General features: G+C 43.7%; 2 protein-coding genes and 1 long non-coding RNA gene across 4 annotated transcripts; all 3 read right to left on the bottom strand.

The window, feature by feature from the left end:
• Positions 1-18,216: 18,216 nt before the first annotated feature.
• On the bottom strand, positions 18,217-33,553 carry VEZF1 (vascular endothelial zinc finger 1). 2 transcript variants are annotated; one of them, XM_047080976.1, is made up of 6 exons: positions 33,404-33,553; positions 28,014-28,708; positions 27,180-27,243; positions 25,899-26,100; positions 24,494-24,637; positions 18,217-21,632 (listed from the first exon to the last, which is right to left on the bottom strand). In XM_047080976.1, exons 1-6 carry the CDS (start codon positions 33,434-33,436, stop codon positions 21,205-21,207), a joined length of 1,566 nt encoding a protein of 521 aa, XP_046936932.1. In that variant the 5' UTR covers positions 33,437-33,553; the 3' UTR covers positions 18,217-21,204. The 2 variants fall into 2 exon arrangements, with proteins under 2 accessions (XP_046936932.1, XP_046936933.1); XM_047080977.1 differs by having other exon boundaries at positions 25,899-26,082; positions 33,404-33,551.
• An 812-nt stretch (positions 33,554-34,365) lies between these two features.
• On the bottom strand, positions 34,366-41,261 carry LOC124513197 (uncharacterized). Its single transcript, XR_006962311.1, has 3 exons — positions 38,331-41,261; positions 34,994-35,131; positions 34,366-34,584 (listed from the first exon to the last, which is right to left on the bottom strand). It is a non-coding gene; the product is annotated as an uncharacterized LOC124513197 (long non-coding RNA).
• Positions 41,262-50,968: 9,707 nt separating this feature from the next.
• On the bottom strand, positions 50,969-52,724 carry SRSF1 (serine and arginine rich splicing factor 1). Its single transcript, XM_047080979.1, is given in 4 exon segments — positions 50,969-51,255; positions 51,258-51,436; positions 51,805-51,989; positions 52,400-52,724. Coding segments are annotated over 4 exon segments (606 nt in total). The 5' UTR covers positions 52,594-52,724; the 3' UTR covers positions 50,969-51,207.
• Positions 52,725-72,089: the final 19,365 nt, after the last annotated feature.

Raw genomic sequence — 72,089 nt, 5'->3', positions numbered from 1 at the left:
AGAGATCAGAGAAGCACTGAGTGAGCCACCACAACCAGCATCCTCAACTCGCCAGTGCTATCCAGGGCAGCAGCACTGAATGTGAAATTTTAGTCACTGCCACAGGACCCTGACATCTCACCAAGACAACTTCCAAGTCCCAAATTCGGGGACTTGGACTATGGTGTCTCCAAGGCCTCCTGTGGCTCTTCCTGTAAACAAAGGAGCCTGTCAGAGTCAATGAAATGGAGGCATCTCCTCCTCCGGGCCATTTTGCAGAGTTAGAGGTGACCCCTGCCTGACTCCAGCTTCCTGCCCCCAAGGCTTTAGAATACTCCTGAGGAAATGTAGGAAGCTCTGAAGGAGGGAACAAGTGTGGGTACTGCTGTACCCCAAACACTGCGCTGGCTACTAAAATAAAGCAAAATGCCCATGAGCTACCACTGTCTCGGGGCACTTGAGCCTCAGAAGTGCTTCTCAACACCAAAGCAGAGAAGTCAGAGATGGCAGCCCCTACTAAAGGCCCTTCCAGATCCGACAGCAAGCGTAGGTGCCACGAACACCTGAGCAGCCAAACTAGGGCACTTTGGTTAAGAAACCAAAGGCAGGCCACACCTCCTGGGGTGCACTGGGGTCGGTGACATCTGTCTCCTCTGGGCCCCCCACTGTCGTTTAAAGTCCAAAGGAACCTACAGTACCTGGATCCTGGCCTTGGACAACGGTGCCCCAAAACTCCTCAAGAGGGGCAGTGTTTTCACACTTGCACTTTCCACTGAAACTCCTCCTTCCACCTCAAGCCCTCTTCCCCCAATAATAAGCTGGGGCTCTTAAAGCGCCTGGCTCCATACCCAGTGAAATTATACTTGCCTCTAATCCGATAGAACTGTGGCCCCCACGCAGCGCCTAGAGCCTTCTTGCCACACAGACAGTCCCTGGATAAGCCCCCTGCCCCAGCCATCTGCCCCCATCCTCTGGCTGACTGTAGGGAGCTGGGCTCTGGTCCAGAGTTTCCAGGTCGCCGTGGCCACACGCCCAAAGTTGCATGAGAAGGTCATGAGAAACGACCTCCTGAGAAGTCTACTCTTCGCACACTGGGATTATTCACTGACTGGCCACAAAGGAGAGAACCGTTCTGAATGGACTTTGCTGGACCAAGACTGTAGATCAGGGGTCTTCCAAGGGGTTCCAGTTCCAAAGGGTATGGTAACATCGTGATAGCGTATACAAAATGTGTCCCTGCACACGTGCACTTTGGAGACAGCAGGAGCTGGGGCTTTCACCAGATTCTCAAAGGGGCCCATGACCCCAGCCTCTGGCCCCAAGTCCCCCCCCTAGTCATGTTACCACTGCTGGGCCATCCTAGTCGTCCAAGGTCTCTCTCCTGTTTAAGGATGTGCCCAGGCCTGACGCACCACTCCTGTTCCCTTGTCTCCTGCTCCTTCCAGCCTCAGAAAGGGGACAGGCGGATTTCAAACCCAACCCTCCTGCACACACCCTTCAGCCTCCTGGTGACGTGGGCCAGGTTTCTCTCTCCATCCCAGAGATGCCACCCTCCATTCAAAATAGAGGTCCCAATGGCATCGACCCCTGACAACAGAGAGGGCCCGGTTTCACACTTGATTCCACAAAGGGGCCAAATCTCATGGTAAGGGGACCTCCTCCATGAGAATTCCCTGTGTCCCTCACTTCTTCAGGCATACATGGCTAACTCCACCAGGCGGTAAAGATGAGCATGCCTGCCAGAGAAAGAGCATGAGAGGCCCAGAACATCTCCCTGAGTCCTTTCTGCAGGACCAGGTGGCTCAGGATGCTCAGAATAACCAACAGGCAAGGTTATTCCCCATGTGGGGTGGTGTTCCTGCCTCAGGGCCAGGTGGGGAGTGAGATGGTCTCCTTGCATCCCGTACCACCTCTAGGACATCTTACATCTAAACTCCCAGTCATTCCCCTCACTCTCACCAAAATACATACATATGTGTGTGTGTGTGTGTGTGTGTGTGTGTGTGTGTGAATGTACACACACACACACACATACATAATAAAATTAATAAAATAAAGGAAAATCTAAAACCTCCTTTCCCCTAAAACAAGTCCCTCTCCAGGAATTTAATTTCAGTAAAAATTTCCTGCAGCCAAAACTTCTTTTAAGGAGAAAAGAAAAGGCCAAGCCAGTGCCGGGTGTAAGGCAACAATGCAAGGAGAAACTGAAGAGGAAAGAATGAATAAACGCCAACACCAACCCCCTGGAGCTTAGAGCCGGGGGCATACCGAGCCGGAGGGGCGGGGGAGCAGGGGCGGGGACAGTGCGTTCTGAACTTTCCCTAGCGAGCCACCGGGAGATGCAGCTCCCAGGGGACCGGGTGGGACCAGAAAAGGCTGAGCCGACCTGTGACATCGGCGGGGACGGGAAGCCAGCCTCCCCTCCTCCTAGGAGGAGCTCTGCCCTCAGCAGGCGCCCCCCGCCAGCCAGCGCCCCCAGGCCCGGGCAGCGCTGCGAGGGGCGCCCACACAAAAGGGGGAGCGGCCGGGGCAGGGGCTCAGGGCGGCGCCGGCTCGGGGAGGCCTCGCAGCCCATCCCGGCGCCGCCCGCCCGCCCGCGACCACCCCTCGAGCCCCGAGCCCCGCTCCCCGCTCCCCGCCCCCCGGTGCCCGCCCGCCTCGCGCGCCCACGGCCTGGGTGAGGACGGGGCTCGGGGAGGAGGCGAGGGCCGCGACCCGGCGCACGCGGCTGGGGCGGCGCGGGCTCCCGGGAAGCCGCGGCGGCAGCGCCGGGAATCAAACTCGCGCCGGCCCGGCCCTCCCGGCGGCGCCGCGGCGATCGGCGCCCGAGAAGGTGGGGCCGCCGGGCCGGGCCGGAGCCGGCTCGCGCGGGGGAGCGAAGGGAGGGTCTTACCGAGCAGCCGCCACGCGCGTCCGCTGCCCCGCGGGCCCGAGGGGCCGGCGGGCGGGGGAGGGGCCGCGATCCCGCGCCGGCGGCGGTGGCGGCGGTGGCGGCGGCGGGCCCGGCGCGGCGGCGCGGCTGGGGCGCGGGAGGCGGAGAATGCGAGGCGAGGCCAGCTTCCTAGCGGCGGGCGGCGAGAAATGCAGCTGTCCCTGCGCGGCCGCCGGCGGGGCCACAAGTGGGGCCGCGCGGGGAGGAGCGGGACCGCGGGCGGGGCGCCGGCCAGGCTGCGGCGCCCCCAGACCCGCTCGGAGGCCCGACCCCCTCCAAGCGAGGAGGGAAACCGGAATGGGTGGGGGCGGGAAGCGGCACAGTCGCGGGGCTGGGGGGCTCCGGGGGACGGTTGGCGGGGTCTCCCCTACGTCGCCCCCGCACCAGCCGCAGTGAGCCCCCACCGGCGGGCCGGAGGGCGTGAGCTAGGAGCCTCGGTCTCCCCCGGCTAGTGGGGTGCGGGGCGTCCTGCCCCTCCCTGCTCGGGGACCGGCGCCGGGAAGGCGCTCCCGGAGACGGGCCGGGGTGGGGCGGGGACCCGAGCGCGTGGCTCGGAGGGCCACCTAAGAGCAGAGCTGCCCGGGCGGGTGCAGAGGGTGGACGACGCACATCTGGGCCTGGGACAGCTGCGGTGTGGGGGAAGGGTGGCCCCTGGGAAGCCAGGGCTCCGGGAAGGAAACAAAATGCCGAGGTCGGAGGAGATGGTGAGGAGGGGGTCAGGAGATCAAAGCTGTTATCCATCACATCACATCATCAGATACCTCCTGCCATCTCCCCATCTCCCAGCATCCCCGGTCACTTTTGAGGGCTTCTGAGCCCTGAGAAGATTTTCCACAGAAGAACTTGTCCAATAAATGGGAGATCAGATTTGACTATTCTTTTTCATGTGGTTTGGCTTCAAACTCCAGTGTGGGGCCGGGGGGGGGGGCAGGTGGCGACAGCCCAGTATTCTGCGTTGAAGAGGAGCTACATAGGAGGTCTGAGGAGGGTGCAGTTCCAGCCCCGCCCCTGACAGCTTGCGAAGGGTCTGCACCCTCCTCTTCCACAGCCTGCCTTGGAGGCCCACTTCCCATGTGGGCCCAGACTCCAGGGAATAGCCCCTCTCCCCTCTTCCTCTGAGGGCTTCCCCCTAGCTCTGCTGAGACAAGTCAACCTGCTCAGCCACAGAGACATCTGATGGTAAAAACCACAAACCAGAGTGCCCCAGACACCATGTGTTTCCATCATTTGCATGTCAAGGGAAGGTTTCTTTAGCAAGTTGGGAACCTGTGAGGAGGAGAAACCTCAGAACCACACCCTCCTTGGGGAGGTCCAACATCAGGTTAGCATTTGGAGTACAGCTCCAGGGTGGGGTGCCCAGACCCTCTGAGGATCTCCTCTCCACCCCACCCCCCAACTCATGCTCCTTCACTTGGTGGTACATTCCCTTGCGGGTGGGGGGGGGGAGGTGCTTGAAACCTCAGGAGGTAGTCCTAGACCCCAGATCAAAGACCCTTAATCTAGACCAACTGCCTCCTGCCTCCCTGCTGACTCCTGGCTCCTGTCCTGACGTTGTAACTGGGAGCTTGGAATTGATCCTGTTTGCCGGTCTTCTAAATTATGTCATCATGAGTGTTACCTTATTCCAGCCCACAGTGCAGTTCACTTTTCTGCCTACTTGCAAGATGCTTCTGCAGTTCCTCCCTGTCACCTGCAGAGCCCGGAAAACGCATCCGCAGACTTGGAGATACCGCTATTTGCATTTGCCCCTGAGTGTTCATAAAATCTTTTAATATGCTATTAATACAGTCATCAAATGAAATCAGTCACTCGAATGGACGCTCTTCATTGAAGGACACTTCTTGGGCATTGCTACCTTATCCTTCCTTTCAGGGCTGTCTTTCTGGAAGCTTTTCCTCAGACCCCTCCCCTGCCTCTGATACCCACCCTGGGTAACTTCCCTCCCTCCTACCACTGCCTCTGAGCCATAAGGGCCCAGAGGCTTCCAGGCCAGGCCTGCAGGTCCCTCGGACACCTCACAGGCAAGGAGGCTAAAATCGAACTCCGAGCCTTTGCCTGTCCAATCCTCCTCCTCATCCTCTTTGGCAGCTGGAAACCTCAGATCTCAAGTGTCCCTTGCCCTATATTCTATTGGTTACCAAGTCCTGTTCCTTCCTCCTCCACCCCCACCCCCACCTTTTTCCCCCAGCTTCTGCCCTGGGTTGGGCCCCTGTTGTCCCTGCTCAGCTCAGAGGATGACATATGCTCTCAGGCACAACCCCACGCTCCAGGAGGCTCCATCGGTTCTTTCTCCCCTTCTCTGCTTCATACCTTCAAACCTGAGAGATCCCCCCCCCCTTTTTAAGAAGCCTGTAACCCTGCCCTGCCCTCCGGCCATTGCCCTGGTTCTCTCTTGCCCATTCCTCAATAGCTCAATAAACTTCTCCAAAAAGAAACCAGACATGCTGTCTAATCCCTCAATCCCCATTGGATCCTGCAGTTGAGACCCTGCCCCCAGCATTCCAGGGGCAGTTAACACCCTGAAATGACTCCCACCCCGTGGCTTCCCACCTTCTTTGTTTTCCTACCAGCTCCTTCCTTTCTTCAGCCCTGCCTGCCCCAGGAGCTTCTCCAGGGTACAGTCCTCTTGCCTTTTCCTTAAATCCCACAACTCCCAAGATGTTCTCCCAGTGGGGCTAGAGTGGAGCAGGTACCAAGCCCCAATTGCCCCCACTTGCGTGCTGCATGACTTTAGGGCAGTTACTGAACTTTCTCTGGGCCTGTTTTCCTCACCTGAATTTGGAGCTCACAACAGTGCCTTACCTCCAAAGATCGGGGTGAGGTTTACACAAATCCACGCATGTGGAGTGCCCAGACCGCTGCCTGGCACATCAAAATGTTCAGTGACGGCTAGCATCGTTACTGATGAGAGTAGCACTGCATCTGCCGCCAGCTGTCTGGGGTGATGACCCATTCTGGGGTCCCCACTCCCTCTCCTGAGCTCCTGCCTGGAATGTGTAACTGCCATTGGACAGGCTGGCGCAGAACCACCTCACCTTCAGCGTGGCAAGCCTGGAAGCCGTGAACTCCACATCCTCCTTCGCCAGAACTCTCTGTCCTGAAGAAGGGCACCTCCCATTCATCTGAGCTACCAAGTTCATATGCTGCGAATTCAGGGCTTTCTACTTCCTGAATGTCTCTGGAATGTGCCCCCTCTGCATTCCCACGGCTCTGCCCTTGTTCTGCTGGTGCCACCAGGGCTCCTGACTTTCAATCCGTCCTTCTCGATACTAGCAGGTTATTTTATTTTATTTGTTTTTTAATTTTTTTTAACGTTTATTTATTTTTGAGACAGAGAGAGACAGAGCATGAACAGGGGAGGGGCAGAGAGAGAGGGAGACACAGAATCTGAAACAGGCTCCAGGCTCTGAGCTGTCAGCACAGAGCCCGACGCGGGGCTCGAACTCACGGAGTGTGAGATCATGACCTGAGCCAAAGTCGGATGTTTAACCGACCAAGCCACCCAGGCGTCCAGCAGGTTATTTTCTAAAGCTTAGACTGGTGATGTCTCTGTCTTGTTGAAAAGATACGAATGACAACCCATTGCTTGGAGAATAAAATTTGAACTCCTTCGAGAGGCCCTTCCCAGCCTGCCCTTCGCCTACAATCCAGTCCCTCCCCTTTCCTGTCCTTGCCCCTTACCCCCATGCTAGGACAGTCAAGACCACTTGCTGTTCCCACTGAGCAAATGGGAAGGTGAGGAAAGCTTCTTGCCAAGTCTGTGGCTATATTAAGCACAGATAAGTGGGAGCATATCCGCTGTGTCCCACCTCTGCAATGAGGCTGAGGCTGAGCTGTGGGGCTCAGGCTTGGAAAGAGCGGGTTCCAACTGGACCCCAGGGAAAACCAGACATTGCCCTTCTGGGATTTCCGCAGCCCCAGACAAATGCTGGGGCACAAATCGTGGACGAGAACACGTGGCTGCGGCTTGGGAAACAGCCCATTCTCTTGCCCTAAAGAGAAGCCTTCTAGCATCACTGAAGCTTAGGTCCAAGGTGGAAAAGAAAGTGGCGCAAACATCCAGATAATTGGGGTAATCCTATCCCTTTCTCCAGCTTCACCGATCTGAGCAGGAAACTCAGAGGACGCTGACAAGTAATTGGCAGTAACACGTGGGGGTTTTGAAAGAACACATGAGAGAAACACGGAAACACGGGAAACATTTTTTACTCAAAATAAATGAGTACGCACCTCCCCTCCCGGGATGGTAACTAGATGGAAGCCTGTGGGATTGCCAACCTGACTTCCAACTGAGAGAAGGATTCCCAGGCCCCTCACCCCTTTCCCGGGGCACCAATGCCAATGTCATGCCTGTAGCACTTTCTGCGAACTCGCCTTCTCTTGAGTAGCCCGCTGCTCCCCAGCGGTTCCTCTGTCCATCCTGCCTACATATAGCTCAGGGTAAGGTAGTAGCTCTCCGCATGAGCTCCAGAGGGGGTGTCCTCTGTCTCAGTGCTGGCACCACCCAGCCTGGCAGCGCCATGAGTGAGTACAAATCTCCCTCAACTTACAGTAGTTACGTCCCGACAAACGCATCATAAATTGAAAGTGTCATAAGTCAAAAACACATGGAATACATCTAACCTGCTGAACATCACAGCTTCGCCCAGGCTGCCTGACCTGTGCTAGGAACACTTAACATTAGCCTACAGGTAGGCAAAATCATCTACCACAGGGCCCATTTTATAATAAGGTGCTGACTGTCTCATGTCACGTATTGAATACTGTACTGAAAGTGAGGGACAGAACGGTTGTATGGGTACAGAATGGTTATCAGTGTATGGGTTGTGACCCTCCTGATCTTGGGGCTGACTAGAAGCTTGGTCCTGCCACCGACATCACGGGAGAGCCTCGTATATCACGAGCCCGGGAAAAGATTCAAATTCACATTTCAAGGTAAAAGATCCAAATTCACAATTCGAAGTAGAGTTTCTACTGAGTGTGTATGTGCTTCGCACCATCATAAAGTCGAAAAATCACAAACTGGACCACTGAAAGGCAAGGACTATCTGTAACTATTTGCCAAAGGACTGACTTCTGACAGGTGCGTGAGACGCATCTGGTTTGCCCTTACAAAAACCACACGTCCTCCCTTCACGGGTAAGTTTGTAAGGCTGCAGGGGTCCTGACCTCCTGTACAAAGTCTGCCAGCTTGTCCTCTACAAGGCAGTGGGGTGGAGATCAGGCATATATAAATGGAATTTCAGGTAACCTTTATCCAGGGGCCTCAGGTGGCTCAGTTGGTCAAACATCCGACTTCAGCTCAGGTCATGATCTCGTGGTTTGTGAGTTCGAGTCTGGGTTGCTGCTGTCAGCACAGAGCCCGCTTTGGCTCCTCTGTCCCCTCTCTCTGCCCCTCCCCTGCTTGCACTCTCCCCAAAATAAATAAATAATAACAAACGAACAAAAAGGACATTTAATGTCTACAAAAATGTTCGCAATGTGTTTGGAAAAGGGAGGCTATGAAACAGCTTATGCATTATGAGCCCGTTTATTTATTTTCATTTATTTAGTTATAAGCATAGAAGAAAATTTGCCAACATATTAACAAATTGTTGAATGAGAGTTTCATAGATAACTTTTATTTTATCTTTTTTTTTTTTTTTAGGTTTATTTATTTTGAGAGAGAGAGAGCACTCAAACACATTTGGGGCTCAAACCCATGAACTATGAGATCATGACCTGAGCTGAAATCAAGAGTCGGGCACTTACCCAACTGAGCCACCCAGGCACCCCAGATAACTTTTGTTTTATTAATAATTATTATTAATTAATACTTTTCTGGACTTGCCAAATTTCCTACATTGAATGTACATTCCTTTGTAATCATATATATGTATATGTCTGTGTTAGTTTTCAGGGTCACCTTGATTGGAAGGAGGAAAGTTAAACATAAATACCTTTCCCTCCGTAATTACATTTAACTCAGGCAATTTCAAGCCAGTTCTAGGACCTTTTTCGCCCACTTCCCATACTGAGACCCCTAAAATGAACGAGGTTTAGCCCTTCCTCACCTCACCTCCCAAGTCTAAGGGGAAGGTAGATGTGGAGCAGCTGGCAAACAAGACAAGGCAGAGTGTGACACGAAGGTCAAGGTGTAAGCAGATCTAGGGAGGAAGGGGTTCATTGTCACGGGGGAGAGATCAGAGAGGGCGCCTTTGGCGAAGTGGCTTTTGAGCCTGCACAAATATTTCACGAGGCTAGACGTTCAATCCTGGCTCGGAGCAGCAGATTCCTTCTTCCTCGTAAACTCCCTCTAAACCTGCTCCGTCCGCATAGTGTGGTGACCAAGACCTTGGCGCCAGTCAGACCAGGGCACAAGTAAATCCCTGCTGTACTACTTACTGGCGAGGTACTTAGCCTGAATCTCAGTTTTCTCATCTCTAAAACGACAGTAAGAATATCACTGTCTTCCTCACTAGATTAAAAATAATAATGGTATGGGGCGCCTGGATGGCTCAGTCGGTAGAGCATACGACTCTTGATCTTGGGGTTGTGAGTTTGAGCCCCACATTGGGCATAGAGATTACTTAAAAATAAAAACAGTAAAATAAAAATAATAATAGTCAATGACAAAGTTTTTTGAACAATTTACAATGCGTCTGACCCTGTTTTAAGCACTTTGGTACATTTTACCTCATTTAATCCAGAAACACCCTAAGAGGCAAGCATTGTTTTTCACTCCTATTTCACAGATGTGGAAACTGAGGCAGAGGGAGGCCAAAAGCTTTGCCCAAATTCCAACCGTAAGTGGGAGAACCATGGTACAAACCCAGCCTGTGACTCCAGAGTCCATACCCTTCACTACACTCCTGGAGTTAACAATTACAATTATTATAAAAGCAAACACATGACGCTTATTATGTGCCAGTTAACCTTTACATTGTTTTTAAAAAGTCTTTTTATTAATTAATTAATTAATTAATTAATTTTAATGTTTACTTTTGAGAGAGACAGAGCACGAGCGGGGGAGGGGCAGAGAGAGAGGGAGACACAGAATCTGAAGCAGGCTCCGGGCTCTGAGCTGTCAGCACAGAGCCTGAAGCAGGGCTTGAACCCACAAGCTCTGAGATCATGACCTGAGCCAAAGTCGGATACTTAACCAACTGAGCCACCCAGGCGCTCCTATTTTTATTATTTTTAAACTCTACCCCCAGGGCTCCTGGTGGCTCAGTCGGTTGAGCCACTGACTTTTGATTTTCTCTCAGGTCATGATTCCAGGGTCCTGGGATCGAGTCCATGCTGAGTGTGGAGCCTGCTTGAGATTCTCTCTCTCTGCCCCTCTCCCCCACACTCTCTCTCTCTAAAATTAAAAAAAAAAGTTTTAGGGGCTCCTGGGTGACGCAGTCGGTTAAGTGTCTGACTCTTGATCTCGGCTCAGGTCACAATCTCACCGTTCTTGAGTTCAAGCCCCGCATCCGGCTCTGTGCTGATGGTGCAGAGCCTGCTTGGGATTCTGTCTCTCAAAATAAATAAAAAATTTAAAAAAATTCTTTTTAAACGTTTAAACTCTATGCCCAATCTGGGGCTTGAACTCAGGACTCTGAGATCAAGAGTTGCACGCTCTACTGCCTGAGCCAGCCAGGCTCCCCAACACTCACATTCTTACCTCACTTACTCCTCAACAGCCCTCAGGTAGGTACTACCATTAGGCCTTGTTCACAGATGAGGAAACTGAGGCACAGAGAGATTAAGTAACGTGTGCACATTTGTTTTGCAGAGCTGGGATCAGGAGGAGGTGGTCTGGCTGCAGTGTCCGTTCCTCATCACTGTAATACACTTAGACAACGATGCCTGTTTTGCTTACTGTCATTCTTATAATTCTAAGAGGCCTGCCCGAAACCAAATTAGTCTAAGACGTTAGATCTGGTCCGTCCCAGCAATAATGATTCATGGAGGGGGTTGGGGATGGGGCAAGATGAATATTCCTGAGTCGGATTTGGGGAGCAGAGCCACAGGTAAAGGAGCATCTGGGGAGGACCCCTCGGGCGGGCTGGTAAATGGCCAAGGAAGGAAAGAGAGGAAGCTGGCGCTACATCATCAGTCCCTGAGTGAGGCTCTGGGCACTAGTGGAAAGGCAGGAATGTCTTCTTCTTTGGCAGAAGAGCTTCCCTGGGGTTGTTCCACGGCCAGTTCCAAGGTGGTGGGCAGGGGACCCTCCCTAGAGGGCTGAGTAATATCTTTGAGGGAGATTCCACTTACTGGGTGTCTCTTTTATTTTTTAAGTTTTTATTTATTTATTTATTTATTTATTTATTTATTTATTTAGAGTGAATGAGCAGGGGAGGGGCAGTGAGAGAGGGAGAGAGAGAATCCCAAGCAGGCTCCACGCTGTCAGTGCAAAGCCCAACATGGGGCTCGATCCCACAAACCAGGAGATCATGACCTGAGCAGAAATCAAGAGTTGGATGCTCAACTGACCGAGCCGCCCCTACTGGGTGTCTCTTTAAAAGGGAAAATAGAGCCCTCTGGCAGAGCTGAACCCTTGGGACAAGGGGACCCTGAGGCTGTGACTCAGTTTCCAGGGTCCAAGACCCTCAGCTCCAGGTCCCATACCTGATCCTGCAGGGCCTGCTTCCCTTGGGGCAGGAGGAGATAGAGGCCAGGGCTCAATTCAGCTCTGTTTCCTAATTAGGAAAGTGTCACATGATGGTGGCAGGTCAGAGGAGAGGCACAGCAATATAGTAGCATAGAGGGGCATAGCTACCACTGCACGGTGGGGTCACTAGAAGCCCAAACTGAGATTTATGCTGTTGTTTTTTTTTTAATGTTTATTTATTTTTGAGAGAAAGAGCACAAGGAGGGGAGACACGGGGGGGGGGGGGGGGACACAGAATCCAAAGCAGGTTCCAGGCTCTGAGCTGTCAGCACAGAGCCCAACGTGGGGCTCGAACTCACAAACTGTGAGATCACGACCTGAGCTGAAGTCGGATGCTCAACAGACTGAGCCACCCCAGGCTTGGTTTGCTGTGGGTTCATGGATTATTACTTTCCTTCAATGTTATAATTTATTATCATTATTTATTTCAATGCTTAGTTTGTTCCAGATTTTGGCCATTTCCTTGCTCCTGTGTTCTTTCAGTATGTTCCCATTTTATCTGATACATTCCCATCTCTACAAACTTGTGCAAAGAGATGTTTACACCACCATGGTAAACCTGAATTAGACCATCAATGGATGCTAAATCTAGGGGGAAATTTTGATGAGGAGGATATTTGAATGGTCTTAAAGTGTTTTCCCATAGACTGCTTATTAGTTGCAAGGGGGAGAAAAGTAATCATAAGTGGAGAAACTGGGCAACACCTTGACTGGGTGATCTAAATTAACATCATCTATGGGGGACAGAGGGACATCATGTGCCTCCAGATAGGATATCCTGAGGACACATTGCCTCAGCAGTATTCCTGCTGAGAATGCATTATCTCAATTTAACCATGGGAAAACATCAGATAAACACAAAACGAGGAATGTTCTATTTTTTAAAATGTCTTCTCGTTTTTTAATGTTTATGTATTTATTTTGAGAGAGAGATAGAGAGCGAGCAGGTGAGGGGTAGAGAGAGAGGGAGACAGAGAATCAGAGGCAGGCTTCGTGCTGTCAGTGCAGAGCCCCATGCGGGCCTCGAACTCATGAACTGTGAGATCATGACCTGAGCAAAACCAAGAGTTGGACGCTTAAACGACTGAGTCACCCAGGCACCCAGAGGAACGTTCTATTAAAAACAAAACAGGGGCGCCTGGGTGGCGCAGTCGGTTAAGCGTCCGACTTCAGCCAGGTCACGATCTCGCGGTCCGTGAGTTCGAGCCCCGCGTCGGGCTCTGGGCTGATGGCTCAGAGCCTGGAGCCTGTTTTCGATTCTGTGTCTCCCTCTCTCTCTGCCCCTCCCCCGTTCATGCTCTGTCTCTCTCTGTCCCAAAAATAAATAAACGTTGAAAAAAAAATTTAAAAACAAAAAAAAAGCAGGGGTCTGTAATTTAAAAAATAATAAGAATAAATAAAGGTAGTCATATAAATGTTCCAGTTTTAAGGAGGCTAAAGAAACACAACAACTAAACACAATACCTGACCCTAGACTAGACCTTATACTGGGTGCCGTCAAGGATATAATTAGACCATCTGACGAAATTGTAATATGGATAGTAGATTAAATGAAAGTATTATACAGATGTAAGTGTATAAAGTTAATAAGAGTATAAGAGTGTAAGAGCATTATCTATGTTTAGGAAATGCATACAGAAGTATTTAGGGATAAGGGCCGTGATGTACGAAACCCTGTAATAGTTTTTAAAAAATTAGAGATAGAGAGCCTATATGTAATTAAACACGGAATAAAATGTTAGCAATAGGTGAATCTGGGTAAAGGGTATACAGGTGTTTCTTGTACTATTTTCATTTTTGCAACTTTTTGTAATTTTGAAATTATTTCCAAATAAAAAGTGTTTGAAAAATATTTCAAGCTCACTTTACGTTTTCTGTGCCCAAGCCCTGCAGTCAGGGTTTTCTCCGGAGGATCCTGGTGAGCAGGAATATTTAACCACATTTGAAAAAAAAAAAAAAAAGTGAGTGAGAAAAGCATTCCTAGCATATGGAACAACATGACAGAAGGCAATGAAATGTGAAATGTAAGCGTAGGCGGAAGAACGGACTGGTTTCTAGCAATAGCGAGTCTTCTGAAAGGCCACCCCAGCAAAGGGCATCCCAGGATGAACGGCGGCCTTCCCAAGGGCTGCAAAACGCAGTCCCCCCCAGCTTCCCACAAGCCTCTCCCGATTCGCCGCACCTGTGTGATTTGGGTGCTGGCTACAACAAAGTGACAGCTCCGGCCATCCTTCAGGGGCCAACGCTATTCGGCGGCACTTCACCTGCGGAAGCATAGAGCTGCACTGTACCTATTTACATAGAAAACGTACAACTACCGTGCGGGGAGAAGAAAGTGAAGCAGCACTGGAGAAACTTCTGCAGGAGGACGGCTCGGCGTGAATGAACACCCTGACTCGACCAATCAGAACGCAGGAGATTTCAACCAATCCCGGCTCGGCGATGCTCCGGTGGGGGCGGGCCGTCACGCCCCGGGTTGGTGGCTCGCAGCTGCTCCCCAGCAGCCCCGCGGTAACTCTGGTCGGCCCGGGGGCGGGATCGCGGAGGCGAGGCCGGCAAAGTAGATCGGGCCTAACGGTGGAGGGCACCGGACGCTAGGCATGGCAGTTTGGGCACCACGGGAGCTTGACCGATGCGGCCCTGGCAAAACCCACGTTTGCCGCGCTCTCTGCGGGGGGCCCCCCCTCTCCGAGCGCGTGAGCCCCGGGACACCTTCCTTCGGGAGAGCAGGTGGAGCCGACTGGGACTGACTCGGGAGCTAGCAGGTGTGAGGAAGCTGTCAGGCTTCTCTCCCCCATCCTGCCTGGGCAGGAGGCGGCGCTTCCTTTCCTCTTGAGAAGGCAGGAGGGCAGGCCCGAGCCAGACTTGCAGTCCACTGTAAGAACTCACTCTCTGGTCAGGAGGTGGGACCGCGGATCTTGTGTGGATGTAGTGCGTGTGGGGGCAGGAAGCGAGATGGAAAGACTTCTCTGAAGCAGGATGCACCGTCCCCAGCTGGGCACATGTCATGACCACTTTTCCAGGTCTCCCAGCCCGGTGGTTCTTCCCTGGGTCTAACCTGAGCCCTGTCTGCCACATCTCTGGCCAGCCATCGGTTAGCGGCTTTTCCGAAGATGCGTCTTCCATCTAACTGTCTCATTCTTGCATGAGGCTCTGGTTCCTATGCTGGATGCCAGTCCTCAGAATCTGAGAGTCTGAGGTGGGGAAGCCATGCAGGAAAGCACTCGGCTCCTTTGTAGGTCTTAGGGAGAATGCAGTTAGTGTCTCTGAGCAAAGTGATGTTGCTGTTCCTGGGATAGGAAAATAGGAGGACCAGGTGGAGGGGGGGGGGGTCCATTCTTACTGTCATTCTACAGCTGAGGAAAGGGAGGCCAGAGAGGTTATGTATCTTGCTCAAGATCACACAGCTCCAGGTGGCACAGCCTGGATTTACACCCAGGCCTGTCAGATTCCAACTGCTTTTGATTGCAACCCTGTATTTCAGGGACGGTCTGCCAGGTCTCACCCTCCACTGGATCCTCTGGGGGCCACACTTGCCTGTTGCTGTTGTTTCTGGTCTTGGCACTTGGTTCTTTGCTGTGTTCCAGGCTTCCCGGACACTGGGACTCATCGATACAGGGCAAAGTCAGTAAAACCACAGGCTGTCACAGCCCCACTAATTTGGAACCAGAGATTTAGGGGATGTGGAACCCACAGTCGGACTTAGAAACCAGAGGGTGCTGGCCTACTTCTACTTTATTTGGGTATCTGCCAACTTCTCCTGTCACACTGAGGAGGAATGAGCCAACCACCTAAAGTTACAGGGGAGGTTTCAGAGGGAGCCACATTTACACTGGTTTTGCAAGACCTCTAGGGGTTCACAATGGAGGAAATGGGAAAGTTGCTTGTGGGGAGGTCGTTCTAGGCCTAGGGAACAGCATATAGAAAGGTTCCGCCTCCTTTGACTCTCTTTCCCCACCTCCAGCCTTGCCCCATTCTCCCTCAGCGATCCTTGATGGCCACAGAGCTCCTGGTGTTGACAAAGTGGCAGAACTTCTCTTGTGTTGGACAGGCCACCGTGAGTCAGGGCCTGCTCTCCTGGGATGACGCTGTGGCATTCCGGGAAGGATGCCCACCTCTTCAGCTAGAAGTGGCTCATGGACCCCCACCGTAGGGGGATTCCATACTAATCACTTGAATCTTGCCTGTTTCTTCAGCTACTGATTTCATCCTTTTTATGACTGAAGACAAATCTTTTCTGCCCCTTGACTGAAGCTGAAATGATCACAGCTGGCTTGGACTAGCAGCCTGTCTCTGAGGCCTCAGAATCATCATGTCCAACCCAGGGCAGATGAGTGGAGAGGGGAGTGGACCGGGGTGAGGGTTACACACCACAGGAAGCACAAGGACATTTTCTCCAAAATCTCTCTCCCCGCCCTGGGCCTCTTCCTAACCTCCAAGTCTCCCATTTCCCTCCTCCCTCTCCCCTTCCCCCCACTAAGCAAAGTTGATGTCTCTCTGGCTCTTTTCCCCGCTAACAAAGCGAGGATTCCTTGGCTCCTGAGCAAGGGCCTTGGGGATCCAGGCTCCAAGTCAGATCTCTGAGTGGATTAAGTGGACTCTGTAAAGACTGTGCCTTTGGTGGCCCGACTGCCCCTAAGATTGACAGAGATTTAAATTTGCATCCCAGTCTCTGAGGCTGGCTCCTCTCTCCATGAGCAGCCTCTAGAATTGGTACATGTGCTCCCAGTCTTGGACCTGGCACTGACTTTCAGACAGAGCTGATGGGCATGATGGGCAGCACGTCCCTTCCATTCCCCCTTGGTCTCCTTGTCCTCTCCATTTGCTTCTGCACCGCCCCCCCCCCACCCCGTGCCAACGGAATAGTTCACTGGCAGAACACAATGTTGTCCTCAAATGTCCCTCTTTAGCCTGGTAGTTCTTGCTCCAGGCCCTTTCTAGATGTGTTTAGGGAAAAGTGACATACAGGTAACAAGGCCGATGCAGCCAAATGCATATGAACCTCACTTCTGAGAAAAACCCATAAAGAATGTAAATTTACAAAATACTCCAGACAATTCCTCCTGCATGGTTGGCAGGTACACACTCAGAAAGGATTCATTCCCATAAGAAGAGTGATTTTAAGTTCTTATTTTACATCCTCTTCAAAGAGATATTTAGGATTGGGAAGGAGATGGGATGGCAATTTAAGATAATCAAGGATGAAGAAAATCTCTGAAATTATGATGCAAGTCAGGGGTGATACAGACTCTTAAGTGTGAAAATCCCTTCTCTTCCCATGACATGGCAGTTTTTGTAAAGTGAAGTATACTTGACCCTCATGGTCCAGGGCCAAGACCTGGGTCAAGTGCCTGTTTTGGGAAGGGAAAATCTAACGAGCCAACCCCTGATGGGTTGCCTCAAGGAGAGGGCTAGATTACAGAAAAATCCGACAAAGCAAAGCCCTTGACCCTCTCTCCATTCCTTCCTTGGGAACCACATGGGTCTGATTGCCCCAAAGTGGGCAACCAAGAGAAGCTGGTGTCCAGATCAATGCACAGTCAGCCAGTCAGTCAGTACTGAGCCCTGAACCATTACACTGACCTGCCGCCCACCCCCCGCCATTTTTACAAGACCAGGGGGAGATTATCCAGTAATCTGTCAAGGTCAGACCAGCTGTGGGGGAGATTTATAGGCCCAAATGGGGACAAATGGCATTTGTTCAGGCTACAAGACTCCTTAAGGAGGAAATGCAAAGACTGCAGGACTGAGGGCCAGATTTATTAGAGCAGGGAGGGGAAAGTGATTACATCCCATGAGCACACTGGACTTTTAGTCCAGTGATCCTCGAGGACACTTCAGGGAAAACCTTCACTATCCCCTCTCCATCCCGCACCCAGGTCTCTTTGGAGAGGACTAAACTGCAGAGTCCCTCAAGAAGAGCAGAGAGACCTGTACACCCAGGACTGTAAAGATTAACTAGCAACTCAGTGAAATAACACTTCCTGTTTCCGGACAAAAACACCAGGAACACTTTTCCTCCAGCTGTTTTCACGGAGTCCATAGAGACTAAAGCAATCGTCAGAAAAAGTTTGAAAAGCCTCAATTCTATATAAAACAGGTGTAGGTACCCAAAACTTTTTCATTAAATGAAGTGTCAGGTTCATCTTGATTTGCTATCTGGTGATACTGTCCCTGGAGTACTTGTCATGTCTCTTAACAGCCTCCTTCGAGGTGGCAACCACATGTGAACCACCTTTACTGTCCTTTAGTGCCGGATGGTGTCTGGCACATTGTTGGCACCTAACGGACATCTGATGGATCTGGCTGAACACAAATGGGCCTAAGACCCTTTACAAGTAAAGACATTGGCTTCTACAGCATGAGAAATGTTCTAAATCCATTTTCTCTTTTGGGTGGAACAGGGGCCTAAGCCTGGGCCACCGCCCCAAGGCCTGGCTGCCTAGACTTTCCTCAGGCGGACTGGCAGTACTTGTGGGGTCAGTCTGGTACACTTCCACCCTCCCTTCTCTGCAGGAGCTCGGTACCAACCAGCTGGACATCAGTCCCTCCCCGTTCCTCCAGCCCCGTGCTGATGCGTACTACCTGGAGAAGCAAGGGCTTTCAACACTGCTGTACCATCACGGTGAACCGGTGAAGCTTCTGAGATATTAAGCAATCCATAACATTTGTGACCGGTTAACTTTAATTTGTCAAAATAAATCTGCAGTATTTTGCATGTTAGTAATACAGTGCTGGTATTGACAGGAAAAATCATCATCTGCTTACATAGAAACCTTCGTTTAGGAGCACACCTTAGGAGGGAAATGGGTATACAATAAAAGGCAAATGCAGGCCAAGCAGCGAGCCCTAGAGCATAACAGGCTGATGTCAGATTTGAGGATTATCTAATACAACTGTTTAGCTGCCAATCTGATAAAGGGAAGCTCTCAACCAGGTTACAACCAGAAGGGAAAAATAAACTCTGCTTTTCTCGTAGCGCGGTGGCCGTCGTGCCTTCAACACTTGGTTGAATCAGTTCATCAGCATCAAAACTCAATTCCAGTTCCAAGACACAGGAGAATCTTACCACACAACCTATCGCCACCCCCCCTTCAGTGGCCCGCCGCCACCCCCTTCCTGCCAACTCTCTCCCTCCCAAAAGAAGACACGACGTGGCTTTATTATTGCAGACAAGCTTCTTAAGTGAATAAAGAATGCATACAAAATAGCATTTTAACTGAACTCATACAATGAAGTCTCACTCCTGTTTATTATACAATGAATTGATAAAACAATCATTTCTAGTATATATCTTTTTTTTTTTTTTTTTTTTTTTTTTTTTAAGAACTAATACTTTCAGGGTTCTGACGACCACACTCTAGCCTGGGGGTAGGGTCCACACCTGCCCCCACTGAGGACTGCTCCTTGGGCCACTGTGGAGAAAGCCTGGACTGTCTGAATCACGGTGGACGGTGATTGCCAGCCCAGCCAAAGAGATGACAGGTCCCAGCAGGCAGAGCCAGAACCCAGTCCTGGGGCTGCATGCCAGGAAATTGGGCTTCCTCCAAATGTGGCCACTACCTGCCCAATCCAGGCCTCAGCAGGGCCACGTATGGGCCTTCCCTACACAAGTCCTTCCAGTAGTCCACACATAATGCTCTACAGATTAAAAACAAACCATCTTTGTACTGTGGATAGAACAGTTGTAACAAAGTCATAGCTACATATTTTTCTCTACATTTTGTTTATTGAGACAAACTAATTAAAAGGCACAAACATAGGGCATGTTTACATGGACATTATAACAAACATATACATTAAAAGTGTAGGAATGTGTTGCCTTCCTGCTAAACAGAAAGTTCCTAAGCTTTTATATATACAAAAGTTGTACAATTTAATGTCCTAAAGTACAAAAGATCATTTATAAAATTATTTTACACTAAGTACTATTTTATTTTTTACTACGTAGTTCAACCCCCTCGAACTGTTTTGTATAATGACACACAGATACCTGTCCCTGATGTAGGAAGTCTGCCTCAGATGTAAGGTGTTTGATGCTTGAACTGACACAGTGGGGTATAAACGGAAGTCATCCAGTTTGATAGTCAGTCCTGCAAACATTCTGCAAGATTAATACAACTAAATTCCACTTCTCTTAACTGCAAGATTAAAAAAAGAAAAAAAAAAAAAACAACCCAAAACATATTGCAACTTAAAAAAATCACAGCGTCTTGGTTTTAGTAACTTTTTTTTTTTTTTTAAACACAATGCTTTAAAAACATGTGTGGCATGATGGTGTAAAGAGTATCTGTTTCCCTAACTTTTGGTTTCTACTTTATGTACAGAGATAAAACATCCTGCTAAGAAATAAAAAGCACATGTCTTAACGTGCACAATCATTGCTGGGTTTCTACAGGGAGTACAGATAGCTGTCTCCCTGAAAACACCACAAAGCTGATACAAGTGTTTTTTCAAAGAAAAAAAAAAAAAGTGATGTCCATATTTACAAAGTTGAACAAATCTGCACAATACTTGATTAAGAAACGGAAGGAGAAATTAAAAAAAAAAAAAAGATACACTCTGCTGTTCTGAAGGGGCATACTACCTAGTTAGTGGTTAGAATAAAAACTGTATACAATTTAATATAAGACATAAACTCTAGTGAGCAACTAACACATCTTTCCCTGTTGTAACATCAACAGGCTCTGATTGGGAGAGAGAGGGGCATATCACATCCCAGTGCCTCCAGCATCTTCCAATTTAAAGCAATATATTTTAACTGTTCCAAAGTACTCCTTGGCTCCTGAAAGGAGTCCCACTGGCCTCTGTTTGTTAGGAGTCTGCCTGTCCACACACTTGACTTCTCCGCTGTCAGTTGAGGCCTTTTCTTACCAAAACACAATTTGTATATTTTGGTTGTTGTTGTTTTTTTAATTTTTTTTTTTTTTAAAAAGTCAACTACAATGCTATATTCCATCAGGATTAATATGCTGAGCAATATTTACATCTCCAAATATCAGGTCACAATCCCTATTATATGTTGAAGTTAGAATGATAAATTATCATATGCTTTGCATATCAGAGCTGGTATCACCTTTCCCATAGGGAATGCTGCCTGAAATTAACATATTCCCAAAGGTAAAATGCATATTCTCTGAAATGCATTTTATTATGACAATGCATGTATTTACTCATAAAAACAATAAACACAGACAATTCTACACTAGCTCTCTATCTGTGGATTTAGGACTTCAGGTTAAAATCAGCCATCCACCCATCCACTTTATATGGGGAGAAGAGTTTTGCTAGTGTTTAGAATAAAATGATTTTTTGGGATTAGAAACAATAATGCTGTTTTTTTATTTTGAAATGGGTTTTGCTTTTTTATGATTGGTTTTAATTCTGGCATTTTATCTTGCCAACTACTATCCTGTTTAAGCAATGCTGTCAGCTAAAAGGAATTTCTGATTAGACTAAAGTGGTCCAGTGATAAGTTACATACACACCCTACTTTGAATAATCCCAGCCAAATTGGAGAAAAATGCTACTACACTATTATTAACTAATGTAATAAAATCTCCCGATTTCATGGTTTACTTTTTGCTTTAATAAACTAAAAGTAAGTTGCTGGTAAATATTTACTTTAACCCATATTTTGATTTTATAATACTGTTTACCAAGGTGGTGATGTAGGCAAAGCTTGGGGTAAGAAAGGCATGCTCTCTACAGGCCTCATTGCTATATTGAGAGGGGCAGCTAACGTCATAGGTGTGGGCAGGTTCATTGGAGATGTGATCGTGACAGGGTGTGCTATATTCACTGGAGCAGTGACAGGGGTGGGAAGGTTGACTGGGGTAGTGAGTGTTAAAGGAGAGGTCATGGATAACGGACTGGTTATAGTTACAGGGTGCCCTATGTTCATTGGGCTGGTTATGTTAACTGCACTTGAAACATTTACTGGACTTCTCATGCTCATTGCAGCTGCCACTGTGACTGGGTTTGACATCGTCCCAGACGACACAGAGGACGTTATATTGAATGGAGTAGTGAGAGTCACAGGTGTCGTAGCAGCCGTGGAGGTTTGGCACAGGTTAGCAGCTTCTAAAATAAGAAGACAAAATGGCCTTTAGACTCCCAAAGCAATGAACAAAATGCACAGTTTCTGAATCAACTTTTTTTAATTAAAAGGACAAACATTTTATGAATGAAAATACAGTTTTCTACCAAGTGGTCATCAGGAAGGGAGGCTCTCTGAACACAGAACTGGGGGGGCGGGGTGCATGAATCTCTTTTCTGATGCTGTACCTCCCACAAGGACTTGGGCAACTTGTTCAGCCTGGTGCTTTTGGTTTCAAGTTTAGATTTATGTACCTACCTCACAGTGATGCTGGGAAGATCAGTTAATTTCTGCAAGGCACTCTGGGGGGCAGAGATAGCAAGCAGGGCTTAGTATTCTCACTACAGCTTCATGCAGGCAGAGCCAACCATCGGCAGGCCAGGAGAAAGAGCCTGTTTTACACAGCGCTGGGCCAATGGTCACACAAGAACAGGTAATCAGAAAAATCTTCTGGTAAGGCACACTGTAACTAGCGGAGAGAGTTGTGCATCCTCATTGCTATGAACTCTAAAGATTCAGAGGTGAAGCTACATTCTGTTAAGGTTTTAAAAATCTGTAAGTAGGACTGGTAAAAAGGCTATTTTAATATCATGTTTACTTCAGTCTTAGAAAAATTGTTTAGTTAAATAATCCTGTTTCCGGTTAGGTTTCCTAACTATGTTAAGACAAAATATCTCTCAATGGGTTTATATTCTCCTTCCCAAACTCCCATTTCTTGTGTTTCTGATGCTGACACAATTTTATGCCTAGTGTCATTTAATTGCCTATACACACACACACACACACACACACACACATATATAAAATCAACCATATCAAGGAGGAATAATTAATCAAGGAGCCCTTGCAGTGATTTAGGGGACCCTGGTCCTTGTTATCCAGCAATGCCTGGTCATTTCTTAAAATCTGCCTCAGAGGTGACCCCCCACCCCACCCCTCAACAAAATTCAGCACCACCTGCTGGTGTGTCAGAAAACAGCAGTAAGAAGACAGGTGGGTGGGCTAGCTGTGTGTAACCTGGCTGTCAAAATGGAGAAATACATTTGAGACTAAAGATGGAGGTCTGCATACTCCCACACGGAACCTGGGGTCAACATGCAGCCCTTCCTTGATCAATATGATGGAACTCCATACTCTCTGTCAGGAATTCCCAAACCTGGCTGATGATCAAAATCATTTATCTAGGGAGCTTGAAGGAAAAAAAGAAAAAAAAAGGCCTCCCAGGAAATTCAATAGTGAGATTTACATGAATCTTGGAAATCTGGGTTTTTGTTTTTTGTTGTTGTTGTTTTTTTTAATGTTTATTTGAGGGAGAGCACACACACACACGTGTGTGTGCAGGGGAGGGGCAGAGAGAGATGGAGAGAGAGTATCCCAAGCAGGCTCTGCAATGTCAGCACAGAGCCCGACATGGGGCTCAGTTCCACTAACCTCAAGATCGTGACCTGAGCCGAAATCAAGAGTCCAGACACTTAACCCACTGAGCCACCCAGGCGACCCGGATATCTGTATTTTTAAAAAGTTCCCAAGATGGTGATCTGACTGTCACTCAGGTTTGGGAACTTAACATTATCTTATTTAAAAAAGAGACACGTTGATTCAAGTTTAGATTTTCAGGGCAGGAGTCTCCTCTGCCCCCAAATGTGACATTTTACTAACATGAATATAGAAGTTTCTAACATCAGTGGTGGTTTCCAGAGATATTCATGCTACAAATGGGACTACAATAGCATTTTGTTTCATGGAGGTCAGAAGATGAGCTAAACAATCAAGTCTTATTGTGCAAGCAAACTGAAATACAACACCAAATGGAAGAGTGCAGAAAGAAAGAGAAAACCAACTCACTTTTGAGGTGATGGTAGCACTGCTAAGGATATTCTTGTTTATACCAAAGAGGGAGCTTTCACCCTCACGTGCGCCACCTTCCCAACCCTGCACATTTTCCTTTCAGTCTGACATCATCCTTTTCCAGGACTTCAACAATTTTACTCTCAACTCCTTTAAGTAAAACATCCTCCGTAACATGCTTTCTTTCACTCCCTGGGCAATTGTCATGGCACGTATACATTCCCCCCACCCTCCCAACCCCTTCTCCTAACCATATAGCATTTTATTAGAACAATGACAAATTTTCATTTTCAAGAGAGGAGCAAGCGGCAGCTGAGGAAGGGTGGAAAGCCTATCTGGCTGCTATGCCAGTACATGTATGAGAAAGGAGGCTATTCCTTTTATCTTTATCCAAGTACAGGGTGTTTAGAAGGGATCTGTGCAAGGCAACAGCCGTACTACATGAAAGCGAAAGAGGGAAAAAAACCACACAGCAAAGGATTACAAGAAGCCTACATCCAGGGGATTCCTTATGAATTTAAAATAAAACAGGAATAAGACATGGTAGGGGTCAGGAAGGAAAGAAGGAATTTCGGGAATCTCTCCCGTGGCTGATGGTACATAGACAAAAAGATTGATTTGAAATGGCTGCACAACAGTCTAGAAGCCAAAAGCTATAGGTATGAAGTTAAAAAGCTATGTTGAAAAGTGATGCTCTGATTCTTTACAAGATACATGAAAGGAAAGGGAACCATTCTCAATTTTAGTAACAACTAAAGTTCCTGACAACTTGGTACATATATGTTAAGCTAATGCCAGCCCCAGTGACAGACTGAATGAGATTAAGGATAAGACCAAGAGAAAAGATTATCAGCACTATAAAGTCGGAAACACGTAATGAATAATACAATACAGAAAGAACACTACAAAGCAGAAAATAGCAAAGCTTTAAGAAAATAAACTACAGAACGAAAACACTTCTTTAGCCACACTTTGAGCACTGACTGCCTCATCTTACCTTTCTTTCTTGCTTTGACAGCTTCTTCCCACAGTCTCAGTGTCTCCACCTGCTTCCCTGGCCAGCTCGTCACATGTTGCTGCTGCTGCTGCTGTTGCTGCTGCTGCTGCTGCTTCTGGTTGCTGGTCTCTTCACTCATGCATGCTACTCCAAAGATAAACCAGAAACGCTACATTTACCTTGAAAAAGTGCAGCCATTTTTTTCAAAACCCCAAACTTGGATACTTAGACTCCTCATGCTTCTCTGACCTTTATCATTGGACTTGATAGTTTTTACTACAGAGCATCTTCTTTTGCTGCTTCTGTCTATATTGGTCAAAATAGATAAATTAAGAAAAGAATCTAGAAAACTAGGGAAAATCAATATAAAAGGAAAAAAGAATTCTCTGCTATATTGAAAAGCAAGTGTCTTTTGGAAGGGAACTTCGTTAACATTAGAATGGACAAATTCACACTCACCAAAATATCTAATATAGTTGGTTACTTGACCACAACAATATACACTAGAAGTAAGTTTTTGTAAAGTTAACAGAGTGTGACATGCTAGATAATAAACCCAATGTACTTACAAAGAAGGAAAATGGATGAGATTAAAACACAATAAACGTTCTTTCCCACTCACTTTTGGCCACCTATTCTGAGAACTTAATGTTTCTGCCGCACAAAGTACATATATAATAGGATACGGAATGAGAAATATACTTCCTCCTGGTGGTTAGGGCAATCTCAAAGAAAAAGCCTGGGTAGATGCAAGTATCAAGTTTTATCCACAAGTCCCTGAAAGAGACCACTTTCAATTCTGAATTTAAGGTGGGCAAAGCACTTATACCTTCAAATGGATAGGATATCCTATCTCTACAGATCTGGGTCTGAAAAGCAAACTTAGTAACACTCCTTTCATCTTTAAGGTTATTAAGGGCATGTTATTAACTCAATCAGTAGTTAGGAGACACTGATGCTTGAGAATCTTCCTAACACTGAATAAAAACAATCAAAATTACCCAGCATAAGATGCAACTTCCTAGTGTGGCTTCTGCTGCCGCAATTCTAAAACACTAGAGCCTTTTAGTCAAACTCCATAGAAGAAGGGACGCATTGAAAAACAGCTACGGGAAAATTATGCTGTTCTAACTTGGGTGTCGTTAGTAGACAAGCACAGGACTGAAAGCAAAATTAGCGGAGGGCTTGTCAGTGCTGTCTGTATACACACAGGTGAGGTCTGTTTCTAACATCAGTATCTACTCTCCACTGACGTGTGTTTACGCGCTTTGGTGATGGGAGGAAACATGTAAGATGAACGTGAATGTACTGACAGCACAGTGAAAATACCTTCAATACATTATCAAAACACTCAGATTTCACCAATCTCAAATGCGACAGAAATATAATTTGAAATGTCACCTACTTTTACTGATGCCTTGTTTACATGTATTACAGTTGATACTTTGGCTCTGCCCGTGTGTCTTTAAGTGGCTGGTGATGTACGCTGCACTCAGAAGCTTCCCACAGATGTTACACGATACCTTGCCTTCGTGGCGCACCATGTGTGTCCGCAGTCTGTCTTTGGTGGCAAAGGCAGCAGTGCACGTCTGCATGAGGGAGGAAAACTTTTTTTAAATATAGACTATCCTGTTCTACTCATTTTAAAGTACGTTATATTCTAGGCATTACCCTATCCATGTCCGCAAGCAGACTGAGTTGAATCTGAACTGCATGTGTTACCTAGAATCGCCATCATGACAAAACACTCGATGAATTTTAGACCCTTACGTTTTGAGGGAAGAAAAAATATCAACACAGAGTAAGTACTGAAAAGATGTGAGCCGTAGAGTCAGTTAAACCTGGATTTAAATCCAGCTCCTTGATTCACAACAAGGTAACACTGAGCAAATTAGTTAACCTATCTGAATGTGTTTCTTCATCTGTAAAATGAAGGTAAATAATACCTACCTCACAAATTTATTGGTGGGATTAAGAGACTGGCCTGAGGCCTCGCACATAGCAGGCACTCATTCAAATGATACTAGCTTCCTTCCTCGAATTGGATTTTTCTTACAGTTCAAATCATTTACTTAATAAAGTCAGTCATTAACACATTTAACTGAAAGGAGCACAAAAAGACTTCCAACAACAAACTAAAATTACTGAGGTCTAAAAAAGTCATTTGATTTAGCAAGATTCCTAACCTTTTCATTATCACAACTTATGTGAAATAAAATCAACAGATTTTCAAACAACTAGAAAATACCCCAATTTGGCACACAAACATCCAGTAAGTGATAACATTTGGGAGAAAATTCCTAGTTTTCTTCTATTACAGTTAAAACAACCTCAATCATCAACCCAGCAAATAATTTAAAGCATTTCATTCATTTATTTCATTCATTTCAAACACATAATGACCTCTGCCAGACTATAAATTTTTTTCTTATAACAATAAATACTGTTGCCTAAGGAAAGGGAAATGTAGCTTAACAAAAACAACACATTTACATTTTTAAATGCTCTTGCCTCACAGAAATAGAAGCTGTCATTTATCTCGTATAAAACCAGAATTCAAATGGACCACATTTACTCAAGTCAGTGATTTTAAGACTATTCAAGAACGGTGAGATTTGATTGGCTCAGACCTTTTGGATAATGTGCATTAAGTGCTACACTAAGGATAAGTCATTTTAACTCTTACTTGGCATTTGAAGGGTCTTTCTGTTGAATGGACATGTTTTACGTGACAGCTTAAGTGGTCAGGCCTGTGAAAGAGAGAGTTTCAACAGAAGATGTAATGGAACACACATTGAGAAATGCTACTCACTGTGATGTTTACATGCTTGGCAGCTTTGGGTGGGGGGCATTTTAAAGAAAGCTAGCCGAATTACCAACTCCCCCTCCCCCCAGCGCAAGCCTCCTTACCTCTCTTACCACAAACAAAAGTCTTAGTCCTTTACCTGTTAATTTTTCTCTCCTAGTCAACATCAAATCATGTTAGGTCTTGGTTCTTTAAATTATAAAATACCCAAAGTTTTAGTCCTAACACTTGCCAGAGACAGCTACTACTCTATTAATTTTAAAAGCCTTGAAAATGAAAATTAGTGAAATGTTAGTAACCACAGATAAACGGAAAAACGTCCTCCTACGACTTTTACTAAGAGTATCCAAGGTCATCCCAACTTCCAGGAAATAAGTTTCTTTGATTTGCACAGTGAACCTCGTATCTAGTCACCCGACTGAATTGGAAACTGGTGGTTTTGCAGTGACCAGAATTACTGATGTGCCAAATGAAGACCCCAGTCCACCAAGGCACTTCTCAGCTGAAATATTAAGCTAATCACTGTGTCATCACTTGCCAACCACACCACACTGAAATGAGACCTGGAGGTGTAATACTTTATCTATCACCAATCTCCTCTAATAACACAGGCCTGCCCACAGCTATTCTCACATAAACCTTCTAGATCGCAAAGAGACAAAACTGAAGTTCACTGATACCATAATGAAAGCAAAGCAAAGCAAAATGCAGTACCTCGAGAAGCCTTTCCCACAAACACTGCAAGTATAGGGTTTGGTGATGCCTCCTTCGTGAGACCTCACATGGTAAGTCATCCGGTCCTTCCTCTTGAAGCGCTGATTACAAACAGGACACTCGAAGGGCTTTTCGTCCGAATGGGAGAGCTTGTGCCGGTTGAGGTGGTACACGTCTCGGAAGGCCTTCCCACACATCTCGCAGGCATGGTTCTTCTTGACAGGCTTACTGGGTTTCTTGACAGACTGGGTCACGGGCATAGCTGTGGTGCTGGCACTGCTGCTGGGGTTGGTGCCCGAGGAAGATGTAGTGACTGTTGATAAGATGCCAGCAATGGTTGAGACCAACGAAGTTCTGCTGCTGTCCCCAGCGATGGTGGAGATGAGGGGAACCACCGTAGTGGGAGTTTTCTTTGACCGGGACACCAACTTGATCCCTGTGTGGCAGGACTCGTGGCGCCTCAGGTGATAGCTGTCCCTGAAAGCTTTACTGCAGTAAGTGCACACAAATGAAGTTTTGGGTTTTTCTTTTTTAATCCCAATGGCATCCTTTAATGTTTCTGGTGCTGCTTGAGGTTTCTGAGTTATTGGTATTGGAAGCAATGGTTTCTGATCAGGGGGTTCCACAGCAGAGCTCAGGAGGGGCAGCAAGCTGTTCTGTGCTGCCTGCTGTTGGTGATGGGAGGCTTCATGGGCCTAAAACCAAACATTTACACTTCAGAAACTCAGCCTCTCACAATGGCCTTCAAAATTCAACATGTCCCACAGACAACAGAGACCAGAAGAAACAATCAAAGAGCCTGTAAGCTACTCCCTGCAGCAGTGATCCAGCAACCACCTAGAGACCCTTAGAGCTTCCAGTACAAAGCATTAAAATCACTGTGCAGACACAAAACTTTTACGACTAAGTTGCTGACAGTGATCTTGCTTTCAAACAGCTGACTACACACCACCCTGGTTCATAAGGGACATACCAGTGGATGGAATCAGTTTGCATTAGTCAGTGCTGAAACCAAGTTTAAATAACTTGTCCAAAAAAAAAAAAAAAAAAAAGTCACACTCCAGACTAAGTATCTGCGAGTACCTTACTGCAGTAACACACACACTACACATTCATATACATACACATGTATACACATAATCATCTATTTGTCTATTTTACCTAGGAAAAGAAAGGCACTGTCTCTCCCTTTCCATCAGAAAACTTAGTGCTGGAGGAAGGAGGCTGTTGCTAAGTGATAACAGGAATCTAGCTCTCTGAATACATACGCGGTTTGGTAAGTTTCCTTTTAAAGTTTTTACTTCACTTTATTACTAAAAGATTGACTGAAATTAAACCTGCTATTAATCAGCCTGGAAGGCATGTGTGAAGGTAGCCCACAGCAAAACACCTGTCAGTTGTTTCCCAGTTCATTTACTCTTACGCTGGAAATCTGCATCCCTTAACAACACTAGTTGTTCAAACCTGAAACTCTCAAAGACAGACTAGCAAGAGAACACAAACCGTAAATAATTAAAATTCCTTTCATTTTCATCTTCTTCCAGCACTTGGATGTTTCGTTAAAGTATTAGACATTTGCTGTTATAATGTGCTTCTCCACTCCAGAACTGGACGCTGTCTAGAAATTTTCTTTAGCTGCACTGAAACCAAAATTTCGTCGTGGATCATGTTCTTGGTATTTATGAGTAGTTACTCTCTTGGTTTTGCTTCTTTTAAAATTCTCCATACTGATAAACAATTAGGAAATGATGGGGAAAATTCCTGAAATAGTTCTTCCTGATACGTTGTACTTTTTACCACCATTATTTTTGCAACTTTTGATAGTGGGCTCAAGCCCCTATGCTTGAGTTTTGTAATCCTAAAAGGATACATGCATTCGAAGGCAAGAGTTCCAAATATTTTAAGCATACAACATCCTAGGAGGGCCCATCCCATCATCTTAGACACCCTAGCCACTTATTTACCCTTCTCACTCTATAATCACAAATCCTACAGTTAACTTGATTAAGAAGAAAATAACAAGGAGACAGACACACATGCTCAGAGCTTCTCCCCTGATGGATAAGAGTGTCTATCTCACATAGCTGTAATATTTACGTGATGGCAGCACAGCAGCTAAGCCTGGAACCAGTCTCCCCAAATCATTAGGAAGTGTGGTATCCACAGCTACCAGTTTCAATTTAATAATTTTGGTTGAATCACCCTTTCAGTCCTGGAAATACAGAAATTGTGTGCTTACTTATGAGTATCTTTCTGGACTTAGGGATCATACTGAATTACAGTCCACTTTTAATTTAATTTATGGAGCTACTGTAAATGTCAGTGTCTGCCCAGGAGACATTAGTAGAAACTTTACAGAATTTGGATGCAAATCTTACCCCCTTTCCAACCTGTATACCCAAGTTTCCATACAGTATACAAACAGTTAATAGCTGAAGATAGCTCACGATATACAATTTCAAAGGCTAACAGATCAGATAATAGGGAATGCAAATCTTCTGGCCAAAGTTCAGACTTATAGTGTTTAGAGGCATTTTTCAATTCTGAACAACCATTAGTTCGATGGAGTACTAAAAGCACTTACTGCCATTTTACCCATTCAGATGTCTGTGGCAACATAAAGTATTTTTACAGCATTGCTGAAGCTCACTCTCACACGAGGGTCACACCAGGTCCCTGCTTCTTGGGTGAAATGCTGTAGAATACCTCGACCACTATGGGAATCACTCTCTGAGGATTCCGAGGATCCCCACACTTCTACATGAAGCCTTCTAAGAGGGGAACTGGATTTCCCCAACTTGTTCACTGAGGGAGAGACAGAGTAAAATAACCACCATGGCCTGCCTTCAGTTAAGTGATTAAAAAAAAAAAAAAATTCTGGGTAGACTTTTATTTGACTAGTATCATCAAACCAAAGCTTTCATTTTATCTCCCATCTCTTTCAACTTGAAGGCTTTTTTAACCCTGCCCAAGCCTTCCTTTTTCTGGGGTTGGCAAAAAACAAAACAGAAATGTTATTTCATCACCCAGGGTGGTAGGATATAGCACCATGAAATCTCCAGTGCCAGAGGGCAAAAGATTTTGTACTGAAACAAATTAGCATCAGTGAGTCATATCTTGAATGTCCTGTTAGGAGAATCATCCATCAAACATCTTAACAGCTATGGCTTTCACTTTCCACCAGGTTATCTGGAAAGCAAGCAGGTATTAAACTGTTTTAAAATATAAATTCCACAGTATGCTCTAGGAAACAAACGAGAGAGTTTAACTCTCCCATTTCCCCAGGGAAAATTACTTAAAACTGAAACTGAATAAGTCTATTCATACCTTTCTATAGAAAAGACTGAAATATTCTCTTAACCCATTCCACTGTCTTTGGCTCTAAATTATTTTTCCAACAATTTTCACTGCACACATTGCCAAGCCCAGGATCAAATATTAGCTTTCACACTTCTCCATCAGGTGGAGAAAAAGATTTTAATTGCTGAAAAAAAATTCAATAATATAAAGTCTGATTAACAAGTTGATCAATAAATGATTGGCATTTGTCTTATCCAGGAAAAGAATAAAAGTATTCCAAAAAAATGTTCAACTAGCTTTCCAAAAATTAGTTATAGGTTTTTCCTTTACATAAAGAACTCTCCTTTTTTTCAATCACCATTAAGTTTACATACAGCAGATTTAATATGGTAAATGTAAAGCATTCTTCAAATGAAAATCACTTAGGTGGCCCATTAATCCCATGTTTTAAAAAGACCATTTGAAAGCGTTTTCTAGAGAGGGCATTTGCCACCTTTACACCAATCTGGATGCCAGGTAGTTATACATCATATCTTCCCCAATGCATTTTTTAGGTAGACTTAAAGCATGATACAACAATACTAGATCAGAATGAGAAAAGAAGTTTGACAAATTTTGTGTATCTTCAATTTTAAGAAGCCCGAATATATTTCAATAACTACTTAAAAATCAAGTTTACTCACATTTGAAAGAAAATATGTTTGAAAACAATATACCAGCTCTACACAATAGGTAATGTCTGAATTATCCAATTCCCTATATTATCTCCACTGGGATGGGTCCAGTGGCTGGGAGGATTTTTTGAGAATTCTGCATCCATTCCTGGTTAGTTTCAAAGGTCTCCAGCGCCCAAGCAAGGCGTTTGGGATTTCACAAAGTTATTCAAAGAAGGAAAATAACCCAGAGAGGCGGGAAGAACGCATTTAAAGTGACAAGCTTCTTAACCTCCTCCGGTTCCGAAGTTTTCCCGTGAGCTCATCACTACTGCCCACTAAGTGATTCGTTTGCAAATAGAAATGAGGCAGGGAAAAAATAAGTTCCAGCCTAGGTCTTCCCAACAGGGGTCCCCCACCTAAACCAGGCGGGCAAGAGGAGTGCCAACGTATCGGCTACAGTCACTTTTAAGTTTCTTGCAGAAAGTGTAGACCAACACCCCAACGAATGACTCATCTGGGGGCTTTGTAAGCGGACTTTGTTTGCTGTCTCCACTTTCCGTCTCCCCCACTTGGTAGGAGGAAACGTTCGAGGTGGGACAAGAGGGAAAAGCGCTCCGGGAGAAGGTCGGGCCTCCTGGAGTCCCGGCCCCCACCGCTCCCCCCGCCCCGGCCCGGCTGGGGGATTCCCCGGGCTGAATGGGACGGCGGGAGAGCTGGACAGAGGGAGAGGGTGTCAGCTGCCAAGGTTCGGCAAAGGCTTGCGAGAGAAAAAATGTAATCCAGTGAAAAAGTTTGGGGAGGGGAGACTCACTCAGAACACCCCCCAACAGGGTAAACACGGGGGGGGGGCGGGAAGGGGGAGTGGCGGGGAACCCAGGGATACCCGCTATTCACGGGGATGGGGGGGGTCAGAAAGTCAACACACACACAAAAAGAGGAGAGGGAGGTTAAACGGCAGGAGAGCGAAAGATGGATGAAGTGTGTGTGTGTGTGGGGGTGTCTCAGAGTAGGACCTGGGGACCCCCCCTCACCCCACGGTGCGGGCCCGGGCCGAGCGCGCGGTGGCCAAGCGGCCCGCGCTATCCAGCGGCCCGGCGCCCTCCTTTCTCTGGGCCGCGGGTGGTGACAGCGACCGGCCTCCTCCCTTCCCCTTCAGGGCGGGAGGGAAGGGTGTGTGCGTGTGCGTGAGTGTGTTAGGGGGGGCCCGGGGTTCACCCCGAGGCCTGCTCTCTCCCCCGCACCCCGTGAGGCCGCCTCCTTTCACCTCAGCAGCCCCGCTCCGCCGGGGCGGGCGGGCGGAAAAACAAAGGGGGATTAAGGCCGGGCCGGAGAGCGGAGCCGGGAGGGAGGGGAGGAGGAGCGCCCGCCCGCCCGCCAGCCCGGGGCCCGGCCCCCCTGTCCCCCCCGTGCCCCCCCCGGGGGGGCCCCCAGTACCTGGAACAGGAACGCGGTCCAGTTGGCCTCCATGGCTGCGGCGGCCGACCCCCCTCCTCCCCACTCCCCCCGCTCGGGGAGCCTCCTCAGCCGGAGGAGGCGACAACAAAGCGGCGGCGGCGGCGGCGGCGGCAGCGGCAGCGGCGGCTCCTCAACATGGCAGCGCCGAGCGCGGCCACTTCCGGTAACCTCCGGGACGCACCACCGCCGCGGCGAGCGCGGGCGGGGGGGGAGCCCCGACCCGGCCGCCGCCGCCCCCAGCCGCCCGGACCCCTTCTGGGCGTCCCCGCCGCAGACTCGCCGCCTCGGAGCTCAGCCAGCGCCCGCCGGCGGTGGGGTCAGGGCCTCCGCGGGGGGGCTGGGGTGGGGCCGGGGGCGGGGATGGGGCGCGGCGTCCCCCCCCGCGGGGGTGTGTGGTGCTGCGGTCCGCGGCTCAGGCAGCCGGAGCAGGGGGAGCGCAGGAGAGAAGATGGAGGACGCCAGGGTCTGGCGCGGACTCGCTGGGCACTGCGGCGCCGTCTCCCGGGACTCCAACGCGGTGCCCAGCAGCGTCGCGTCCCTGTCAGACCCTCGGCGGCAGGCGCAGGCCACGGCGGTCACCTGGCTCTTCAGTCCCGTATGCGCCGCGCTACCGTGCCTCCAAATTGGGGGAAGCCCCCAGGACTTGGAGTGTCTCTCCCGTCTGGTATTTCATCCCCAGCCAGCTAACCCCTCCGCACTCCTGCTTACGATGTGCATCTACCTCGGAGCGGCCCTCCAGCTCTAGCAAGGAATCCCACTGGGGTGCAGCCTCAGATCCTCCCAGCTGAGGGAAACACTTCCCACGCGTAGAGATGTCATTACTGGCTTATTCTTGGGCGAAGGGCTGAGCTTTCCCATCCTCCCCTTAACGCCAGAGAGGATAGGAAATTTTGCCCGAACATCCCCCTCTCCCGCCAAAAAAATAAACAAAAACAAGTGAGGAAGTATAGATAAGAAATTATTTTTGTCTTTTAGTACAGTCTTTCTCGCCCCACAGAACAAAAATCGAACTTGTGGTTGGACGGCGTCAGATGTCACTGAGGTGACCCCAGCCTCTGTTTGCAGTTCCAAGTCTTCCGTGTAGGCGTCACTGCTACTGGAACTTTGTAGGATGATGTCCTGAACGTTTGTTTGCTATCCTCTCCTCAGAGAGGTAGCTACTGGGAATATCAGAGACAAGCTATTATTAAACAAATGTCTCCAGTCCAAGAAGTCTCCTGTGGCGGGCAGTGAGGGGGCAGGCTGTATTGGTGATATTTTTATAAACTCTGCCTTAAAAAAATTCCTCAGATGGTCACATTATTTCAGGACTTCAACATCTTTCATAACCAATGGTCTCTTATCTCACACACTCCATTTATTCCTCTCCAGACATATTCTAATCAAGGTCACCATCTTGAACTTCCCCTATATTTACACAATAGTGATAGTATGGTTGCAGAATTCTATTCTAAAAGAAACTGAAGAGATATAATAATTTGACAGTCTGTTTCCCTTCCATCCACTACACATGTATACCCCCTCCCATTCTTTCCTTCCCTCAGTCACCACAATGAAAGGGCTGCACACCTTTTTGGTCTGGTCTGGTCTGGTTCCTTTTAGAGTCGATTCCCTATTGGACATTGCTTGGAGGCCTTGGGGATGAATGAGAAGTCTGCAGTATGGGTCGGTAGCAGAAGCAGGTAGCACATCAAGGGACAGATCAGCCTAAGACAGGAGGGGACAGAAAATGAACAGTTTCTCATACGTTCCTCAGCTAAGCTGCTGCAGTGGCCCCTATGTCTCCTATAAAATTAGTCTTATTTGGGGAGAAAAAGAAAATGGCTCAGTAAGCCTAAGTTTATATGCACATGCAAGATAAGGAGGGAACTAAGATGTAAATCTAAGGAATTAACTAGGTAAACTAAAACCTTTCAGTTCTGACCGTAGACACTGCCTGTTCTTTCATTTTCATTCAGTGACTCCACGTCTCTGCTTCTTGAGCACAGAATCACCTCAAGGTCTATGTAATTTATCTACTAAGTTTTCCTCCTCCCCAGTTTAGCCTTTCCTACTTTACAGCCTTTCAAAGGGTGTTAAGAATGAAGCTTTAGGATCATGAAAACTAGTGCTTATGAAGACCATTATTCTAATGACAATATTGCCAGACTCTTGAACTTATTCTGAGATCTAGAAACCCTTCTCCAGCAATCTTTCTCACAGCACCTCTGTTTCCCACCAACAGGAAGTAGAGGTCAAGTGAAAACAGTCCAGTTCTCATTAACGAAGAGCTGGGATTCAGAAGTATCACTTTTCTTGAGGAAAATGGCTAATTTTATCTCTATCCATGAGAGGAAACCCAAATTCCTGATTGCTCCCCAAACCCTCCCTTAAAAAGAAAATTTAACAACTTTTTAAATTCAGATGAAATTTTAAACCTTAGGATATTTTCCAGAGGGAAAATATCCAAAATTTTGGAACAATTACTCAAAAACAATCAGGTCCAAATGTTTTGAGGAATATAAGGAGGCTAACCAATAAGATTAAAGACTCCATCCCTAGAAGGGGCATTTCTACCCTTAGGACAGACAATATCCTTAACCACAAACAAATGAGCCTCTCCTCAAACCAGCTTCCACAGACAGTACTGGAGAAAGTGAAAAGACTAAGGATGTCTAAAGACAGTAAATTCATCCTGATTACTGTGAACAACTTTCAGTGGGTGAATCAGTGCTGTTACCTTTGAATATGATAACTGAAATGTTTGGTGTCTAAGCAAAAAAAGAAAAAAAAGTGTGCCTACATCCACCCAGATAAAACTCAAGATCCCCTCCTCCTCATCTTATTCAGGTTCTTCTTTCCCACTTCCTCTGCCCCAGCTTATATAACCTGTCATTTAACCTTCCAGGGATTTATTTCCTCATCTGGAAAATGAGGACAAAATAAATACGTTATCTCACAGTGATGACTTATGAATTAAATGAAAAATGTATGTAAAATGCTTAGAACATTTCCTGTAATATAAGAAGTCCTAAGTAAATATTTTTATTGGTGCTATTAGTTGGTTCTAGATTAATTTTGGGGCTGTGAATTCCGCAAAAACAGTTAATTATTCCTCTCACTTTCTTTCAAAGTAACAGGTTTTTCACCATGCCTCATCCCTCTCTCTTTTTAAGAGCTCTAATGTAAGTTGACAAAAGGCTAATGACACATGACAAAGGAAGATACCTATTAAGATCAGCTTTTCTAGGGGGCGCCTGGCTGGTTCAGTTGGAGGAGCATGTGACTCTTGATGTGGGGGCCATGGGTTTGAGCCCCATGTTGGGGGTAGAGATTACTTGAAAACTTAGATCAGCTTTTCTAAAGACAACTTTTAGCAAACATTAGAAAGTAACAGGATATTTCCTTCCTATTTCGGAGAGAATTTTAAAATCCTGTGAGTACACTGGGGTTATAATTAGATTTAGAATCCTAGGAATAGGAAACATCTCTGCTGTTGTCAATTACCTGTCCCCAAGTAAGACTTCTCAGCAAATTGAACAACAAATCAAATCCAAAACTTTCAGTAGGGAATATCTACTCCAAAGAAGTTAGAAGAGGCTTCAAATCTGTCAAGTTAATGGACTTATTCTTCATGCAAAAAAGCTAGAACTGACAACAAATCTAGGAAAAGCCAAGAATGGAATATTTGCAAATACCAAAAAAACATTGGCCAGAGAGAAGTGTTTACCCTTCATTACCAGCCTCAATGCAATCAAGGAGGAAAGGAAGAACATTTTACCAAAGGAAGCACCCCGCCCCCCTCCTCCAAACCAAACCAAAACAACAACACCCAGCCAAGCTTCTCAGGAGGAAAGCAGAAGTAATCTCCCCACCCCCTTCCAGTCCACCCCAACTTCATAACCACACTAAGGGCTTAAGCCAATTGCCTGTGGCCCATGTGGTCAGAAGCTGGGTTTGTGTTTCAATTCTACCACCTAAAGTGTCATCACTAGTTATTTCTGCTTTAACTGGTAAGGTGAGGAAGGGGAAACAAGGGAGAATTTTTTTCTCTGATACCTATTTAAGTTCCTTGACAGCTAGACAATCACAGAGAACAAAGGTAAAGGAAATAAATCCACTCATTTTCCTGGTAGACATTTAGTTCAGCTAGTAGTTGAGGGTTCTAAAACACTTGTTTCTAAGAAGGGTCACATCCCCAAGATGCCAAAAACAAGTCCAAAGCCATAGAAACACATTTGTCAGTTTAACTCTTCTAGAAAGAAGCTACCAGAAATCAATGTTAAACCTATCAGTTCCATCCACAAATCATTTAAGTAGAAAAGCTAACTTCCGTTTCACAACTCCTAAATGACAGAGAACATCTAACAAATAGCCAGCAAAATAGCATAGCACATAAGAAGGAAAGAAAGTAAGACAGGTCAAAAATACACCAAGTAAGAAATTCAATACAACTGGAAAACATACTCTCAGGCACCAAACATTTCTCCTTTGGCCACCTGTTCCTCCCTGCCCTCAGATGCCCCAAGCCCTGGGTAATGGCTCAGCTTGGAAAAAAGTTGATACCTAACAAGTCACACAAACTTGGTGGGCCTAAACCCAACTAAAAGCTTAGCTCAGTTACATCATCATGCTAATGGTCAAAAACATAAATTAAATCCTTACATGAAGCTATTCTGGTACAGAGGTAAAACTCTTTTCAGTGGCTTTAGCCTCCACCCCACACACATTCCACTAGTTAAAAGATGGATGTAATGAAACTGAACAGCATTGTGCTGTTTCATCTGCATTACCAGAAAAACACTATTCATTTGCAACAAGAGACCACTACTTATTAATGCCTGTCCAAATGTCGTGAAGAGTAGGGGCGGAGCAAAAACAGATAAATCAAATGAATATTCTTTAACCCGAACCCTGATAGACACACCTCATTGATAATTTCTTCACACCAGATTTAGTAGTCCAGAATTCAGGAAGGATTGTGTTTCTCAGAAATCTCCAAAGAGTTAGCATATTAATTAATACAGGCGGATCTTATGGTTCCCTCTTTCTGAGTCCGCAGTCCTTCCTCTCCCTTTCATGGACCTAGAATTAAGAAAAAGCCTCATCGGGTCAATCTGATGTTCTGCTGTGGATCCCTCCATTCCTGGTAAAAAAGGGAACAGGGAATAATGAAACAGGTGTTGAGGAACCGATGTATTATGCTCCCTGCATGAGGGAAGTGAGCAGTGGTGACCTAAGACACTAATGCGGCATCACAAGACTAGCTAGACTAAGCTTTAGGAAGGCTACTCCACTCTAGAAAGTAAGCCAAGAGATGGCAACACAAGGCCACGACAGCATAACATCTGGCTAAGGAGGAATTCACTCCTTTAAAGATGTTTCTTGACCCTGAGTAGTCCCTGAACTAGACACTGCCTAAAGCTCAGTCATTGGGTCCAGGCCTACAAGCAGGTGCAGGAACCTGGCAAGCTGTTAAAGCTCAACATAGGGACACAGCTGTACTCCACAGTTGCTCCTTAAGCTGTGAATAAAACATCAAGCTTACAGCTATCCACAAATACTACTCGAAACATTGTATCCTTGATTGCCTGAGCAGAGACAACAAGCTCTTTGCTAGAATTGAAGAGGACCAGAATTCCTAGAAGACAGTGTAGGTTGACTTGAACAATTTACTCTGGTAAAACAGGGAAGATGGGAGAATCTAGATTTTTCTCCTGAAGTTATCTTTTCAACAAAGCATACAAATCTCTACTAGTTGACAGAATTAGCTCTCTAGCCCCAAGGCCTGACCCTGTCCTCTTCTTTTTGTTTTCCTGACCTTACATAAGTACCCCCGGCCCCCTTCAGCTCCCAGCTATTTCGTCATTTTTCCAGCTTACTCTGCCGGCCCCACCTCTCCTTTCACTTTCTCTCACCTTTCATTCAACACTTAATCACAAATAGTCAATCTAAGCTGGTGAAAAAGCTGCTGGGAGCATCAGGTAGGTATAAAGTAATCCCAGAAACAGGCATTCTGGGGGTTAGGATACACATTTCTGCCTTTTAGTAGTTTGCACTTTAGATAGGAAAGGCAATATACTTACTCTTCATATATGGAAGTGCATCTTCAGAACAATCTATTAATGCATTTATAGATTTATAATTAAGGGATGAAAAAAATCCTTTAGTGATGCTTCTCAGGAACACTGGAACTAGTAACTTTTATTCCTAATTATTCATCCAGTCCCCTACACAGTACACTCAGAAAAACTCATGAAGCTTGAGGAAGCCCCCATATGTTTGATATGTTAATTTAGCTCAGTTATTCTGATCACTTAGGCAAAGCAGACAGAAGGGTCCAAATTGGTACAGAAATCTGTGATTAGCCTCTCACCAAAGACATGAGAAAACTGAAAAGGGTGCTGGACTACTACAGATAGGTTTAGGATTTATTCCAGTGATTTCCTTAAAACCACAAGAATTTGGGGCTGGGGACACACTGGGAAGACAGGCAGCAGTAAGGGAAAAGGGCACTACCAACCCAACATCTGCCATCAGTAATGTTTAACTTAGTAAGCCTATCCTGGTAGCTCTAAGAGCCCTGGTGAACACCTAATCTTAGAGATATTGCATGGTTAAGGTCAAATTCAGGCTGTGCTAATTTCTACCCAGAATGACATATTTCATTCATATTTTGAAAGGCAGTCCAGGACCTCTCAGGGACTACTTTCCCACTTCATAAAGGGTCCTAATCAGCTTAAAGACAAATCAAAGTGCTCACTAACTCTCTCCTTAGAGAAACGGCTCATGTATCACCATCCCATAGCTATTATGGAAGTTTTGCTATTTCAATATGTAAGTATTAATTGAGCACCTATTAAATGTCTGGAACTGTACTAGTCACTGGGCATACTTTTATGGAGCTCCTCCCAGTAGAGAAATTAAAACTTGAAAAGAATCATAGACATTTGTATGAAGTGCTTAAAAACGATTGGAAGGAAAAAAAAATTTAAAGCAGGCATTTGATTTCTTTACTACTAAATAGACTTCACCTCATTAGTTCTCACATAAATTATAGCTTTAACACCAAAGATCATCATAAAGGATTGTTAAATATCAACACGGATGCCTAAGAAGTTGTATACATACTCAGGGCTAAGTGTAATGCAGACTATTACTGAAGTCACCATACATTGGCTTTTAAAATTCATCTACCTCAAGTAGTAAAGCAATTCAATCTTTCTGTAGTGGATCTCTTTCACTAATACAAATTTGTGTTAAGTGTATATTCAGCTACTAGAACAAATGCATGTTTGTGGACATTTACCCATTCACAGGGTCTTTTCTATCTTACTGTCCTTTGCGGCCTGCCCCCAGTTAGGAGTGGCTAGCCAAGCCCTGGTTGTACCCTGAGGCCAGCCTGACTAGTAGGAGTTAAAAGAGGGCAAGGGCATTTCTGATGCTGGCTTTACACTGCATACTAGAAAGTCAGGGATCACCTGACCTTCCTGCTGCTGAGCTCTGGGCCACAGCCACTAAGACTAAAACATGGATCAAAGACAGCACCATGGGACACCCTGGTGGTGTCAGGTGGATATTACAGGTGATTTTCACTTAAGCCCCTAGAAGCCACCACACTGAAAAAGGCAGGCTGGCTTAAAAAAAAAAAAAAAAAAAAAAAAAAAAGCAATGTGGTAGTAAAATGAACAAATTTGTCACAAGATTCAAGTTCTGGGCCTGTCACTTTTAGTATCTTTCAGCCTATTATCTCAACTGCAAAATGAGGCTAATGCCACTCCAAGATTAAAATGAATCAAAGTATTTAATGGAATAGTTAACTACTACCATTGAGAATAAGGTATTTAATGCCTTTGCATTTTTCCTTTAAAAAAGGTAGCAAGGGCATGAACCCTTGAAGTCACTACTTTGGAAATAAGCCCAATCTGATTAGAGGACCATACTACTTAAGCCATGCAGTGCACCTGTATAGGATTTTATGAACAGATTTATTCATAAACATTAAGGTATTAGCATATGAGCATCTTGGAAGTGTCAAAAAGTTAACAGTGCTTGCTCAGTTTACTATGTAGCCAGGGGGAATATATGTACACAAAACAATTATACAACAGATTAAAAGCAACATGCAAGCGCATACATCATATGCAACAATATATAAATGTGAAGAAAAGCAAAGCAGAATTATAGTGCAATTAGTCCAAGAATGCTTAAGTCTTTAGCTGATCATGAAGGGGTGGTTGAATCAGAGGCAAAAGGAATGGGGATGCTGGTAGTGAAGGAGAGGTTTGTTGAGTCTCTTGGCTTTGAGACAATTAACAGGGCAGGGTCCTGGAGTCATGTTAAGATTCTCCCAAACCAAGGAAATATATTACCCATTTCCTAAATTCTATATAAATCTTCACATATGAATGCCTTTTTGGATACATAACCACCAAAAGAATCCAACCCAAAGGGAAATCTGCAGGAATTCTCATTGAGGTATGACCACAAAGTCTGGAAGTAATTTAAAGCTTCTTCTGTTAAAAACCGTGACTAAGAATGATGTAAAAAGGAGACACAGGAAGAAGCACCAGGAGGGAACCATTCTACCCTTAGGGAGACAACAGCATCAATTCTTGATGATCTATTCTCAGAGTGTGCACAGCTTACCAAAACAAAAACAAAAACAAAAACAAAAACAACTTTCTTCTGGACTTTGTAAGACTGATCTTGGGGCAACATTATAATGGGAAAAGTTACTTGGATTAGGTTAGAATTTAAATTTGAATTTCCTAGTTTCACATCTGAGGAGCCATTATTTGATGCAGTGTTAAGAACACAATAGTTTTCTCAATCCAACCAGTTAACCCAAGCTTGTGAAATAGACTTCTATAGTGTGTTGCTTTCTAAGGAATAAAAGTTCTTTCAGCACTGCATTTGGCTGAATGGAGATACAAATACTTCTACAGAAACCTCACTGGGTACTAAAAAAACCACAAAACTTCCAATAGTAATAAAATAAATTTGTGAGATTAAATGCATCACAGAGAAGAAATGTGAAGTTTATAGTTTCAGGAATGAAGTTTAACAGAGGATGATCAGGACTTGAAGCTTCAGGGTGACTAATGGGGAGGGAAGGAGAAAGGTCTACAAACACACAAAAGTAAAAACAAGCATGGTCCGTTATTTACCAAATCAACCAGAGCAAGGGAAGATGTGATTGAGAATAGTGATAAATTGGAAAGGTAGACCTATTGTTGATTCGTATTAAGGGAGTTGACATGAAATCAGCTAAAACACTTCAGTAATGAATTTGGGTGTATAGATAAGGATGCTGGTATGGCAAATGGAGATGGAACACAAACTGAACAGCATTTTGAACTGTATCTGGCAAATAAGCTCTAGTTCAAGTTGTAGATACAATGGTACTGGGCTAAAAACTGGTTACACAGAAAGTGGTATGCAATTTTACTACCTAGTTTTAGAGGACAAAGGAACCATTTTCAGTTGTCTTTGTTTTAGTGCCAGCCAACATTTCACGCCTTAAAACGTGGATGTCACTTTTGGTTTATTTTATAACTCAAAAAAAAAAAAAAAAAAAGTCTCCAAAAATAATTAGAAACACTCCAGGAGGTCACAGAATGGAAAATGATATTTTAATGTTACATACAAATATTTAGCTTCTACTACTACACAATCAATAACAAAGATTTATTCCCAACTTAGACACAGAAAAAATATAGACCTATATTTACTGATTACTTATTCAAGATACTCAGAATGGGAAATAATTCAAATTTCTAGGTTTCTCTTCCAAAGCAATTGAATGATTATCTTGAGTGTCTATTCAGTGCATAGCTATTTTGTGCTATACCTGGAAGGGGGAGGAAGAAAGGTTATGACCTGTTAGAAAAGACAGATACATAAACAACTCACTGATAATCAAGACAGAATGGCAAAAGTTAAGATACAGTAGAAATACTCTGTGGGAACAGGGGAAGGACCAATAGTGCTCATTCAAATAAGTTTATTTAGTGACTATCGTGCCAGACACCACCTTGGTTCCTCAGGAAATTAAAATTCATGAAACAAGGAAGTTGAAGTAGATGGCCGGATAGTGCAAGCAAGCTAGGTGACCTAGCTATACTCGAGGTACACACACACAAGTCTGTGTCCACACACAAAGGAATGATTCTGTCCGTATGACAGGCATTAAGTTTCCAGGAGGTGATTTTTGACATACTATCCAATGTTAAATCTCTCTAAATGAAGAGATGGAAGGCACTGCAGGAGAAAAAAAACACTAGGACCAAATGCAAGAAATGCTGGGGAACGCCACGTCCTGGGATATGGAGCGTATCAGGGGGAGGGCTAGAGATGAAGCTATAAAGGTAGGCTGGGGGCTAGGTTACCAAAGGCCTCAGGTGCCTTATTTCTAAGACTAACCTCCAAGCAATGAGGTTTCAAAATACTCTAGTAGGGAGTGACAGGATAAATTTTTCATTGGGGAAAAAAAAAAATCACCCTACCAACAGTGGCTGGTGGACAGTTGGGGCTTGCGGTGAGGATACTAATGAAATTCTAACCACACTTAAAATTCACTGACCATACAGTAGATGTTGTTAACTCAAATTGCCAAGTAAGCCACTTTAAGGGCAGAAGAGATTCAGCCCAGTACTTCCAAGTCCTATTTAAAGGCTGTCGGTTGTCTTTTGACTGATACAGCAGTCCATTCCTAAGTTTCACACCTTAATCGTTGCCACAACTTGAAAACTTATCCCAAACTTTGTGTGTTAAGGCTTCCCTAATAGCACCTCAGGACATAATTCTACCATGCCTCTGGCAATTTACAATCTCCAAGTTCAGCTTTTTTCTTTTACAGTCAATTCTGGAGTTCCAATTGTACAATTTTGGTTTTAGAGTGCTTCTTCACAAGTTCGGCTAAGGAGACCCCATAGCTAACACTGCTAAGATTAAAGACACAGGCATAATCAACCTAGAGTCCTCTTAATCCAACCTGCACCAAGCCTGCTAGTCAGCAACCACCTTCTGTGGCTACACTTGCCACATAAAATGTTAGTTAAGCAGGCAACCTCTGTGTAAACTTGATTCTGCTCTCTCTTGGAAAAATACTTTTATTTGCTCTTTTAGAATCTTATTCTTCAAAGCATACAAGTTTCTAACATCAATGTTTTAAGGTGTGTGCTCCCATACCCATTTTCTTGAGTAAACTGTATCATCGACTGGACCTAAAATTTTTAACAGTATTTTTATAGTGAATTTAAACAAGAGTTAAGTTTGTGTCCTTTGAGTTTTTTTGCAATATAAGGTTATAGAGAGGGGAATGATGGGAATGACGAATGCTGAAATTTAAGGTTTCTTAATATAAGATGGCATTAAGTAAACATGACAAAAGAACTATGTGTACAGACTTTATGGTCACAAGATACTGTGTGTCTAGTTAAGCAAAGCTTAGAGAACAGACAAATGTAAACAGTTAACCTGATGAATAAGCAGGATTTTAAGACACACTAATACTCATTAAGTCTTTCAGTAATGCTAAGAAAGAAGATTCCAGAAACCTGTTTCACGCCATATAAACAAACAACAAAGGTCCCAGAATACATATTTGTTTTTCCTAGTATAGGACCGATTTTATGCCTAGATTGCTTTGTGTAGCACATCTACTCCTGTATCCAATTCTTATACTTCTGGCCTTACTGATCTATACCTGTAGGTGTACAAGGGAAACAGGGAAACAAGCAAATTCACATCTACAGCGTTTTCTCCTAAGTCCCCAAACCTAGACATTTTTCTTTATAGGTTCGTTCAGTACTAGTAAATCTCTATTTGAGACCTAAATGGATTCCTACTCAACAGATGGGAAGGCAAAGGTAAAGTTATAGTAAGGAAACTTACTCAAAAAACCCCACTTAACTTTGAAGCTAATAGGATTAAGGCAGTTGCTCTCCACTTGCTTTAGGGATGTTTTACAGTAGGGATAATTTCCTGGTTGATTTTGTGTAATAGCCCCCTCTAGTGGCCATACGGTTTTCCCTAGCATTTATTCAAACAGGAGTGGAATATTAAAAAAAAAAAAAAGGAAAAAGAAAATTAGACATCTGGCATCCCTACAAGTGGTTTTGTTCATATTTGGTGAAGATGAATATAGCATTCTATAGAGGCTCTCAATTTCCACTATCTTCACACCGATAGTTCTATCAATAGTTGCCAGATTACAGTCCTAAATTACAGGAGTTAAGACATTTAACTTTGTTGCGCGTTAACTCCTTTGTGCTTAAGAGATAAAGACAAACACCCAGGATCTGCAGAACTCAAGATCTTAAGTATTGTTTCATCTATCTGTTTTGCACACCTACCTACAACTGCAACCACCTTATGCAAAGGTATGCGTTAAGTGTAAATTTTCTCTCCCCAATAACCCAGCTGCAGAACTTATTAGAATGTTTATTATGAGGTTATTTCTGCCTAAATTAACTTCTACATGACAAAGACTAATTTATTCAATTTATTTTTTCAGAAGCATCAAGTGCTTTTTGTAACAAAAATTCGATTCCTACAAAATCACAACCACCTTTAATGTAAGCCTGTCAGGTATAGCTTTTGAAGTTAATCAAGAAGCATCCCCAAAGTCCTCAATCACAGGAGTAAGTCTAACTTCCTGGGCCTCTTTTTAAAGTTTTTGCCAGGATTGCTATTTGTTCAATAGGCAATCAAAATGAACACAATGAACAGATGCTTCCTTATAATCTCATTACTTCATGCCAATCCCAGCTTCTCATATAGGATCAGACTGATCAATGTAAAGTCCTGTAAAGTACTGAAAAAAATTACCCCCCAAGAATAAAATGTACCACTACATACACTAGGATGGCAGAATTTCCTTCAGTGGAGTACAACTGTTGAGTCCACAACAGCGACAGAATATAAAGAAATGTGGGTCATACCTTTTTTCTCGTGGCTGCTTCAGCCTAAAAAGATGGGGAACTTACATCTCAATAAAGGATCCACACTTAACAGGTTTTTCACTCACAAGCCCAAAGTTATACAGGTTTGGCTCTTCATTCTATTAGTTCTACAATCTCTTACCCAAACTTGTGGAGGCAAATGTATTTGAAATTTAGAGTCATTTTCACTTTATAATATTAAAATATATGGTATATAGCCCCTGTACCATTTAACACCCTCAGCAAAGCCTATGGTAACTGTGTAACAAAATACCAATATTTCTGCAGAAGACCGCGTAGCCCCAGAAAGTGCAAAATGAAGGCATCAATTCTGGTCAGGTTTTACATTCAACAACAAATTTTGTTTTCAGAGTTTTTTGGATAAGAGATTGTGAACCTGTTTTCTGCCTTTGCACTCTATACCGGGATAAAACTAAGTGAAACCAAAGGATGGTTATGTAACAACAGAACTTCAGCCTAATAGCTTTTACTACTACTTATGATAAATACATACATATAACTTAATTTGTAATTTCAGCGCTTCGTATACAAAGTGAAAAGACGCAGTTCATCTACACAGAAAACTTGAAAAAAACAAAAAAACCCCACGTCAGCCCTAATGAGCAAGAGGTTTCAAAGATAAAACTGAGAAAGCTGAAATTCTAAATCCATCTTATTCAACTTAAACACTACAAGGAGTGTCCACGGGAACACTCAAAATTTATAAAAGTATAAAACTTAGGAGAAAAAACATTTTAAATGAGGAAAATCTGTTATACAAAACTTAAAAAAATTATTAAACAAAATTTTAAAATAAAATTCAGATCCCAAACAATTACAAATCAGAAAATGGGTTTCTTACCTTTAGTTTCCAGAAGGATGTGGGCTGAACAGCAAGGTGGGTTATTCAATCTGACGTTATGAAAAATAATTGCTTCTTAGAAAGACTTAGAGGAGTTTTTCCTTGGTTAGAAAATAACAAACTAATTATAGGTTCCCTACACTATTCTAAGGAGACACAAATAGGGAGAGAAAAGGGGAACAATACAGGGCAGCTTTTTTAGTTCTAAAACAATGTGACTTTAGTAGCTGCCAAAACAGGAGAGGTTTAGGACTCATTTCCTAAGAGTGGAAAAAACAAAACAAAAACAACAAAGCCTACATCTCCCCTCACAGCTTCCAGCGGTCTGGACCCGCACCCATCTATCTTTCATAAATATGCAGTCAAGTTCTCTCATCTTCAGACAGCCTATTTATGACACATTTCCCATCTCACTTCAATTACTGAGGTTGGAACTACTATGATTTTTAGTAGAGTACATCTTTCAACTTAGGTTTAATGCACTCAATCTTGAGTGAAGGCATTTTCATCTTGGTCTGATTTCCAACACATTCAATGAACACAGGCCTAAGCCTAGCTCACATTAACCTTCCCAAAATTAGTTGTTTAAAATACTTATGTTCTACACATAAAACAGAACTTGTCAGTTTTAATAGGAAAAATCTTTCCACTTCTTGAACATTGGATTTTGAATTCTTGCATAAGAACTAGTGAATTTCTTAGTCTATACCAAGTTCTTTACTTAAATAAAGAATCTGTTTTGAACTTAAGATCCCTTCCCCTTACTCCCTACATTCCACAAGGTTCATCTACATGTTTTGGTTAGGTGCCCTTATGCAAATCTCTCTCGGGGCCCATTTCCTCTACCACCAAGATCAGGTCTAGTTTTTTCTAGGTTTGAAATTATGTCACCTGCATAGTGGTCTTAAATTCAGCTTCCAACTCTGATTAGCATCCAAGGCAAATGTTAAGATTTAGTTATTTCTTTTGGGTGCAAAAAAATGTGTTTTGATGGTTTTTGACTAGCTATGAGGAAATCAAAAGAAAAACATTAGGGATTTTAACTAAAAATCTACTTCCCCAATTCACTGAAAATTTAGCACCAAGGGGCTGTCAAGTAAAAAGATACAAGAACTAGCAGACTAAGCTATAAATCACTGCTTTGGTAGGTTTTGGATACAGAATAATCTTATGGTTGACAAGGGTTCACAGGCAAAATTTTAAAGCCCAGCTTTTTATTAACAATAATTCACTCAAATATAAACAGTTAATATACTAGTGTAGTATTCACATTTCAAAACAAAGTAATTTGTTTCTAATCTGTGAATTGAACATTTAATACTTACCAATTTTTGAGAAGAGCTTGACAATCTCCAACACTATCCCCAAGTTAACATTAACTAGTCACTACCCAAATTTTGCACAAAAACCTATGCTGTCTAGATTATCACCAAAAAATAAACATCTATAAATTTCTAATCATTTTTATCAAAGTACGGGAAACTTATCTTTCGGAAACTAGATCATCCCATTTACCATATTATATACACCAAATTCCTTCTTATCTCCCTGAAGACTTTTACAATTAACATTAAGAGATGGCTAATACCATTTATTAGAGATTACCTTTCAAGAAGCTTTAATTTACTAATACATAACACAAGAATCAGTATCTTATCAAAGTATTAACGGATAGTCACCCACTTAAAATTTTACATGAAGAGGAAAAAGGACAACCATGCATAGTTTTTTAAAAAATGTTTATTTTTTTTTTTCAAAGAAAAACGGCAATAGCCAATTGGAAACCTACTTATTCTTCAACTCCAATTTTGTTCTTTAAATTTAGAAGTGACTTACTGATTTACTATTTTAAACAAACCCCCCCTTTCCCCTTTAAATGTTTACCATCTACTCGTGCTGAATCCTTCCAAGGAGATTGCTCCAGCGTATTATCTCCAGGTCCTCGCTTTGCTCCTTTTACCAAAAAATGCAAAACACAATTCCATCGTGCATCTTAAGGGCTCCAATCGTCAAAAATAGGAAAAAAAAAATCTTTGGAATAGCCAATTAAGTTGAATAAAAAAAAAAAAAAAAATCCACACGAATGCGGTTTGGTTGGGGCAGGAATCCACTCCTATGTTCCTGGTAATCTGATCCCGCTCCATGAATCCTTGTAATTCATCCTCCCTATCCTATCCACATTATGATTTGAATCCAATGATCCAGCTCCAAGGATTGGGATCCAGTGAGCCCTCTCCAATCCAAACCTTTATAACCAGCAAAACCAAAAAAGAGGAGGCAAAATGTTAGATACTGTAATCAAAAAAGGTTTCTGGGGAATGATGAGTTATGTCTGTCATCAGTTTAACAGATGTACATCAATAACTATCAAATTCCCCAAAACAAGTTTCTGAATGGTGTTCAGATAAATTTTAGAAACTTAATCATCATAGAGACTAATTGGAAGAAGCATTTTATATTTACAGTTCAACTGATAATGCCAACACTTGTTACTGTACAGCGTATTACAGGTTTTGTGGTTGCAAAAAGTTATGTAGTTGAAAAGTTTACTGGTATTGCTACCCACCCTAAGTCTAAACTAAACCTAATGCTCCCATCTGCAATTTAATTTGTAAATTAAAGTGTTTTAAACGAGTCAATTATGAATATTAGTTAAAAGGGGAAGGTGAGACTTAAAAAGTATTCCCAACTAGATTATCTACACCAATACATTGGAATTCTCTATTTTGCTTTCATTTTGTCTTAAAAAAATGAAATAGCAACGCTATATCAGTCACACAGAGGACATGCAGATTTAGCAGTATTGATATTATACTCTATCTGGTTGGAATTAAAGACACCCTGTACCCACATGTACACCAACAGCAGGTCACACATTAACAGTTGTAACTAAGCACTGTGACAAATTAGCCAGTTCTTCCCACATTAGTCCCTATTAAAACAAAAAAGGGGGGAAGGGAGCAAAATAAATTGTTACAAAATGGGCAATGTAACATTTGCCACAATTGCCAAGGTTTAAAGAGCAAAGCAATTGTAGCTAAAGATAACTGCATAAGATGTTTGCAAGTGTTTTAAGGTAGATGTATATAATCACTTTAAACCCTTGCCTTTTAGTATAAGGTCAATACTGCCAATTTCATCTGTGACAATAGCACTTGGAGTCATACCATTGCCTCCATTATTGATCTGATCCTCCTCAATCCTCCTTTTGACAATCCTAAAATGATTGAAATGTGCTCCACAATCCTTAATCCAAAGCATTCTTAATCCATCTCTTCAGATATGTCTACAGAAAGACACATGAAAAGCAAGATAAACATAAGAACTTCCCCAGGTAAGATAACCACAAACACCCCCCAACATCCCCAGTTCACACAAACCAGAGCAGAATAGACATTTACACAATATCACAGTCTGAAGAGCATGGAGAGTTAACTAAATTTAAACAATCCTGTCTATGACATCACTTAAAATACATTTTATCAGACATGAGGGGAATGTAGATGTTAGGAGCAAGGGGATATTACACAAGAATGCAATTCAACACTTTAGCCCATTCTGAACAAAACAGTTTGAATTAAAAAATGAAAAGATTGTACTGAGTAAAGGAAAACTGTATACAACATGGGTTCTACAAAAAGTGTCACCAATCATCTTATGTACGAGAGCGAGATCTGCTATGACGGGGAGAATAGCGTGGTGATCCTCTGCTTCTCCTTGGGGAATAACTGCGACTCCTGCTGTTGCTTCTGCTACGGCTTCTGCTACGACTACGGCTTCGAGATCGTGATCTTCCATAACTTGGACTTCTGGGCCCATCAACTTTAACCCGGATGTAGGCAGTTTCTCCCTATTGAATAGACAGAACTTTCGATTGAAAGATCTAAGCTTTCACCTGTCTTCAGGCATGCTGAACGAATACAATGTAACTAAAACCAGAAATCTGGTACTTTACTTGGACACCCTTGCCTGAATCTTACCTTCAAATTCCACTGTTAAGACCACTGTATCCAATTCTGGCCAAAGAAAAGAGTAAGTGTAAAAAACCTACCTCATGGGATCTAAACTTAGTGTTATCCAGTTTTCGAACTGCATAGGTCATATCTTCTTTCCGTACAAACTCCACGACACCAGTGCCATCTCGGTAAACATCAGCATAACATACATCACCTGCTTCACGCATGTGATCCTTCAGATCCTGCCAGCTTCCACTTGGAGGCAGTCCTAAAAAGGTATTTTTTCAACACCACTCACTCTATATTTCACATTAAACTTGAAATTTACACTAAAACAAAAACTACTTTAAAATTAATTAGACTCAAGATCCTAGGTTAAGAGCTGCTAAGATCCTGGAATCCAGAGTCCAAACTTACTTGCAAAGATCTTCATATTCTAGGTACTCAACCTAATGGTAAATAACTACGTGGTAACAGGTATATCTCCACTACAGTGTTCCTTGTTACTAAATTTACCCGAGCAACTAATTTAAGACCTATCACAAAAACTTGCATTTGTCAACACTGCTCACGCAAGGAAAAACTTAAAAGTGGTTTCTGTCCCTTCTCAACAACCCACACGAACAGTAAACTCACCAGAGACAACCACTCTGTTTTCAGAACGCCTGGATGGGGGGCCATAGCGGCCTCGGGGAGCCCCGCCACCTCCACCCCCGCCGCCGCCTCGGCCGGTGCCACGGCCGCTTCGAGGAAACTCCACCCGCAGACGGTATCCATCGTAATCATAGCCGTCGCGACCATATACCGCGTCTTCCGCGTCTCTGCGTGATCATAGAAAGCAAAAGGCGTAAGAAAAAGGACCGGGGAGGGGCAGCTAACTCAGTCGGGAACTAGCGGCCCCCCGCACATGCGCACCCAGCATGGAAGAGCCCACATGCGCTGCATAATAGGAATGGCCCCTCCCCCACCCAGAAGCACGCCAGGTTCCCGACCACTACACCAGCCCTCAGCGCCTCAGTTTCCCGCTCCGAGACCGAAAGTCCGCTCTGGGGACGTCCATGGGCCCAGTCACCAGAGAAGCCACAGCGACTCGGCTCCTTACTCGACTCCTGCATGGGCGACATCGTCTTACCCCCAACCTAAGAGCCCACCTCCCCATTCTTTGTATCAAGGCCTTTCCCAACTACTCCCAACTTATTGCCTCAAGGCCGCAAGCCCCGGGCCGCCTCACCGAGGGTCCTCGAACTCAACGAAGGCGAAGGGCGGTCCTCCGCGGCGATTCTTGAGATCGATGTCACGGATAGCACCGTATTTGTAGAACACGTCCTCAATGTCCTTGGTTCGGATGTCTGGAGGTAAGTTACCCACGTAGATGCGGCAATCGTTGTTCCCTGCCGGGCCACGAATCACACCACCTCCCGACATGGCGGCGACGAAAAGCGCGGACTCGAGAACAGGCCTTCCCACCAAGCCTAGCGCACGGCAGAGCGAGCCCGCAGCGACACCACGTCTCCCGCGGCCCCTCCAAAATGGCGCCTTTATCAGCTCGGCGCACGGATATGGGGGGAGGGAGGAAGAGAAGCGGGAGGAAGCAGCTATTCGATCTCAGTACGCACGCGCAAGAGCGTAACGGGCACTGCGATAGGTACGCTCACGCACGTGCGACGTCACCCTCCGCGCGAAGGGAGAAAAAAGTTCCCCGCGTTCCGATTTGCGGAGTGGCTTGCCAGTGAAGTGACCAGTCGTTTGGTAAGAATTAAACACAGATCCATCGGTAAACGGGCTACTAATCCCTGACGAGTCTTAAAGGATAGTCAACTTTCCCAGGAACGAGTCCCTTTTAAAAACAAGTCCGCGCCTTGAAAGCCTTTGGTGAAACCTAGCCTTGAGCTGTGTCCCACAATGCTCTGCGGCGTTAACGGCCTTTGGCGGGAAAGACTGCCGGGGGCGGAGTTAAAGGGGAAGGGACCTGGCCGTTGCTCCGGAAACGCGGACATTCTCGGAGAGTGCTGCTAGTCCAGGAGTTCCGCCGCTTGTGATTCAGGCTTGTGATTCAATCAGGAGTCGAGGCTTGACTTTGTATTCCCGCCCCTTCTCCTGCGCTCAGGCGGTGAGCTGCTTAGATAAGGGTCTAATTTAGGGCAACCCAGCTTAGACTCCTTGGTAAATACTTTGCACCAAGTACCGTTCCACCGTCGGTTTAAAACTTAACTTTGTATGGCTCAATTCAACACACCTTGATGTAGTGGCGGTGGTTTGAGCTGTATTCAGTCAGCCAGGACTCAGACCTCAGCTTCTCTTTAATTGCCTAGCCCTACCGCAGAGGAGAGGTCCAGTGAAGGCTTGAAGAGTGACGTGCCTGTTATGTATCCAGCCCTTTGAAAGAACGAGAAAAGCGTGTGTGTGTGTATGCAAAATCTTGAAGTTTGTTCCCTTTTATGAACTCCTTCCGGGTAATATAAACGAGCAAAATGGATGTGTGAGAACTGTGACCACTGGAGACCACTGTTGCTGCTCGGGACTGAGCCCTCTTGCCTGCTGGCCCAGGGAGTTAGGAACTTGTTTAGAGAGACCTCTGGAGTCTGGATTTTTTTTTTTTTCAACTTTTTTTTTTTTTATTATTTATTTTTGGGACAGAGAGAGACAGAGCATGAACGGGGGAGGGGCAGAGAGAGAGGGAGACACAGAATCGGAAACAGGCTCCAGGCTCCGAGCCATCGGCCCAGAGCCTGACGCGGGGCTCGAACTCAAGGACCGCGGGATCGTGACCTGGCTGAAGTCGGACGCTTAACCGACTGCGCCACCCAGGCGCCCCTGAAGTCTGGATTTTTATGTGAAGTGTTGGGATTTTAAAATATTAGTAATGAGTTCAATTTTTAAGAAAACTCTGTAGTCATAAATATGCTAAAACATCTGCACCCTGTGTTTAAGGATGATTTTCTTCATATTCTGTATTTGTTTGCAACAGTCCCCAAGGATGTGTGTGAGGCAATTTACGGAGATACCATAAAACATTATTAGAACTGGACCAAGAACTCAGGGCGAATGGGAAAATAAGCAGGGAGGGATTAAGGTGAAATCAGGGTGAGGTTACTACACAAAATGCCAGCAGTAATATCCTGATCGGTTCCTAAAGATGCACTGCAAGTCTCACTCCGCTCATTCCGGAAGTCATGGTAAAGAAGGGAACACAAGTCTATTCAGAAGTCTAAATGCCTTTGAAATTAGAAAATAAATAGGTTGTTTAGGAGAATGGCATGTTTTCTTAGTTCTAAAAGTTGACAGTGCATTTTACAAACGTCTGAGTGATCCCAAAATACAAATTCAATTTGATCCTCAACGGACCCATAGAGGATCTCTGGTTGTGTTTGAACTCTCTGTGATGGTTTCCAAAATTATGTGTATATGTGCATGTACTTTTTCTTCAAAGAGGATTTGAAATTGTAATCAGATTCTTAAAGGGGTGTCTAGATTCTCACAGGGGGAAAAAATCTCTGAAAATGTTAGAGGGAAGGACAGATTATCTTTCAGACCATCCTTCACTGAGTATCCTTCAATGATATTTTTTTGACAGTGAGCTTTTAATAAAAACAAAAGAACCTGATCATTTTTAAAATGAGAAGCTGACCAAAAAAGACACTATTTCGACAAATTGATTCAGTTTCTAGCCCTGTCCTATTCAGTTAGTAGCAGAAGAGATGAGAGTTTTTTAAAAAGTTGTAGGCATATCACGTATTGATTGGTTCATTCAATAGTTATTTAGTTAGCACACTTTGTTATTTTATACCTCCACTTAAGAGTTATTCAAGTTCATCTGTTGAATAATGTTAATGATAAGTGATTTAAACATAGTTGCTTTTAATTTCAAGACATTTTTGTTCCAGAAAAATAAGAAAATTGTGAATTGGCTTTGATTTATTCTTGTCCAATTTAATGCAGTCATTTCTGATTTTGTTCAGTTCAGAGGAATACAAGTAGAAATTTTTTTTTAATTTAAAAAAATTTTATTTATTTTTGAGAGACACGGAGTGTGAGTGGGGGAGGGGCAGACAGAGAGGGAGACACAGAATCCGAAGCAGGCTCCAAGCTCCGAGCTGTCAGCACAGAGCCCAACGCGGGCCGAACCCACAAACGGTGAGACATGACCCCAGCCGAACATGACCCTGACACTTAACCGACTGAGCCAACCCAGGCGCCCCAAGTAGAATTTAATATAGAGTGAATAAGACATTCTTGTTCCTCTGTTGGCTCCTTTTATTGTATTTGAACGTAACCAAATTATAGGCCCTGGGGTCCATGATGAGTTCAGGATGTAGCAGGAAAAGTCTGGCCGTTTATCGAGATTTCCCAGGATGACATTAGTTTGGTGATTATTACGGTTCCGGGTGTGATAGTAATATCAATGTCCCAGGGTTGAGTAACATATTTTAGTCCACAAGAGCAAAAACTAAGAAAATAAACCAAGTCATTTGTTCATTTGTTGGGGACAGATTAATTTTTGGTAGCCAGGATGCTCAAATTATACAAACCAAAGATAACTGTTTTGGCGGGTCTGGAAAGCATATCAGACAGTTGCTTAGTAAATGAGGAATCAAAGCAAAATGAGGCGAATTGTTTTGAGAGATTTCATTGAGACAATGGCGAGGCCTGAAAAAATGATCCCTGCCCCATCTCAGAGTATACCTCTTCAAAGACAGGAAAACTCATACCCCAATGGGTTTTGTGGGTCTGTTCCCTGGACAATGCTGGGTAAAGATTGGCAATTCTCTTTCTGTAGGCTAATCTGCACATAAACTTTGTCTAAACAGTATACTAGACAATTGATTAGATTTCTGCGGACCAAATTACAGCCACTTCCACCTTGCCTCCTGAGATTATATCCTTATCTTTTTTGTTTGTTTGTTTGTTTGTTTTCAAGTAGGCTTCATGCCCAGCGCAGAGCCCAGTGTGGGGCTTGAACTCAGGACCCTGAGATCATGGCCTGAGCTGAGATCAAGAGTTGGGCCACCCAGGCACCCCCATCTTCATCTTAATTAAGGATTCAGAGTGTTTGTAAACTCCTCACTTACACATTCACTGGCAGTTTTATGGATTGGTCCCACAACCAACTAATCTACTAAGTATAGATTTTACTAGCTTAATTCTCAGAAACTGCCTTATTTTCAGCACTGTCGCTATTTATGAAAACTTCCTCAAAAAATTTTCAAGCCTTTTGATTCAATTTAGTACGTATATACTAGTGTCAGCACTATATTTTATCCTGGAAATAATTACTTGAAAAAAAAAATTCAAAGAGTTAATTACCATGAAAGTTGAAATTACAAGACGCAGGTTTTCAGTGATTTGCCAAACACTTAAATCTCTATACCTGTGGTGATAGTTAAGAAACTCTGTAAACATACTAGAAATAATTGAATTGTACACAAAGCGAATGAATTGTATAGTATGTAAATTATAACTCAATAAAATTGTGTTTTTTAAATACCATTTTTAGTTTTTTAGTACCATTTCTCTAAGGGCATTGGGGATTAGGAGTGTTCTAGAGTAATTTGCACTGAAATACATCTTTCCAAATCTGGAAATCCTGTTTTCCATACACATGTGTCAGTCCCTACTGTCTTCCTTGGGGATAACTGTTATTTTTCTGGGCGAAGAGACCCAAAGATGAGGAGCACTTGATTCTGCTGTGTATAGGAGTTCCCTCCAGGAACAGTTCATTTGCGTGACTCTATTCCCTTGTTGCGCTTGTTTCAGTGATAAAAATATTCTCTGAAAAAGGAAGAAATAGCATATATCTTTTTATTTCATTTATATTTGTCTCCTCTTTAATAAACTATATTGAGGACAGATTTCTACTATAACTTCCTACCAGTAAAATCTCTGTTAAAATGAATATTACTGACCATTTGCTGACTGCTTTTTGAAAGAGGCGGGGCATTAGATGAGCAGAATTAGATGAGAAGGTTTCTTTTTTTTTTTTTTAATTTTTTTTTTTTTTTTTCAACGTTTATTTATTTTTGGGACAGAGAGAGACAGAGCATGAACGGGGGAGGGGCAGAGAGAGAGGGAGACACAGAATCGGAAACAGGCTCCAGGCTCTGAGCCATCAGCCCAGAGCCTGACGCGGGGCTCGAACTCACAGACCGCGAGATCGTGACCTGGCTGAAGTCGGACGCTTAACCGACTGCGCCACCCAGGCGCCCCATAGATGAGAAGGTTTCTATGGAAACCTCGTCATGTTGCTACCAGTGGGTAGACACAATGGGTACAAGCATTATTTTTCATTTCACAGCATAATAATGATGGCCACTTTACAGGCCCAAATAAGTCATCTAATAATACAGTCTTGGTAATCTTATTTTTTAAAAAAATTGTTTATTTTTTATTATTTTTGAGAGACAGAGACAGAATGCAAGCTGGGGAGGAGCAAAGAGAGAGGGAGAACAGAATCTGAAGGAGGCTCCAGGCTCTGAGCTGTCAGCACAGAGCCCAACACGGGGCTTCAACTCATGAGCTGTGAGATCTTGACCTGAGCCGAAGTCTGATGCTTAACTGATTGAGCCACCCAGGTGCCCCTTGGTAATCTTATTTTAGGACTGGCTTCCCTTATTCTTTGATTCTTCTTGTTTTGTTTTTGGCTAATTCTTCCCATCTTTAAGGTCCCATTATTAATAACAATAGAATATGATTTTGCCAGAAAACCGCTCTTAAAATTGTCTGTTACAAAGATATATTTTCACCACGTCTTCTTCTTCCTGTTACTGTCATTACTCCCTCTTCCTGCTTAGTTCTTTCTCTTAAAAATTAAAATCTATTCATATTGTACATTCCCTAATTGGGGTAATTGGCTCTTTAAGGAATTTTGTTAAAAAAATATGGCAGACGGGCACCTGGCTTGCTCAGTTGGTAGAGCACACAATTCTTGATTTGGGGGTTGTGAGTTTGAGCCCCATGTTGGATATAGAGATTACTTAAAAATAAAATCTTCAGGGGCACCTGGGTGGCTCAATCGGTTAAGCGTCCAGCTCTTGACTTCAGCTCAGGTCACGATCTCATGGTTCATGGGTTCAAGCCCCACATCTGTGTGGATGGGGTTGAGCCTGCTTAGGATTCTCTCTCCCTCTCTCTCTCCCCCTCCCCCTGCTCACTCACTCTCAAAATAAATAAACATAAAAAAATCTTTTAAAAAATAGCAGATATGCTTTATTTGCTAGAAATGCTACCCTTTTTTGACAGTGTGAGTCCTATGTAAATATTAGCTATGATTATTAGTAGTAATAGTAGTATTATATGTTAATGCTACCATGTATTATATTGGAAATAATTTCTTTTTAAAATTTCTTTTTAATATTTATTTTTGAGAAAGAGAGAGAGAGACAGAGTGGGAGCTGGGGAGGGGCAGAGAGAGAGGGAGACACAGAATCCAAAGCAGGCTCCAGGGTCTGAGCTGTCAACAAGACCCAGTGTGGGGCTCAAACTCACAAACCCTGAGATCATGACCTGAGCCAAAGTTGGACGTTTAACTGAGCCACCCAGGTGCCCCAAAATGTATCCTTTTAAAAAATGTGTATTTATTTATTTTTGAGAGAACACCAGTGGGAGAGGGGCAGAGAGAGAGAGAGAGAGAGAGAGAGAGAGGGAGACATAGAATCTGAAGGTGGGCTCCAGGCTCTGAGATGTCGGCATAGAACCTGACGTGGGGCTCAAACCCACGAACCATGAGATCATGACCTGGGCTGAAGTTGGACGCTTACCAGATGGAGCCACCGAGGCGCCCCGAGATAATTTCAATAAAATTTTTTATTTGAAGTTTTGAGAGTATGACTATTTTTTCTTTATTGTTTTAAAAGGTATTCCAGGTTAGCTGAAAACTCTTAGAATTACTTTTCTAGACTTACTTGCAGAGTGGAGTAGTTGCAACATAGACTCCGTGGCCCACAAGCCTAAAATATTTACCATGTGGCTCTTTACAGAAAAAGTTTGCCAACCTCTGACTGAGAGGAAAAATAACCTGCTTTTGTTATTTTTTTAATACTTAAACCTAATTCAAAAATTCAGTTTTGTCATGGTCTCTCTCTCTCTCTCCCTCTCTCTGTAGTGTTTTTGTCATGGGTAATATCTTACTTACATTGCTAATATTTGTAAACATAAGTAGTACGCTTTTCAAGTGACTCACTGTTTACTCACGCTTCATCAGCCATAACTGCAGTTTAGGGATAGGGTACCAAGACCTGCTGGCAACCAACTGCCCTGCCATTTGGACCAGCTTTGAAGAGGAGCTGTTGCTCTGCTTCTTTGGGCTACATTCTTTTGTAGTCTAGTGGACTCAGAATTGCCAGTGCAAGAGTGCAGGTCTTTGGAACCATTCTTGCATGGAAGTAATGTGACCTGCAAAGAGTTCATAACAGGCTTTGGTCTAAGGAAGTATCTGTTCATGTCCACTCACTGTGGGGTTTGCAGATGAAATTTCTAAAAGTTGCAGATCGTGACTTCTACAGTTCTAGGATCCCACTGGCTTTTAGGCTGGTGTTGGTACCATCATGCTGGACCTCTGGGTAGTCTATAATCTAGACCCATGCCCATGAGGTTCTTCCTTGTCTGGCTCACACCTGCTTGCATGTGTCCAGGAGCCACTCTGCCTCACCAGCTGCGATTTCTTCCGTTACTGTCTACTCTCCGTAGAATCCAGACTCCAGGGGAGAAAAATTCTTTCCCTTGGCTCAGAGTCTGCATTTCCTGTCTTGGAATCTGTCTTTATATAAGATGATTGAGAATGAGAATGTTTGCCTTTAGAAGAACTTCCTCTCTTTTCTGCAGAAATATAACCTCTCCCTCCAACTCCACCAGAACAATTTCATCAGGTCATAATGGGCTGACATTGATGTATTTTCTGAAGTCTGGATTGTTCCCAATTTAAACCACATGTAGGACACTCTCAGTACATAGGCAAGGATGAACCTTGCCAGCCCAACATAGTCCAGTACATTTTTCCTTTTCCGGTTCCTCTAATAAGAGCTGAAAAACAGGTCTCAATAGCCTTTATGTAACCTTTTGGATCTCAGTTTGGACAGTGCAAGCAACAGCTTAAACAAGCCATCCCCACAAAAACATATCTACATTAGTAATGAGGTAAGAAGTATTTCTATCCATACGTTCCTAAGCCTCTATAATAATTTTATAGAGGCATGGCACGAATTCACCGAAAACAATTTATATGCCCAAGCAGTATTTTCAGCTTCTCAGTCTAAAATATCTGCATTTAGAAAAAAGCTTTCTTTATAGTTTTTCTCAAAATGAGCAAGTGGGTGTTGCTTTAAATTGGTGCAACTAGAAAGCCCCATTAGGTAGGCTTCTTAACACAAAAGAAACAGTCTAAAAGATTACTCAGATCTTTCACCTTTTTGGATACAATAACTGCTTATCACTCTAACGTGGTTTTTTAAGCCTCAACTAAATCCAGGTTTTAAAAAAATTACAGAAATTTCTTTAAAAAAAAAAAAAGTTTATTTCTAAGGAATTTCTACACCCAGCATGGAGCTTGAACTTTAACCCTGAGATCAAGAGTCTTATGCTCTACTGACTGAGCCACCCAGGTGCCCCTAGGCCTTTCTTCTAATAATGTTTTCTCAAGTCACAGTTCCAGAAAGTTTCTCATAAACTCTTAGTTTGCAAGTACACATAGGACTATTTGGGGCTCCAGTTACAATTCCATGTGACAATGTATTCTTCAAATACTCTAATTGCCCTTAAAACAATTTATTTATCTAGATGTTGATGCAGCAATTTATATTCAACTATTTGAATGCCAAAGCCATACTGCCACAGATTCAGTCTTCTTCCCTGTGGAGTGCCGATCATTTTTGAGCCTTTCTCCTAAATCAAAGGAGATACTTGGGGATAGTATAGAGTAATAGAGGCTCTCACTAAGCATGATTTGCACAGTACCAAGTTATTAAATCAGTTTCCAAAGTTTACACCACTATAAACAAACAGTAAATAAACATGCTTCAACCAACTTCTGTTTGGTAAGGCTGCAGTAATACAACGGTCCCAGAAATTTCAGTGGCTTAACAAAATAACCAAGGTCTCACTTGTTGCATAATGGCAACCACGGGCAGGCAGTGGCATTACTCTCTGTGTCCTATTCTGGAATCCAGGACTCTGGTGTGGTGGAAAGATGGGCTTCTGTTGAAATCCCCTGTACTATTTACTAGCTGTGTGATTTTGCACAAGTCCCTTAACGTAAGCCTCTGTTTCTTCATCTATAAAATGGGGATAATAATAGTACTTCCCAGCATCGATGTAAAGATTAAATGTGATAGCATGTAGAAGTCAACTAGCAGTAGAATGCCCTTCACACAGAAGTTCCCACTAGTTTTACAGGGGTTCTTATTCAGGCTCTGAAGACCTATGCCCTTGGATTATCACCATTTGTGGTTCAGTTGGTGGTCCCCTGTACTATTCTTTGGGGAAGGAATAAGTGAAACTCAACTCTGTTTTGCGACTAACTTGATATTGTGGGTATATAGCTTAGTGGAAAGTAGGTTGAAGTTCTTGTCTTAATTAAATTTCTCTGTTTGTTTTCAGGGGGGGAGATATGGCCTATGCTGTGAGGAAAAAAAAAAAGTTCTGAAATTCCCTCCACATATCACATAGAGAAACAAAAGTGTCCCTGGCCTCTAGTCAGATGCAGGATGTAGCCTCTAGTGCTAACCAAATATATAACTGGAGGGAATGTGATGTAGCTCTTTTGCCTTTTTCTATGTTTCTGAAGAATGTCTCCCTTGTGGAAAAGCTGACAGGATGATAAAAACCTCCTGATTAATGTAATGCTTTTCTCTGTTGCTCGGGGCGTGTGTGTGTGTGTGTGTGTGTATGCGTGTGTGTTTTAAAACTAACTAGTTGGAAAAACATCTTCGGTTTCTCCTTGCTGATCTGTTTCTGAGCAGTGACATGTTCTTATAACAGTACGGACTTGGGAGGTGAGCAGATTTGAATTTGAATCCTGACACCTTCAGTTACTGGTTGTATTATCTGGGCTAATAAATAAATGTCCTTGTGTTCACTTATTCATCTGTTCGTGGATTCATTCTCATTCTGAACACTTATGGAACACTCTTACTCTGTCAGGCCCGAGGCTGGACTTCAGGGGTACATGACACTTATCCTGACAGTGTGCCTTTGGTCTACCACGGCTACAAAGTTTCCTGACCACTCACACCATCATTAAAACATTTTTGAGCACAAATCTCTCACGTATGTATGTTTTTATAATATGCATGACTTTTACACTATTGTGTACATAATAAGACATTTAATTAAAAAACATACAGTACTGGGCCGCCTGGGTGGCTCAGTTGGTCAAGTGTCCGATTTCGGCTCAGGTCATGATATCACAGTTTGTGAGTTCGAGCCCCGCGTGGGGCTCTGTGCTGACAGCTCGGAGCCTGGAGCCTGCTTCGGATTCCATGTCTCCCACTCTCTCTCTGACCTTCCCCCCACTCGTGCTCTCTCTCTCTCTCTCTCTCGAAAATGAATAAACATTAAAAAAAATTTTTTTTAAATACAGTATTTTATCACATACTGTCTGGGTGCGTACACCCAATTTTAAAGGCTACTACTGGTCTAGTGATAAACTTTTCTGAACCTCACTTTTTGTTGTTGTTGTTACATAAACGAACCCATTTACTGTAGGCTAGAAGTGCTTCAAGTGGTGCAGCTTCTTCTGGCCTTTCAGTGCCTTCAGTCCTCTGATGGTGGACTTGACTGTGACGGCAGTAGTAGCGGGGTAGGTCCAGGCCCCACTGGCTACTATTTTAATACAGGAACCACAATGGCAGGTCCCTGCAGCTCAACTTTTCACCTTGGTTTTGGCGCAGAAGGAGCTACGCTATGCTATGCTATGCTATGCTATGCTATAGCTGTTACTATAGCAATAGCTATGCTATTTCATTCTTCTTCACCATTTTCCCTTGCGAGGGAGACACCGTAACAGGGCCCATATTTACCAGTGATTCCGACCTTCTTGGTGCGTTTAGCCCTGTCCCCACAAACTAGGTTTGAGCCCACAGAGGAAGAGACATAGTTGAACTTCACTTTCTTCATCATGAAAATCGTGGCGATGAAATCTTTCTCATGTTATTGTTGCTCATTTATTCTCTCAACAGATTTCATTGAACACTCTCCAATATTAGGTTCTGAGGGACCGGAGAGATAGTGCTAAATGTTGTTTTTAACGTCTGAGGGGAGATTTCTGTTGGAAGGGGTTACTATTCATACTCACGTTTCAGTTGATATTCAACATATTAAAATTCTTAAGTTTTTTTTTATTTTTAATATATATATATTTTTTACCATTTATTCATTTTTTGATAGAGACTGAGAGTGACTGGGGGAGGGGCAGAGAGAGAGGGAGACACAGAATCTGAAACAGGCTCCAGGCTCTGAGCTGTCAGCACAGAACCCGACGCGGGGCTCCAACTCACAGACCATGAGATCATGACCTGAGCTGAAGTCGGATGCTTGACCGACTGAGCCACCCAGGCACCCCTTATTTTTTTATTTTTAAATGTTTTTAATGTTTATTTGAGGGAGAGAGAGACAGAGCGTGAGCAGGGGAGGGGTAGAGACAGAGGGAGACGGAATCCCAAGCAGGCTCCAGGCTCCGAGCTGTCAGCACACAGCCCAATGCGGGACTCAAACCCACGAAGTGTAAGATCATGACCTGAGCCGAAGTCGGACGCTTACCCGACTGAGCCATGCAGGCGCCCCCCAAAATTCTTAAGTTTTAAAGTTTAGTTTTTCTTAAGTCTTTAAGATCAACCTTAGGTTGATAAGATCCATTATTTTTACTTATTCTATGACTAACGTTCAATTAATATTTATCTTTAAAAGATAAAATCCTCAACATTTTGCATGCTAAATAAGTAGTTCATCAACTTTTAAAGTAATTATATATCGAGGTGCCTGGGTGGCTCAGTCAGCTGAGCGTCCAGCTTTGGCTCAGGTCATGATCTCATGGTTTGTGAATTCAAGCCCCATGTCGGGCTCTGTGCTGACAGCGTGGAGCCTGCTTGGGATTCTCTGTTCCCTCTCTCTCTTCCCCTCCCCTGCTCACACATTCTCTCTCAAGAATAAATAAAACATTAAAGAAATTAAGTAATTACATATTTAATCTAACTGATTCTCTCAAACCCTTCAGATTCCTAAAGTTATTCCTACATCAGTTAGGATTCAGTGCAGAAAACTGAAACACTCTGGGTGTTTTAAGCAGAAAGGGGTTAAATACAGGAAATTAGGTACTTGAAAAATTGTTGGGAGCAATGGAGGAGTGGGTTCAAGGCATACCTCTTGGTGTGATTCCCGGAGCATTGCAGAACCCATCAAGAATGTTGCTTCCCCCGCCACAATCAGGAAAGCGGAGATGAGGAGGCCAGAACCTGAACTACTGAGACACAAAAAATCCAGCATGCTGCCTAGGATGCCATTCGGAAGTCATAGTAGCCACCACCACATTGCCTTGTCACTGAATTGTGCTATCTGACTGACACTGATGCAACTGCTTCTCAACACTTGAGAAGCTAGAGACTGGACACTGGCAACCTCAGATTTTACCAGCACTACACACTGCAAAGTGTCTATCAGGAAGATGGACCTTGCCACACTTCTATCTTCTGTCTTACTTGGTCGTTGTCACTCAGGGGTCAGTCGTGATTCTTCTAGTAAATTGAAACCCTCAAGAGGAAAGGTGTCATGCCTTCTTCTTTTCAGTCTGTAGCACAGGCACAAAGAGGTTGCCCCGTAAATACACGCCGATGCTTGGGTATTCAGTATATTGACATTTGATACTGTCATTTTGATGTCTTGGCTTTGACTGATTATCCCAATCTTCCATCTCCTTCAGCTTAATTTCTGGTATGCCAACCATAAGCAACTGAGCGTGTGCAGTAAGTATTATTGAAGTGGGAGAGAAGAGCTGGATCATTTCCATTGGCAACTGGTCAGAGACCTTCAGTGTGGACATTACTATGTAGCTATTTTGCTGCTGACAATAGATGTTTAGATAATAGATGGTTGTCTGTAGCAGAAAGTTTTACGGTTTGTTGTATTAGGGCTTCAGTACATCTAATTGATATAATTCATTGAACCCAGAACCCTGGGTGCAGAAGTGTGCTGGGAATGGTACCCATATATGCCACTTATGGCCATCATGAAAATCTAACACAAAACGAAATTTCTTAACGTAACACTCCTTACCAACCCAATAATTATAAAATTCCATGTAGAAAATTAACCAAATTCTCTTCAACTTTTCAGATTAAAATCATAAATATTAAACCTTTCTAAACAAGCAGGATTTCAGAAGACTTCAGATTTTCAGACGGTACAGTATGGACATTTCGGTCCCATTCTCATCTCAAAAAACATGAGGATAAAGACCAAATACAAGATCAATCTTGGATAAAATGTACAAGACATCTGAGGCCTTAAGCCATCCAGGGAAGTAGAAAGTGGGAAAAGTAGAAAATAGAAAATGGAAGGGGGCAGTAGATGACTCAGCAGAGTAGAGTCCCAGAAGGGCAAACCTAAGCACCTGAACCACAAGCCAAACTCCCTCACACAACCCATGGAAGAGAAACAGGGTACCATGTTCGTAGGTGGTAGAGGCTGACACCATGATAGAATCTCTGGAAAATTTCAATTTGACCAAAAGCAGAAGAATTGTAGCCAGTTCTTCCTACAGTCAAGTCCTACCCATATATATGCTGCTTTCAGTCAACTATGTGGTGCCTACTTATAAATATGAATGGCCAGTCAAGAACTCCCAGATGTATGTTTGTTTGTTTGTTTATTTATTTTTATTTATCTTTTAATATGAAATTTATTTTCATACTGGTTTCCATACAACACCCAGTGCTCATCCCAACAGGTGCCTTCCTCAATGCCCATCACTCACTTTCCCCTCCTCTCCACACCCCCCCGCCATCAATCCTCAGTTTATTCTCAGTATTTAAGAGTCTCTTATGGTTTGCCTCCTTCCCTCTCTGTAACTTTTTTCCCCCTTTCTCCTCCCCCCTGGTCTTCTGTTGAGTTTCTCAGGATCCACATAAGAGTGAAAACATATGGTATCTGTCTTTCTCTGCCTGACTTATTTCACTTAGCATAACGCTCTCCAGCTCCATCCATGTTGCTACAAATGGCCAGATTTCATTCTTTCTCATTGCCAAGTAGTATTCCATTGTATATGTAAACCACATCTTCTTTATCCATTCGTCAGTCGATGGACATTTAGGCTCTTACCCTAATTTGGCTATTGTTGAAAGTGCTGCTATAAACATTGGGGTACAAGTGCCCCTATGAATCAGCATTCCTGTGTCCCTTGGGTAAATTCCTAGCAGTGCTATTGCTGGGTCATAGGGTAGATCTATTTTTGATTTTTTGAGGAACCTCCACACTTTTCCAGAGCGGCTGCACCCGTTTGCATTCCCACCAGCAGTGCAAGAGGGTTCCCGTTTCTCCACATCCTCTCCAGCATCTAGAGTCTCCTGATTTGTTCATTTTAGCCACTCTGACTGGTGTGAGGTGGTATCTGAGTGTGGTTTTGATTTGTATTTCCCTGATGAGGAGCGACATTGAGCATGTTTTCATGTGCCTGTTGGCCATCTGGATGTCTTCTTTAGAAAAGTGTCTGTCCATGTCTTCTGCCCATTTCTTCACTGGATTATTTGTTTTTCGGGTGTGGAGCTGGTGAGTTCTTTATAGATTTTGGTTACTAGCCCTTTGTCCAATGTGTCATTTGCAAATATCTTTTCCCATTCCATCGATTGCCTTTTAGTTTTGTTGATTGTTTCCTTTGCAGTGCAGAAGCTTTTTATCTTGATGAGGTCCCAATAGTTCATTTTTGCTTTTAATTCCCTTGCCTTTGGGAATGTGTCAAGTAAGAAATTGCTGTGGCTGAGGTCAGAGAGGTTTTTTCCTGCTTTCTCCTCTAGGGTTTTGATGGTTTCCTGTCTCACATTCAGGTCCTTCATCCATTTTGAATTTATTTTTGTGAGTGGTGTAATAAAGTAGTCTAATTTCATTTTTCTGCATGTTGCTGTCCAGTTCTCCCACACCATTTGTTAAAGAGACTGTCTTTTTTCCATTGGATATTCTTTCAAGAACTGCCAGATGTTTAAAGAAAATGTCCAACAAGAAAGAGGGAGATTAAAGAAAATAAATAGGAAAGAAGGAGATCATGCATGTGTATATGGTGTATATATGAAACAATCATGGAAAGGAACACTTTTTTTTTTTTTAAGTAGGCTTCGTGCCGAGCACAAAGCCCAACATGGGGCTTGAACTCATGACCCTGAGATCAAGACATGAGCTGAGATCAAGAGTGTGGCGGCTAACTGACTGAGATACCCAGGCGCCTAAGAAAGGAACACTCTTGAAACTTCAAAGTATGATAGTAAGAATTAAAGAAACAAAACATGGGGCACCTGGGTGGCTCAGTCGGTTAAGTATCTGACTTCGGCTCAGGTCATGATCTCATGGTTCACAAGTTCAAGCCCTGCGTCAGGCTCTGTGCTGACAGCTCAGAGGCTGGAGCCTGCTTCAGATTCTGTCTCTCCCTCTCTCTTCCCCTCCCCTACTTACACTCTGAATTTCTCCCTCCCTCTCTCAAACATTAAAAAAAAAGAAGAAAAAGAAACAAAACAGAAGAATTGAGAGAGAAAATCAAGGAGACCTCTCAGAAACTAGGAAAACAAATAGATGACAATAAGGAGAGAAAAGGTAAGAAAATCAGAGAATTCAAGAGGTTAAAAAGTACTACTGAGTGTCCTCCCCCCACCCAAAAAGGCAAAATGGTAGGGAGAATGTTATCGAGATAGTACAAAAAAATTTCCAGAACTAAAAGGTATGAGTCTTCAAATGGATAGAGACCACCAAATGCCTAGCACCATGAACAAAAAGGAAACTCTTACCAAGTTATATCATTGTGAAATTTTAGAATCCTATAGATCAAATATTCTAAAAGCTTTTAACAAAAAATCAGGTCATCTACCCCCACTCCCAGCCCTGAATCGGAACATTATTAGATTTCTCATTAACAACACTGGAAGCTAAAACAACAACAATGGAACGATTCCTTGACGTTTCTGAGTAAACATTTGTTTTCAACGTTCAATTCTTTACACATCCAGACTCTTGATCATGAGTGAAGCCAGAATTTTCAGTGATATACCTTCCATTCATTATTTCTCAGCAAGGTGCCGGAGGATATGTTTCACTAAAAGGAGTAAACCAAGAAAAAAGAAGACATTGGTTGCAGAAAACAAGAAGTTTATGTAGAAAGAGACAAAGGAATTTCCAGCATGATGTCAGAGGACAAACCCAGGAGGACAATGCTGCAGCTCTTTTGAGGACAGCTAGTTTAGATTGGAGCAGGACTGGAAAACTGCAGGTGTGGTGTCTCTAACAGGAAAAAAGTAACGGACAGATCATCTAAAAAACTTGATCATGTTAAACTTCTACTGAAACATTTCAGGTGTGCCTTGGTGGCTCAGTCAGTTAAGCATCCGACTCTTGGTTTCAGCTCAGGTCATGATCTCGAGGGTTATGAGTTCGAGCCCCACATCGAGCTCCGTGCTGACAGTGCAGAGCCTGCTTGGGATTCTCTCTCTCCCTCTCTCTGCCCCTCCCCCACTCACTCTCTCTGTCTCTCTCTCTCTCAAAAATAAACAAACTTAAAAAAAAAGAAAAAGAAACATTTCAATACTGAGGAGTATTACAAGATTTAATGGTAAGTTCAAAGAAATTTAAGTGCACGAAAAATGAGATTTGTGTACCTATACAGTGGGTGTACCTATACAGTGGGATAATTTAATTACAATGAAAAGAAATGAGCTATGAAAAGATATGGGTGAGTCTTAATGCATACTGAGAAGGGAAAGAAACCAGTCTGAAAACACTAAATACTGTATGATTCCATTTATATGACATTCTGGAAAAGACAAAACTACAGAAATGATAAACAGATTGGTGGTTGTCAGGGGCTCAGGAGGAGGGGAATGAAACTATTAGGGTGATGAAACTATTCTGTATGGTTCTCTAATGGTGAATATAAGACATTAAAACCTGTAGAACTTTTTCAAAAGCCCATAGAACTTTTATAGCATAAAGAGCATAAAGTTTAATGCATACAAATTTTATTTTTATTTTATTTTTAATTTTTTCAACGTTTTTTATTTATTTTTGGGACAGAGAGAAACAGAGCATGAACGGGGGAGGGGCAGAGAGAGAGGGAGACACAGAATCGGAAACAGGCTCCAGGCTCCGAGCCATCAGCCCAGAGCCTGACGCGGGGCTCGAACTCACAGACCGCGAGATCGTGACCTGGCTGAAGTCGGACGCTTAACCGACTGCGCCACCCAGGCGCCCCAATGCATACAAATTTTAAATATCACTTAGGAGATTGAGGGAACCCAGTACAAAATGCAGAATCTAACAAACGATTCTAAATACATTGCAAATATATGAAACAACTTCTCTGAAGGTGGTGGGAGAATGAAGATCTGACCTAAGTAACTTTGGAAATGAGTGCAGTCTGTAAAACTAAAGACAAAAGGAACTGTACATAAACGAATTGCTTCCCAGGTTAATAATTCTGAAAAAAACTGTGTGTGTGTTGGAATTGAACCAGCAGGTAAGTGGATGGCTGATAGTGAGAGCTATGTTGTCCTTGTCAGAATAGGAGCTTACAGATAAGCAAGGGGAAGAACTAGAATGATCCCTGTGGTAACGGGATAGAGTCGGAGATGGTATGAACTCATGTTTATATAGCTACATATAAAAATATTTATAGATATGTATGTATACATGGTTTAGTATACCATGTGTATCTCCTATCTCTGTCAGCTGAGAGGGCCTAGAAGCAAGGCACCCCAGTGGCAGTGAGCACACCAGGCATCCAGATCTTGGCTTCTAATACTATTCTCCAGTAGAAGGAGCCGGGACTCGTTAGGGAAACGACTGATTCTAGAACTGGAGCAGGAAAAATACAATATGAGCCTGTAGCATTTTCTAGTGCCAGAAAGTAAGAGAATGCTTTAAAAAAAAAATCCTGCTACAATGGAGATACGTCAAAGGAATACAGGTGGTACCCGACAGAACTCCCAATGGCCAAGCTGGGACAATTTAAACAATAATGAAAAAAAAAAAAACTTGTAATGGATTATAACCCAAAGTATAAAAAATATATATCCACGGGGCCCTGGGTGGTTTAGTCAGTTACACATCTGACACTTGATATTGGCTCGGGTCATGATCCTACAGTTTGTGGCCCTGTGCGGACAGCAGGGAGCCTGCTTGGAATTCCCCCACCTCTGTCTTTCAAAAACAAATAAATAAACTTAAAATATATATCCGTGAGTCCATACTGTACAAATAAGTGATTGAATAAATGGGGAGAATAGATACATCTCCCATATAGAAGAATTCCAAGTAATTTATGTAAAGCTAACTCCTCATTCATTGAGTGTGGGCTGAACATAGTGACTTCCTTCCAAAGAGTACAGTATAGAAATGGGGTGGGGGGAAGAGTTAACGTTATAGCGGTAAAGCTGGTAAATACTCCCTTAAGCCAGGGGATCAAGGTTAATGCCAACATATCAATAACATGATATGCTTGATGATAACATACTCTTGGCATGATGTGATGAGAATGGTCTTCTTCCCAAAATAAATTACCCCGGCCTAATCATAAAAACATAAGACAAATCTTAACTGATGGTTTTCTACAAAATACCTGGCTAGCGTTCCTCAAAACTGTCGAAGTCATAAAAAGAAGGAGGGTCTGTGAAGCTCTCAGGACCAGGAGAAGTCCAAGGATACAGGATTCTGGAACAGAAAAAGAAAATTAGGGAAAAACTGAGGAAAACTGAATAGAATATTGAGTTTAATAATGCATCATTACTGATTCATTAATTGTGACAACTATACCCTAGTGTAAGTAATGTAAGTTGTTAATAATAAAGGAAACTAGGTGGGGGCTTTATGGGATCTCTCTGTTATATTTTTGCAATAGTTCTGTAAATCTAAAACTGTTCTAAAATAGAAATGTTTATTTTAAAACTGAGTTAATTATTAATTCCAGGAAAACTAAACAGACTTACAAGAGATAAAGTAAAATCATTGTATACTATTGGATCAGCCTTGAACAATATTTACATAGTCATGGTAACTAAAATGTGAAATGTGGATCCGAGCAAAAATTGTGATTTTACTGTATTTGGAAGTTGGATAGGGGATGTAAGAAAGTAAACACTCTCATACATCATAAGAAGTCACTGAATATCATCTGCAATTGATGAATCCAAATAACAGTATATCACAGAAACGTGGAGGCAATTACAAGAAGAGCTAAAAGAATGGAAAATGTTTACTACTGGAATTGACCAGGAGCAATTGTTTTTTGTTGTCTCAAGTCGCTGTTTCACTTTTTAAACTACGTTTAAAAACATAGTTTGCATAGGGGCGCCTGGATGGCTCAATTGGTTAAGCGGCCAGACTCTTGATTTTGACTCGGGTCATGATCACAGGGCTGTGGGATCGAGCCACACATTGAGCGCCATGTGTCTGTCTGTCTGTCTGTCTGTCTCTTTCTCTCTCTCAAATAAAAACAAACAGACAAACAAATAAAATTTTAAATTTTTTTTTTCAACGTTTATTTATTTTTGGGACAGAGAGAGACAGAGCATGAACGGGGGAGGGGCAGAGAGAGAGGGAGACACAGAATCGGAAACAGGCTCCAGGCTCTGAGCGATCAGCCCAGAGCCCGACGCGGGGCTCGAACTCACGGACCGCGAGATCGTGACCTGGCTGAAGTTGGACGCTTAACCAACTGCGCCACCCAGGCGCCCCCAAACAAATAAAAT

This window comes from Lynx rufus, unplaced genomic scaffold (genome assembly GCF_022079265.1).
Source record: "Lynx rufus isolate CCGP_SWC_20201006 ecotype Redwood Valley unplaced genomic scaffold, mLynRuf1.p SCAF_18, whole genome shotgun sequence".
NCBI classification, from domain to species: domain Eukaryota; kingdom Metazoa; phylum Chordata; class Mammalia; order Carnivora; family Felidae; genus Lynx; species Lynx rufus.
The sequence above is the reverse complement of the archived record's forward strand: the minus strand, read 5'-3'. Positions and strand labels throughout refer to the sequence as shown.

Bases quoted from the DNA above. Each gene is read 5' to 3' on its own strand.
- VEZF1 (XM_047080976.1), bottom strand. From the start codon at position 33,436: ATGGAGGCCAACTGGACCGCGTTCCTGTTCCAG. The intron at 24,638-25,898 runs GTAGGTGACATT...TCTTTGGAGTAG, and splicing joins TAAACAAGGCATCAGTAAAA to CATGCATGAGTGAAGAGACC. The intron at 21,633-24,493 runs GTAAGATGAGGC...TTCTTATTTTAG, and splicing joins TGTCAAAGCAAGAAAGAAAG to AAGCTGCTAACCTGTGCCAA.